Below are 72,089 nucleotides of genomic sequence, written 5' to 3'. Positions count from 1 at the left end.
TCGAATTCGTATCTCCTCTTTGGAGGATCTGAATCTCTCGGAACAGTATAGTTCAATCATTTCATTCCTTTTCCCAAGACTGCAGTTTTCTCTAGGTCTCCTCCACAGGTAAATATGTGGGTCTGAATCCTGATCCAGTACAAAAATATTTATTATTTCATTTCAAGCCCTATCACGTGCACACCGGCCTGCTAGTGAACATTAAAGTGCATTTTTAATGTCTGTTCATGTTGCCAACAATTTCTGGACAAACACACACACATCTTACTGTTGGTGAGTAAGCAATTGATACTTAAGCAATATTCGTGAACTATAAAGAAGAACGATAGGAGTGCGGTTCCATTGTCGCTCAGGCACAAAAATTTGTGTCCTTATTTTAGATTCAAACACCTAGCAGCTGACAAGAAAAACCGATACGTAACATTTGATTTTACTTAGTTAACAATCCGATTACGTCTTGGGTTCGTATCTCCGTCGCAGAACTTCACATCATGCGCTTCATCTTTAAATGCACACACACTTCGTTACTTCTAAATTGAGGTATATTAGACATCTTTCATGGTTAGTTAACAGGGATGAAAAGGTCTTGATAGGAGTCCCGGTTTATTACAAAAACTGTCGTCTTTTATTTTCAAGTTTAGATTTGGTTACTGATATAGGCGAAAATTTCGGTACTTCACGACTCTTCATGGATAGTCAGCAATATGATATGATTCGATTAGATTAGATTAGATTAATACTTGTTCCATAGATCATGAATACGACATTTCGTAATGATGTGGAGTGAGTCATTTTAATGAAAGATTTCTTTACATACCAGTATTCGATTTCTTTCCAACAATCTTGTACACCCCCCCCCCCCCCCACTCTCTCTCTCTCTCTCTCTCTCTCTCTCACACACACACACACACACAGAGACACACAACCACATTCTCTTTTTGTTTTTATTGGTTTGTTGTGCTCGACTATCGGCGAGGCACGTAAACGTCCGTGAATGACTTTCTTAGTTTTGAGTACAGTTACGAAAAAATAAAAAAACAACTGATTTATGATGCTTAGTAGCAGTCAGTTCTGAGTATTACTAGTAACTAAGCTCCAGTCCCTAAACCTAGTTACAGAAATGCGAATCAGACGCATTACGTATTCCAGGCCATAGCAGCCGCGTCACTGAGGCGCCAGCTATGGTCACTTCCCAGCCCGCTGTTGGATAACATCGGTTCGGCTTCTTCCTGTTGGTAATGTAACTGAGATTTTGCAACAACGCAAGGTATGTTTGGCAACTCTGTGATCGACGAGTTACGTCCTGGTGTATACGGAATTAAGCCTCAAAGTTCACTTGATTTTTCGTCTCATTTCAATTGAATAATCTGAGTTGTTATCGCTTGAGGTGTAACAGAAGATTGTAAATTTACGGTTTTCACCCCCTCAAAGTCATTGAACTTGGCAATCGCAACCAATCTCGTCCTGTAAGTAGCGTTTTTACGAGTTCCAGCCACTATTGGCCTCGTAAGAGGAAGGCGCAAACTATGTCTATCCGCTAGCTGTGTGTTGACGTGCTGACCTGTGGAAACGCGACTGTTATGGTTCGCGGTTCCAGTCTCGCAGACTGTAACATTTTTATCCCTTCTGTGTAAGACATGCAAGCAGTCAGATCAAACATCGATAAGCAAATCGTAAGAAAATACTTTCAGCTCATAGTGCAATGGTGAAAAACTTACAATGTTGCACAACAGGTAACACCTCTTTCCACTACTGACAAGCAAATTTTGGGTATCTAGGAATAAGTAACTTTATTTATGAAATGTCACGTTTGCATACCTGTTGAGTATGGCACAGCATGCCATTTAAACACAGACCCAATCGAAATCTAAGTTGGAAGAATTTTACTAATTCGTGCAGATAGAGGCACGCTGTGTACAGATACTCAGTTTTGTTACAACAGACTTTCGTCGTAAGGTTATCGTGGGTAGTTTTACTTCGTTTCTTACAATACAGTGCACAGTTTTAGTAAGGTTTCTTTTAGTGTTAGTAAAACAATACTAAACTTGAGAGAGAAATTAATCATCAATGATATAAGCCAATTCTCTGATGTTATCTATAACAGTCTGACAATGCACATAACGTTTATTGATTACATGCATGTAGAAAAGTTGTTCTGAGTTAAAACTGTCCAACAAGGTTTCAAGAAGAATAAAATGCCACCACCAGACGACAGCTAATGCAGAAAATACTTTTCTGACTATTTTGACACAATACAAAAGCTTCGAGACGCATCTGCTGCCTGGCGCCGTCTATTAAACCTGAGAAGGACAAAATGACGCAGAGGTTAGCCTTTTTTCCACATGCGACTATTTTGGGTTGAGAAGTGAAGAGAATTATGTTCAAAGTTCCATTAAATTGATAACTTCAGCAGACAGCAGAATTGAGTTAAAAAAATAGTAGCGAATGTAATAGAACACGCGACACTTACCGTTACGCTACTAACTGTGACGTAGCTATAGCACCTCTAGAAGTGAACAACAGTTCCTCCAGAACTTCGGCATTCCACAGTGGTGTGAGATAATGCATATGGCCGGATCTAGACTTCTGAGAGACAGACAGTTACAGCAATTCTTTTGCACTGCACAATGATTTCAACAAACAGACAGCACAATAGAGTAGCTCAAATGGAAAGGAACACATGCTATTTAAATTTCTGCATCCTACACTGTTGGCAGTTCTATGTAGGTGGCAGTTACGTTATTTTATTTCGGTGATTACAAAATAGAGTCGAATTTATGCACTGGGTTGCCAAGGCAGCTAGTTGTGGCGATTCGGTCAACCAAGTAAATGAATGTACTGAACATCCTGCAAACCACTACAGGGAGCCCGTGTGTCGGAATTCTCATCTTGTGTGCCGCAATGGTGCTATGATAGAGAAGTGAGTCATAGCAAAGATGGTTAGATTAGATTAGCTTAGATTAGATTTGTTTTTCGTTCCATAGATCCGTGTTGAGGAGATCCTCGTGGATGTGGAACATGTAAACTTTTTTTTAAAGCTGAAATAACAATACTAATAATATATACAACACATCATTTGTTTCTATTAAAAAATTCGTCAATGGAGTAGAAGAAGTTGGCCACTAGGAAGTCTTTCAGGCTCCCTTTAAACCGATCTTTATTTGTAACTGAATTTTTTTATGTTTGCTGGCAAATTATTGAATATGAGTGTTCCTGAGTAGTGGATCCCTTTTTGAACTAAAGAAAGTGCTTTTAAGTCCTTGTGCAGATCATTTTTGTTCCTGTTATTGTATGTATGAACTGAGCTGTTTGTTGGAAAAAGAGATATATTATTTAGGACAAATTTCATTAAGGAGTAAATATACTGAGAGGCAGTAGTTAGTATACCCAGTTCTTTGAAGAGGTTTCTACAAGACGTCTGTGAGTTTACTCCACAAATAATATGTATTACACGCTTTTGGACTCTGAAAATTTTGTTTGACTTGAAGAGTTACCCCAAAATATTATACCATATGACATTATGGAATGAAAGTAGGCGAAGTATGCAAGCTTTTTCACTTTTATGTCGCCTATGTCTGCTAACACTCGAATTGCAAATACAGATTTGTTAAGGTGTTTCTGCAGTTCTGTGATGTGCTCCTCTCAACTGAATTTATTATCAAGTTGTAATCAAAGGAATTTAAGACTGTCAACCTCTTCTATCTGCTCTTCTTCGTACTTTATGCATATGCTGGATGGAAACCTCTTACAGGTTCTGAATTGCATATAGTGAGTCTTTTCGAAGCTTAATGTCAGTGAGTTGGCTTTAAACCATCTATTAATATCCATGAAAATATCATTAGCATATCTTTCTAGAACTACACTTGACATACTATTTATTGCAATACTTGTGTCATCTGCAAACAAAACGAACTCTGCTTCTAGGAGTGTAACTGATGAGAGATAATTAATGTTCACAAGAAAAAGCAATGGCCCTAAGATGGATCCTTGTGGGATGCCACATGTAATTTCTTCCCATTCTGATGATGACTGATGACTTAATTCACTAGTCCCTTGCACTGACACTCTTTGTTTCCTATTAGCGAGGTATGATTTAAACCATTTTGCAGCACTGCCAGTGACACCATAGAATTCTAATTTATTTGAAAGGATGTTGTGGTTTACACAATCGAATGCCTTTGACAAATCACAGAAAATACCTGGTGCTTGTAACTTGTTATTTAATGAATTAAGTACATTTTCACTGTAGGTGTAAATAGCCTTTTCGATATCAGAACCCTTCAGAAATCCAAACTGTGTTCTTGCTAATATGTTAGTTGTGGTCAGATGGTTGAGAAGCTGCCTGTACATTACTTTTTCTAAAAATTTTGAGAATGCTGGCAAAAGTGAAATCGGTCTGTAGTTTGATGGCATCTCTTTATCCCCTTTCTTGAATAGAGGCTTAACATCTGCATATTTCAGCCAGTCAGGAAATGTCCCAGTTATAATTGACTGGTTACACAAGTAACTTAGAATTGCACTAAACTCACAAGAACATGCCTTAATTAACTTTGTTGATATTTCATCATAACCACTAGAATGCTTTATTTCTAAAGATTTCATTATGGAAGTTATTTCTTTTGGTGAAGTGAGTGACACATTCATGTACCTGAAGCTATTTGTAAAGGCTAATTTCAGATATTCAAGGGCATTATTTACTGATCCTAACAATCCCATTCTTTCAGTAACAGATGTAAAGTACTTGTTAAATAGATTTGCCACACTATGCCCATCGGTTACTAATGTGTCATCTACCCTTACTGCTGTTTGCTCCTGTTCCTTTCTGGTTCTACCAGTCTCCTCTTTCACTATATCCCGTATTGTTTTTATTTTGTTCCCTGACATTGCTATCTTCTTCTCGTAGTGTATTTGTTTAGATGTCTGAATTACTTTTTTTTATATTTTACAGTATTCCTTATATTTAGCTAAATCATTAGCATTGGAGCTATTCTTGGTCGACAGATACATTTTCCTTTTTGTCTTACAGGAAATCTTTATTCCTTGTGTGATCCATGGTTTTATTATAGACTTCTGTTTAATTTGAGTAACTTTTAGAGGAAAAAGTTTTCAAACATGGTACTGACATTGTTCATGAAAGTGTTATATTTTTCATTCATGTCATGGGCACTATAAACATCTTTCCAGTTCATATCTTTGAGCAGTTTTCTAAAACACTCAATTTTTGGTTGATTGAATACTCTCCTGTACTCAGATTTAGCAGTCTTGATAATCTGCTTGGGATTTACATCTAAAACAAGGAGCTGCATGTCATGATCAGATAGTCCACTTATTACAGGTTTTATGATATGATTTTGTTCCTTTGATTTGTTTATAAAAATGTTATCAATGGCTGTCCTGGAGGATTTAGTGACCCAAGGTGGAAAGTTTACAGTGTGAGTTACATTGCAAGACAACGTTACTAACTGCAGCAAATTTTTACTGGAAGATTGAATTATAAAATCTGTATTAAAGTCACCAGCAATCAAAATTTCTTTGTTTCTTACTGTTAAATAACCCAAAAGAGCTTCTAGATTATTTATGAATAGATTATAATTTCCTGCAGGTGCTCGGTAAATAGTTACTATTATATAGGATCTGTTATGGAACTCTACTTCTGTTGCACATGCTTCTAGATGCTGCTGTAAACAGAATTTATTAATGTCAATGTTCTTGAATTTATGGCAGTTTTTAATAAATGTGGCAACTCCTCCTCAATCCATATCTACTCTGCAGAAGTAGGAAGCGAGCTTAAATCCTGAAATGTCTAACATATCTATACCAGTGGTCACTTGATGTTCAGGGAGGCAGATTATGTCAATTTGGTTAGATGAATTCATTTGATCGGTACAAATGAGTAGTTCATCAACTTTATTTCTGAGTCCCAGAATGTTCTGGTGTAATAAAGATAACTGATACTGCATATTAATGGGATTATAACTGCTTTGGTGAAGATGAACTGGCAGTTTTTGATTACTTTCTGTTAAACATTGTTTAAATGGAGGCTGTATGCTAAAATCTGACTCCTGTTCATCTGTTTTCTCAAACTGAGTGTGTCTGCCAATCTCTCTTAAAACTAGTTTCCTATCCCCTTTCCCTATCCTAAAAAAGGCATCCCTCTGACACCTGTGACCACTGGTATTTTACCACTTGTGACAGTGTCCCCCATTAAGTTTTCTGCAATCAAGCCAGACAGTTTTCCCTTGCCTTTCCTATTGAGGTGAAGCCCATGCCTAGTGTAGTCCCACCTATCAATAGCATCCACAGGAATCAAACCAATATGGGACCCTACATCCGTCCTAAGCAGTCACTTTAACTCCAAGTTCACCCTCCCTACAGGAGAGTTCAAATGAGGCCGATCATGGCGTCTCAACACAGACACAAATCCCACACTCGTATGCTTCGTTGCTGATGCTATCTTCACCAGATCACTCTCTATGGAATGTTCAGAGTCTCTGTCAATGCTATTTCCCAGACCACCCACTATAACCACGGCACCCTCCTTTGTGAAATCCTTGCATAAATAACCTACATCCTCTGTTACCTGACCCAGATCTGCACTAGGCTTGAACAGGTTTGTGACCTGGTACTCTGGACCTAGATTTTCCTGCAGTAGTTGGCCAACACCTCTACCATGGGAACTACCTAACAACAGAAATTTCTTTCTCTTTACAAATTTCCCTACCTTTTTCAAGTCCTTGAAAGCGTGTTGTGCCCTTTCTACAGCTTCAGCTACATGAGGCTCGTCCGATTCTGACTGAGGCAACAGGTCAAATCTATTTTCAAGATTTATCACAAAGCTGTCTGATGCTCTCCTTTGCCTGTTCCCCCTATTACCTGTTGCCACTTCCCACCTCTGTTCACCCTTCTCCCTCTTTAACCTCTCCAGATCCTCCCTTGCCTTGTCTAGGTCAGCTTGTAGAGCTGCAATTTTCCCTTCCTGTTCCAGTATTTTCCTATCTCTACTGCAGATTCTACAATACCACTGGTGAGCCTCATTTATGTCCCCATTTCCCACGCCACTACATTCGCCCCAATGAAAGAAACTACAACACCCATCACACCATACCCCGGAACTAACGATCCTACGGCATGTCACACACTTCTCACACATGGCAAAAACAGAAATCGTATAAACTGATTTAAGTACTGGCTAATACCTAAACAAAGGACCCTAGAAACTATTCATGCAGATATAAATAAGTCGAAAGAGTAATGAATAAAAAACACTGGTGATTACATATAAGTTTAAGTCACTGTTTACCTACGATACACACGCGTGAAATTAAGCCTAAAGTCTGTGCTATAGGCGCGAGAAGGAAAATAAACTTCTTACCCCGTTTAATCTTATTTAACACTTCACTAACACTTCCACTAATGTAACAACACTTATAATATATTTATACCAACTGGAAACGTTTACCTATAAGTTTAATTCACTGCTTACATACGATTCACGCGCGTGAAATTAGGCCTGGGATTCGTGCTACAGGTGCGAGAAGAAAAATACGCTTCTTACACCGTTTAATCTTATTTTATACTTCACTAACACTTCCAATAATTTAACAACACTTATATTATATTTATAAAACCTGTAGACGTTTAAAAATAGCTTAATAACAACGCTTTTTATAAATATTTATTTCTGCAAATAGTCGAAGAGTCCGCGTCGGCGCAGTGTTGCCAACTGCAAGGGTATTTCTGTGCACGCAAAAGAACGGAAACAACACCCAACCGGTTCGGAAGACTGTCTCCACTTTAACGTCTTCACACCAGCGGTACATTTCTCATTGATTTCTACTTTTATGCGACCATGATATATGTTATGGTTAGTTTTATTTTGTTTTAGTTATCAGCTCCACTTAATAGGACCACCAAGTGACAGACTCCTTTTTCGAATTAATAACTATATTTTTTCAGCTGAAAGCAAATTTCCAAGTAAAAAAAAAAGGGTTTGGTGGTCTGTTGGAATGATGATAGTTTCATATGATGATGGTCTCGGTTGGATTCCAACATCTGCCGATTTATTTTTGATAGGGAGAGGCAGATTCTATTCTCTTCTGGCTACGCCAAGTGATGAAGGTATAATGGCATTGTGGTCTGAAAATCACATTAAACTTAATATTCCTTCTCTAACAAGTAGACGTTAGGTGGAATCACAATAAAGTAAGGAGTGGCGACATGTAGAAACTCTGTCACCAGTAACTTTTCTTATACTAGTTATTTATTGCCAGTGACGAAAGAAACCCTGAGTAGGGTCACAGGATACTTATTCCATCTTTTATTTCAGCTTCTTTATGTCGATAAAATTTATTCTGATCTGGAAATACAACTCAGAACCGTCATTAACGCGGAATTTGATCCCTTCGTGACAATATAGCTCGACTACAACTTGTTGTTTGTTCAAAACTGCAGATTCCTCAACATCTCCACATATTGCGCATGAATGGGTTGGAATCCTGGCCCAACACCAAACTTTTCACTATGTATTATCAAGCTCTAGCATGAGAACACCTATCTGCTGGTGGATAATAATTTTTATTTCTAATGGAATTTCATTCGTTGTCAACACTAACGATATCTGACTTTTTTGACTGCCAGTGAGACGCAGAACTATTTGCGAGATCACTGTAAGTTCAAGGAAGTTATTCCGAGCTGCTGGTGGAGAAAAATTCGGTAGCTGACGTTTCTTTGTGTGCAGTCAACAACGATATGTTTGGGGTTCGATTCTCAGTCAACACTGAACACTTCGTAATATTATTTCTAGTTCAAACATGCTCATATGTCGGTGCTGGTGCAACAAACCCATAATTAACGTTCCCTTTCTCTAGAATATAACAGCGATACGTGCCGGGTTGGGGTCCTGGGAAGGAAAAATTAATGTTTCGTTTCGTCATTTAATTTAATACATCTAGCTACTGCCGAGAAAATCCGATATGTCAAAGTTGATTGTGCTTCGATAACAATCCGATTAGGTTCTGGGTTAGAATCCCTGTCCAACACAAAGGTTTACCTCACTGCATTTCAAGTAAGTTACATGTGAAGAAGCAGTATTTAACATCTCTCGTAGTTCGTTAACAGGGATGATAGATACTGGGTAGCAATTCGCGTCCGTTAAAAATGTTTACGTTATGTAATTTAAAGTTGATTTTGTTAACTGATACTGTCTAAAATCGAGGTATATCACTCTCTTTATGCCTAGTCAGGAATGACTGTTAATTTCCGTCAGTCACGAAATCTTAGTTTGCATGACCTGGGTTTGAATCCATATGCAGAACGAGTCGGTCCGTCGTGTCATTTGAAGTTCATACATATTTTGAACTAGCTGCTCCTGAATAACGTAAATTTTTAATGACATTTTGTGTTTAATAACAAGTATGGTACGTTACTTTGAAGATGAAATCCTGAATACGACGAACTTACTACGCGCATTACCTATCTGACGTAATAATGTGAGTGCTTACATTTCAAGTATGTCAGTTATTGCAATAAATGCGAGTTTACAAGCCTTAAGGACAGTCTTATCTGTGATGAGGTGTTCCCTGATATTTGTAGTATCGTGGTATTAGTTTACATCTTGAGTTATTGCGATACAGAGCAGTGTTTTCTAGCGGTGACTTGTTGGAACCATTTTCAATAGTCAAACGACTGTATCAGGGAGCGATAAGAGGACATGCTAGACAGCTGCGTTATGTGGATTGCATGGGAATGAGGCGAAATGCAATCCAGGTCGTTCGGATACTTTTGAGCATGACTGTACTTCGTTAACAATCCGATTAGGTGCTAGGTTCACATCCCTGTTAGAAGCTTTATATGATGGCATTTCAATTTTAAACGTGAGCATACCTTGTTCCTTGTGAATGACACCATGTTAAAGGTCGTTGGGGTAGTTCCCAGGACGGTAACTGTTATGACAGGATTCCCAGTTCAGTACAAACATTGTCGTCATTTATTTTCAGGATCTAAATTGATAACTGATACTGGTGCAAACGTCTATACTTCACGTCTCTTTATGCCTAGTGATCGGGTCTCAATAAGGCACAAAAAAAAACTTAGCTTAGTTAGCAATGCCTATAGGTGCTGGGTTTGAATCCGGGTCCAGGACGACGACGTTGGTCATATCATTTGAAGTTCAAGTTTGTGTACACGTAGCTGTTGATATGTTATGAGAACGATGATATTACTGGTGATTCGCTGTTAATGTTGAGATTTCCTTAGAGTGCTTGTTGCCGTTAATCGCGTTTTTCTACTGGTTCGTGCAATATTCAGTTTCTAGAGCCACTCACCGTTGAGCGACCTTCACCACGTGGATGGAAAACCTTTTAGAGAGCGAAAAACTTTTTTCTAATTGCTGTACAGCTTTGTAACTCCATATATTGTCTCAAGTATTTAATTTTGTCTAAGGATTACTGTACGATATATGTAAAATAATCCGTTTTCTCAGAACTTTTGGAATGTCACTTGTTGTAATTAAGGTTAGATTATGAGTGTTATGGGGTGTCTCATCGCTAAGAACGTGTTTTCTAATATGTTTTGTATGACGATTAGTTGACACTTAGACTGACTGCCATAAAGACCATTGGTCTCTTAGTAGTCTCTTGCAGTACCCATTGTGTGTGGTCAAACGACTGTACCCCACGAGGTTTTGGTGTTAGAGGACCTGCAACACAGCTGTGTTATGTTGGTTGTATTCGGCAGTGTCCCACTTTTTTTGCTGTCAAGTGTACCTAGCACGCGGCAGCTGTGAACCTTTACCGCTGAGCTATGCTGGCTTGCTCAGAATATATCTAATTTTGCAGGTATACAAAACACGCAATCGATTTTCTCAAAAACCAGGGCCCATCGCTAAAAAACCAGATAGCCAGGTACTCAGGGTAAGTGCCTCTACAACATATTTGAAGTGCATCAAAATCGGTGACTTACAGTATGGAGGGTCCCCTTGTTAGTGGGAGCCTTTGCCATTGTATTCAAGCATGTGTCAATGTCGCACCTCTCCATGATCACGCAACAGGAGGGTGAGAAACTGGAAGCACTGAAGAAGCAAAAGAACCATTTGCTTCTTCAGATCACTTTCAAAATTCGTGGAATGGTTGTGAACGGACCCTACTGTATCCAGTCTGTACACTAGAGCAAAATTGTAGTTGCACTGCACTCCAAATGGATGATATCACGATCAAGGTGACTAAGCCATGACGTCCTTAGCATAGGGCGAAGTATCAGGGAGATGTCAGCAGTATCGAAAACTATCGAGAACATCTTACTGTTGCTGCAAACTATCGTTTTCGAATGCGAAATTTGAGGGAATGAACGTCCCAAGGAAAGAGATTGTTCCATTGATGTCCTTTATGTCACCCCATGAGGTCTTTTCGTGTCTATTCTGAGTGGCGGTGTGAATGAAATGTTTTCCTCACCCTCTCACAAGAAAACCGCGTGATTTCAGCACTGGGCGTTGCGCTTCTGATCTCTACCTCAGAGGTATCAAAAGAAGGATGAAATGTGGGTCAGATGAGCTACTACGACGTTCCCATCGTATGATATCTCCTAGGTGACATTGAGCTTGAAGTGCGGGGAGAAGATGATCAACAAAAGCAAAACAAGTATAATAGAATGTTGTTCAATTAAATCAGACGATGCACACTGAATCAGATTAGGAAATGAGAAAAAACACAGATCAGTTACATTAATGTAACCTCAGCGTATGCTCGACACTGATGTGCAATAAGCCCGTAGTCCGGGGGTAGTGTATTTGATTACATTCTAACAGCCAGATTCCAAACTCACCACTGCTTAAATTTGAACTAACGATCAGCAGTGGCGGCCGAAGACTTCCGGCACAAGATGTCACCTCTATTCTGCTAACGGCCTTGTCAAAGAGGGCGGATGAGCGGACAGAGGTTCAGGGCAGTCTCTTGTCCTTGGGATCAGGAACTGCCCCTAAAGGAATCAGCAATGATAAGTGGTATGAGGATGCGGAAGGCAATGGATACCACTGCAGTTAAGACACATGACTTGTATCCACTTGAGATGTGGCCTGTTATGGAAGAAGTGTCATGATAAACTCTCCATTGGCAAAAGACTATGGAATAGTCCACCATTCGGATCTCCGGGAGGGGACTGCCACAGGGGAGGTGACAATGAGAAAAGGATTGAATAACCAACGGAAGAATGACGTTCTATGTGTTGGTATGTGGAATTTCATAAGGTTGAATGTGGGAGAGAAGCTACAAAATCTGAAAAGGGAAATGCAAATGCTCAATCTAGATATAGTAGGGGTCAATGAGGTGACGTGGAAAGAAAACAAGGATTTCTGGTCAGATGAGTATAGGATAATATCAACAGCAGCAGAAAATGGTATCGGGATAGGACTCTTTAAGAAAAGGACAGAGAGTTTGTTACTGTCCAGTGATAGGGTTGTTCGTATCAGAATCCACAGTAAACCAATATAGACAACAATAGTTTAGGTATACATGCCAACGTCGCAAGCTGAAGATGAAGAGATAAAGAAAGTACATGAGAATATAAAACGAGTAATCTAGTATGTATAGAGAGATGAAAATCTAATAGTTATGGGAAACTGGAATGTAGTTGTAGGGTACGGAGGAGAAGAAAAGGTTACAGGAGAATACGGGCTTGGGGCAAGAAATGAGAGAGGAGAAAGACTAATTGAGTCCTGTAATAAATTTCAGCTAGTGATAACGAGTACTCTGTTCAAGAACCACTAGAGCAGCAGGTACACCTGGAAAAGGCTGGGTGATACGGGAAGATTTCAGTTAGATTACATCGTGGTCAGGCAGAGATTCCGACATCGGATACAGGATTGTATGGTGTACCGAGGAGTAGGTATAGACTCAGATCACAATATAGTATTGACGAAGAGTAGGCTGAAGTTTAAGACATTAGTAAGGAAGAATCAATACGCAAAGAAGGGGACACGGAAGCACTAAGGAATGACGAGATACGGTTGAAGTTCTCTAACGCTATAGATACAGCAATAAGGTAATACAGTTGAAGAGGAGTAGACCTCTAAAGAGGGCAATCACAGAAGATGAAAGAAAAATATAGGTACGAAGAAGGTATATACAAGGAAACCATAGCTAACAGAAGAAATACTTCAGTTAATCGATGATCGATGAACGAAAGAAGCACAAAAATGTTCAGGGAAATTCAGGAATACAGAATTACAAGTCGCTGAGGAATTAAATAAATATGAAGTGCAGGGAAGCTAAGAGGAAATGGCTGCATGAAAAATGTGAAGAATTCGAAAAAGAAATAGTTGGCGGAAGGAAAGATTCAGCATACAGGAAAGTAAAAAAAAAAAAAAATCTACTCAGTGAAATTAAAAGCAAGGGTGGTAGCATTAAGAGTGGATCGGGAGTTCCTCAGTTAAATGAAGAGGAGAGAGCGCATTGGTGTAAAGAGTACTATGAGGGCCTCTGTGAGGAGGAAGATTTGTCTATTTTCTATTTTCTATCGAAAAAGAAGTAGGAGTCGATTTAGAGGCGATAGAGGATCCAGCATTAGAATAAGAATTTAAGAGAGCTTTGGAGAAGTTAAGAAGAAGTAAGGCAGGAGGTTCAAATGGCTCTGAGCACTATGGGACTTGACTTCTGAGGTCATCAGTCCCCTAGAGCTTAGAGCTACTTAAACCTAACTAACCTAAGGACATCACACACATCCATGCTCGAGGCAGGATTCGAACCTGCTACCGTAGCGGTGGCGCGGTTCCAGACTGTAGCGCCTAGAACCACACGGCCACTCAGGCCGGCAAGGCAGGAGGGATAGATAACATTCCATCAGAATTTCTAAAGTCATTGGGGAAAGTGGCAACGAAACGACTACTCACGTTGGTGTGTAGAATGTATGAGTTTGACTTTCGCAAAAATATCATCCACACAATTCCGTAGACTGCAAGAGCCAACAGGTGTCAGAATTATCGCACAATCAGCTTAATAGGTCATACATCCAAGCTGCTGAAAAGAATAATATGCATAAGAATGGAAAAGAAAATTGAGGATGTGTAAGATAATGATCATTTTGGCTTTAGGAAAGATAAAGACACCAGAGAGACAGTTCTGACGTTGAGGTTAATAATGGAAGCAAAGCTAAAGAAGAATCAAGCCACGTTCATAGGATTTGTCGACCTGAGAAAAGCCTTAGACAAAGTAAAATGGTGAAAGATATTCAAAATTCTGTGAAAAATAGGGGTAAGCTGTAGGGAGAGACGGGTAATATACAATATGTACAAGAGCCAAGAGGGAGTAATAAGAGCGGACGACCAAGAACGAAGAGCTCGGATTAAAAAGGGTGTAATTCAGGGATGTAGTCTTTCGTTCCAACTACTCAATCTGTATATCGAAGAAGCAATGAGAGATATAAAAGAAAGGTTCAGGAGCAGAATTAAAATTCAGGGTGAAAGGATGTCACTTATACGATTAACTGGTGACATTGCTATCCTGAGTGAAAGTGAAGGAGAATTACATGATCTGCTGAGTGGAATGAACAGTCTAATGAGTACGGAATACGGACTGAGAGTAACTTGAAGAAAGACGAAAGTAATGAGAAGTAGCAGAAATGAGAACATCGAGAAAGTTAATGTCAGGACTGATGGTGACGAAGTAGATGACGTTAAGACATTCTGCTACCTAGGGAGCAAAATACCCAATGACAGATGGAGCAAGGAGGACATCAAAAGCAGACTAGCCCTGGCAAAAAGGGCATTTCTGGCTAAGAGAAGTATACTAGTATCAAACTTAGGACTTAATTTGAAGAAGAAATTTTTGAGAATGTACGTTTGGAGAGCACCATTGTTTGGTAGTGAAACATGGGCCGTGGGAAAGCCGGAAGAGAATGGAATCGAAGAATTTGAGATGTGGTGCTACAGAGGAATGTTGAAAGTGGACTTACAAGGTAAGGAATGAGGAGGTTCTGCGGAGAATCGGAGAGGAAAGGAATATGTAGAAAACGCTCGAGGAAAAGGGACAGGATCATAGGACACCGGTTAAGACAACAAGGAATGACTTCCATGGTACTAGAGGGAGCTGTAGAGGAAGACAGAGACTGGAATACATCCAGCAAATGGTTGAGGACGTAGGCTGCAAATGTTACTATGAGATGAAGAGCTTGACACGCGAGAAGAATTCGTGACGGGCCGCGTCAGTAAGAAGACTGATGGCTAAAAGAAAAGGACTGGTCTTCAATGCTCAGTTGATGTGGATTCCCCATCCTCGCCAGCCTAAGCGAAAGCGCTGTCTGTACCTCAATACACTTCGCTGCCTGAGTAACACCAGCTGGGGTACAGATCACACTACTCTTTTGCAGCTTTACAAAGCCCTGATGCACTGGTAGTGAGCGATACATAAAATGTGAAGGGGGACACGGAAAACAGTGCAGTCGGCTCAATTTATCTGACGTCTGGAGGGCATTATGACTGGGTTTCGGGCCAAGGGTGAAAGCATTCCGTAAGGGCTGAGTTCGTAAACACTTCGCGTGCTCGCATTGTTAAAGTATACCATGCTTGGAAAAATGACGCTGTCCAAGACCGGCGCCGAGGCAACTGTGATGTAAGACGTGCAACTATTGAGCAACTGATCGCCCATATGAACCAAGGGACTATCAACAGAGTCTCTTCAACGAGCGTTCAGCGAACGTTGCAGCGTGTGAGCCTCTACACCAGGCCCCTGGTTCATGCACCCATGCTGATGGCTGTTTATCGGCAACGGGAGCTGGAATTTGCACGCCAATGCCGCAACTAGATGTCCACTGAGTGACGACAGATAAATCACGATTTATGCTCCATCAGAAAAATGACCATTGGTGTGAACGGCCCTGCAAATATTTTAGGCGGATGTCTTTGTGGCATTCTCTGGGTAATATCGTTGTTCTAGAAGGCACACAATCAACACAAGTATGCATCTATCGTTGGGGACCCTGTCCACTTCTACACATGGTTTGTTTTTTCCTCGGCACGATGGCATCTACTAGCAGGACAATGCAACATGCTACACACCTCGCAGTGTGTTCCCCTGGCTATCAAACTCCCCGGATAAAAACTCAGTGGAGGATCTGTGGGACTACTGCGACTGACTGTTCGCACCACAGATCCTCACCCGAGGAACACATAGTGCAGCTGGCCACGGCACTGGAGTCGGCATGCCTCCACATCCACGTCGGTGCCTTCCAGAACCTCATTGATTCTCTTCCTGCACATCTGGCAGCGGTCGGTGCTGCGAGTGGTTTTTGACATTAATGTGACCGGAACATCTAACAGTAGCTGATGAGTCTTGCTATTTGGGCTGTAAAATGGCTAATGTTGACAGAAGTAGAGAGGATATATAATGTAGAATGGCTATTTCGGCAGTAAAATAGCTGGTGGTGTTTCTGAAGAACAGAAATCTGTTAACATCGAATTTAAATTTAAATGTTAGGAAGTCTTATCTGAAGCCATTTGGAGTGTAGCTTTGAATGGAAGTGAAGCGCGGTCAATAAACAGTTCAGACAAGATGACAATAGAAGCTCTAGAAATGTGTTGCTACGGAAGACTCCTGAAGATTTGACGGGTAAATCGCGTAACTAACGAGGAAGTATTGAACAGAATGAAGGAGACCAGAAATTTGTGACATAACTTGACTAAAAGAAGGGAAGGACAATTCTGAGACGCCAAGAAATGGTCAGTTTAGTACTGGAGGGAAGTGTGTAGAGTAAAAATTGTAGAGGGAGACCTAGAGACGAACAACGTAAGCGGGTTCAGAAGGATGTAGGTTGCAGTAGTTATTCGGAGATGAAGAGACTTGCACGGGATAGAGTAGTGAAGAGAGCTGCATCAAACCAGTCTTCGGAATGAAGACCAAAACAACGAAAACAACAAGTGCTACTCCCGTGATACACATATTGAAATGTTAGCAAACCGTCACTGCCTGATTAGTTGTAAGAGAGGCCCTGAGTGCCCTACTCTAGCCAGGTTGAAAGCATATAAAAATAAATGATCTATATTAATTTAGTACATTCCTTTCTTAAGTAAAGAAATGAGCGCTGCTCGCCGAGCACGTAAAAGCGCCGCTTCCGGAATTTGGGAAGACGAGCCAGCCCGGATCGAATCCCGATTCGTGGATTAGCAACGAGGGGTGGTAAGGTGCCGAGCATGGGTGTGGTTTTTTGGTGGTTTCCCACATGCAACCAAGTGAATACCGGACTTGTATCCATTTCCCGCCTCACATACATGCTTCGCACATTTAGAAAACGCCACATTTCATTTACTCTAGACCCAGGCATATAGGGCGTACAAATGCCATCCCTAATGGTGTTGTGGTTATGCATCCGGCCATCAACTGTCACCAACATTACCGGGACCCAAGTAACAAATGCCGACCAGGTAGAAAAACTGGAAAAGGCGAGGAAGAATAAGAAGATTTATTAAGTAGATAAAAAGTTCGTAGTATTCACGCTTACTACTAAATCACCGTAATTTTTGGAACTACGTCCTTTATCTCTCGTATTTTGAATATTGTAATTATACACTGTCCAGTTACATCAGTACGACCACCTGTCAAAAACCTGAATAGCCGCATTGCAGCATGGAGCACTGCGAGACGTGAGGAAGAGAGATGTGAGGTTCTGGAAGGTAAAGACAGGTTTGTGGAGCCACGCCAATTCCAGTCCCGCACCCCAGTGCAATAGCAAGCTTTGCTAGGTTTCTCGGTTGAAGATCCATTAAGTGAACAGTCTGATTGAGGTGGTCCTACATATTCTCGACTGGGTTCAAATCCGGGGAGTTTGTTGACCAGGGGAGTATAGTAAACTCATCCTGGCGCTCTTCAAAACACGCATGTACACTAAGAGCTTTGCGACACGATGCCATCGTGCCGAGGAAAAAATAAATTGCATGTAGGGGTGATCATGGTCCCCAAGGATGTATTTCTGTCTTGATCCACTATGCTTTCCAGAATGACGAGACCATCCACGGAACGCTACGAAAATATTCCCTACGCCATAAGGCTCCCCCCCCCCCCCCCCCCTCCCCCGTTCAGCCTGGACCCATCGACGATTGTTACATGGTGTTTCCTTTCAGACTTTTCTCGCCATACAACCCAACGTTCATCTGCCCGACTGAGCATAAGACGTGATTTACCTGAAAGGTAATCTGTCGCCACTTAATGGATATCCTTTTGCGGTACTGGCGTGCAAATTTCAGCCTTCGTCGCCGATGAACAGCAGTCAGCACGGGTGCATGAACCGGCCGCCTGTTGCGGAGGCCCATACGCAGCAGCGTTCGCTGAACGGTCGTTAAGAAGACACCGTTGGTTGCCCCTTGGTTCATCTGGGAGAGCAGCTGCTCAAAGTTGCACTTCTATTCGCCCCTACGCATCTCTGCAGCCGTTGTTCACCCTTTTCGTCTGTCGCCTGTGGTGCACCACAGTCGCTTCGCTCGCCAGTTTTGAATAGTGCCATTTTGCCATGCACGTATATTTTAACCGCTGCCGCACGCGAACTGTTTACAAACTTAGCCCCTTCAGAAATGATTCCAGGCTTGGCCCGAAAGCCTATGATCACGATGTTTTCGAAGTCAGATAAATCGGTCCGTTTTCGCATTACAACAACGACTGCGCTGTTTTCCGCTTTCCCTCTACTTGCTTCACACATCCTCCACTGATAGTGCTGCCACCTGCTGCCTGTGAATAGTTATTGCACGTTGACCTTGAATATAGGCGAAGGTTACATTATTGGCTGGACGGTATAATACACTATTCTACATCTACATCTGCGTCTACATCCATACTCCGCATGTCACCTGACGGTGTGTGGCCGAGGGTACCTTGAGTACCTCTATCGGTTCTCCCTTCTATTCCAGTCTCGTATTGTTTGTGGAAAGGAGGATTATCGGTATGCTTCTGTGTGGGCTCTAATCTCTCTGATTTTATCCTCATGGTCGCTTCGCGAGATATACGTAGGAGGGAGCAATATACTGCTTGACTCCTCGATGAAGGTATGTTCTCGAAACTTCAACAAAAACCCGAACCGAGCTACTGAGCGTCTCTCCTGCTGAGTCTTCCACTGGAGTTTATCTATCATCTCCGTAACGCTTTCGCGATTACTAAATGATTCTGTAACGAAGCGTACTGCTCTCCGTTGGATCTTGTCTCTTGTGAGCAGAAAGAAAGAGATTTGTGAATGCGCAGCATCAAATTAAAAGTAAAGGAAAACAAACGCTTCCGATATGATTTCTTTCCTGAATTTGTCAGAGAAATGACGACGAGACATTGGTTGTAGCTAGAAAGCGGCTCGTTACGATATGAGCGATTCGGCACTTGCAAAAAAGCCATGGTGCACCTGTAAAATCTTTTGCGCTACTTTAAATCTTCATACTCCACTTCTGCGAATCCAAAATACTATCACATCCCATAAATATATATTGCATTTTCACTTGGATAATTGGCTAGTCATATTCAAAATAGGGTATGGTGGAGAAAAGTAAAAACTAAGAGCTCACGTCACAAAATATTAGTCATGTCGCGGAAACGCGTACAGTGGTTCTTTTGGAGCACTGTAATTGGTAGAATAGGCACTAGACAGCTGTCATGCGAACCGCTCTCCCCCCCCCCCCCCCCAATCGTCTTCGCCTCCCCCTCTCTCATAAGTCATGACAATGAAGTCATGTGTGTGAGTCGGTTTGTGGTAATGAATCAGGGACATGAAATGGGACAACTTACAGACGTGACAGAATGTCAGAAAGGAGCTAACGTGTTTGGTTGTGCCCGTGGACACCGCTTGTATGGCGTTGCTCACTTTGTCGGTGTATCAACAGACCGTTCAAATGTGTCTACAAGGAATGGTCCACCACACGCAGCCGTGTTCGGCGTCAGAATAGTGGTTATAAAAATATCCTCAATGACTACCAGAGATAAATGCCACGCCCAGTCAATGACAGTCGGTTTCAAATCAAACAGGAAATTTCGCTTTCAGCAAATACAGGTGGCCCATTTCAACCAGTTTGCGAGCGAACATTGTGTAGGGAAGTGCATGAAAGGACATTTGGTGTCGGATATCTCGCAAATGCTCATTGCTCACAAAGTCACATAAGGTGTAATAATAGAGAAACTGAATAATAGCTGACTCTAATCGGGTCGTGTAGTATAGCCCTACAAGGCGATTTTGCCTCTTTTTCAAACGATGCAAGACGTCAGGGGCATCGACTGCGATCAGAGCTGGTTCTGCGATGTTTTAGGGGTGTCTTTCGTAGTACTTGGGCCCACTCATTCATGTTGTCGTGAGCAGGTACCAAGATGTTTATAGACACTTTCTTCTTGCTAGATAACAGCGCTACACGTATACGTTCTTGATTTCACTATTCCATCTCGACTGCTCCACTAAATCACCAATTTTGAATCCAGTTGAAAATGTCTGGAGCTGTCTGGAACATAGATATGCGTAACAGAAATATTGTAGCAATTTTGTGACTCTACGAGGTTTAATTGTCAATGAGTGGCTTCCGAGAAATATGGCATACCCAAAGAAACTCGTGTACACTCTTGCCTACCGAACTGAGGCCTTCATCAAGCTCACAGCCGAAGTTACACGGTATTTTCGTGATGTCTTCTGGAGGTGACTATTTTTTATTTGTCTGATATGTTTACTTGTGTTTGATACACAGAAAGCGTGTTGATGCCAGGGATAGGGCTAAAAAATTAATGCACCGAAAGCCTGCAGCTATGTGCATGACTAAAAATAGGATGGAAGTTGGGGTGTAGTCGTAAATCGTTTCCGCATGTAACACTCCCGTACTACCAGCATGCCATCCATCCTCTGATGGCAAGTAAAAAATATGTTCTGCGAATTTGATGTGCTTGTCCCTTATACTACCTTCTTAACTTCTTTACTTTGCTCAAGTGAAGTACGCCAATATGCCTTTGAGGTATTTTTTCTGGTGGGGGTTGTTGCTGTAATTCCTCGTGTGTCTCATCATCATCATGCCCAGCGACACTGTTGAGAAGTGTATCGAATATTTCGGCTGCAACGAATGTCGAAGTAAATTTATTTAATCAAGAAATTACGTAAAGAAAACAGGTCCAGACGAAAATAAAATGACAAGTTTCTTGTGCTGGGTATTTTCGCAGAGGCTGTATATAAATTACAGCAGATCAAAAGAAAAACGCATTTTGCATGCTGCAAATTAAGTTTTTTTTATTTATCTGGTGCACCAAGACGCGTTTCGCCTTAATTGCAAGGCATCTTTAGTGAGAAATATTACACGATATTCTCGTTTGAACGTTCAGGTTATCGTTTGCAGATATAGGTTATAGATTTAAACAGTTCATTGATGTTTTTATGACAAAATGTAAAAGTACTTACAGATCAGTGTCTTACTCATTATTTGTAAGCCAGACGGCTTTCTCTCATGTGGTAAACTGGTTGAAAGTTTGCAGTTTTTCTTTTGGTCACTGTTGTCAACGTATAGCAATTTAAGTGCCATTCTCTGTGTGTAAAGTGTCATTCGTTTGTGTAAGCCTCGCCACTTTCTCAGGTTTTCCTTTCAGTTTATTTTTCTGTGACTATCTGTGTGATGATGTAAGTTCCGTGTGCGTATATGTGTGTGTGTGTGTGTGTGTGTGTGTGTGTGTACTTTTACATTTTTTCATATATTATTATAGTATTGAGAGAGAAATGGGGTTTGTGATCATTTATTGGAATTATTGTCTATTATTTGATGCATCGGTCTAAAGAGTGAGTACTTAGTTATATTCACATGGTCATATAGTAGCATCCTCCTTTCATCCTTTGGTTTGTATATGTGGTAATTTTCTTGAAAGGGCAGAAGGTGTCTTTCAGTCTTTATTCCAACTACTTTTATATCTTGTGATTATTTTGTCTTTAGTGTTCCGCAAAGTTGAATGGCTTTTCCCATATTTCCATGCTCTGATATGTTCTTTGTACCGGATGTAGAATGTTCTACCGGTTTGTCTCACTTATCTTCCATCACATTCGGCTATCAACAAGTTTATCACGTTAGAGAAAGCTGTTTGGCTTAAAAATAACGATTAGACGCTGATCTGTAAGTAATTTTCCATTTTATCATAAAACTTCAATGAACTGTTTTAAACCTGTAACCTATACGTGCAAATGATAACCTGTATGTTTAAATGAAAATATTGTTTAATATTTCAGAACACCCACTGAAGATGTCTTGCGACTAATGCGATACGCATCTGGGTGCACTAGATGAATTAAAAAAAACTTAATGTACAGCAGGCAATAGGCGTTTTTCTTTTGAAAAAATTTACTTTGTAAAATAAAATAATGCAAGGAAATGTTTATCTGTTTTTGTTTCAGATATTGCGAAATGAATCGGAGTGGGAGATTTCAACTAAATAGTTCAGCTAAAGGGGATTTTGCAAACTGCATTGGTGTATTTGACGTGAAACACATTACAGCGGAAGCAACGATTTACGATGGAACTGAGTAAATTAATTACAAGAGTTTATTTCATGTTGTGGTATATAAAGTGATGGATGCGAACTTCAATTTCACATGCATATGACAAGGTCGAATGTCAGACGGAAGCGTATTTAGTGAAACTAAATTAAACAAAATGGAAGGTTAGGATTTACGTCCCATCGACATCGAGTTCATTAGAGAAAGAGCATAAACTAGGAATGCGGAAAGACAGGGAGAGAAGTCGGTAGTGTCCTTTCCTCAGGGTCCATCCTATTATTCGCCATAAGCGATTTAAGGAAACCATCGCCTGGCGAAAATGATTTCATTACCTGAATCACTGATCCTTCCCTCGGTACGAAGGTGACAACACGTCTATAAGACAAGGCTATGAAGCTGGCAAACCTGCACACGCTTCCTGTGTGAGGAAATCTGACACTGTTCAGTTTCTTTGTAGACGATGCCTGCCGAGGAATAGTACCATAACGCTTTGTCCTGGAACAAAAGATGAGAGTTAAATGAATATTTCAATCCTACGTGGTCTCCAAGATTGTCTTCCTAATAATATCTTAAGATACTGTAAACTTATAAAACCAATAATCCTGCAACCAGAGACTACTGAAAAAATGCATTATGTTTTTCAACTACCCAATTATCCAACAAATAGCAGGTATACAGCTATTCCATTAACACTTTTCGTATCAGTTCTCAGCCACTGAAACCAAGTTGCCCAGGAATACAGAAAGCAGCTCTTTTAGCTAAAGGTGTCGCCTCTCCCCTCTCTTCCTTCCTCCCCCCCTCCCTCCTCTACCCTCCAAAGCCGGCCGTTGCGGCCGAGCGGTTCTAGGCGCTTCAGTACGGAACCGGACTGCTACTACGGACGCAGGTTCGAATCCTGCCTAGGGCATGAATGTGTGTAATGTCCTTAGGTTAGTTAGGTTTAAGTAGTTCTGATGACGTCAGATGTTAAGTCTCATAGTGCTTAGAACCATTTGAACCATCTACCCTCCAAACTCTATTATCCCATTACGCACAGAATAATTACGATAGATACACAGTCTGTGAAGAATGAGTTTGTCGATTTCTTATGGAAACGCAATATTCCCAAAAGCAAGGAATAAGTTTCATCGCCCCCAATCCCTATTCTTCATTGTTTTAATTTGCCCTATAATTAATCTCTACTAATGAACTAAGCTCTATGTATTTTTCTCTCCACTTTCTTATTTTTTATGAAACTCTACAGTTTCCTCAAGTACCATGGAAGTTACTGCTTGATGCTTCCTTACTTTCACTGAGGACAGTAATTTCATTAACAAAACTTATCATTGATGTCTTTTCACCCCGAATTTTAAAACCAGTTTTGATCTTTTTGATTTATTTCCGTCATTGCTTCTTCGATGTGTAGATTGAACAATAGGGGTGGAAAACAACATCCTTATCTTGTGCCCTTTTCACATCTACATCGCCAACATACTACGCAAGCCACAATACAGTGGCCTTTGGGAGGGGTTACCTTGTACCACTATTAGCCATTCCCTTTCCTGTCCCACTCGTAAATAAAGCGAGGGAACAACGAGTGCATAATGCCTCCGTGCGAGTCATGATTACTCTGCTTCGCAGTGCTTAAGCGCCACGTTAGTCTCAAATGCTGTTTCTCTTAATTTCCCCAATAATGTTTCGCGAAAAGAACGTCGTTTTCCCTTAAGGGATTCCCATTTGAGTTCACGGAGCATATCCGGAATGTCCATGCGTTTATCATACATACCGGTAACAAATCTAGTAGCACGCCTCTGAGTTTCTTCGATGCCTTCCTTTAATCCGACTTCGTGGGGATCCAAAACACTACAGCAGCACTCAAGAATGGGTCACGCAAGTGTCCTACACGCCGTCTCGTTTACAGATGAGACACACTTTCTTAGAATTCTTATCGCTTTCCGACGTTATACCTGGATATTTAACTGACGTCACCGTATCAAGCAACCGCCACTAATACTGTATTCCAACAATGCAGGGTTGTTTTTCCTACTCAGCTACATTATCTTATATTTTTCTACATGTACTGCAACCTGCCATTCAACATACCGAATAAAAATTCTAAGTCATTCTGTGTCCTCCACAGTCACATTTTCCAGTATACTACAACGCCACCAGCAAACAGTCGCAGACTGATGCTCATCCTATACCCCTACGTTAGGTCGGTTATGTATGTGGAGAACAACAGTGATCGTATTACACTTCCGTAGAGCATTCCTATTACACTTCGATAGGACACTCCTGGCTCTACCCTTTTCTTTCCTAATAGGAGCACTTAGTTCTTGACCGCTCATTTTTACATACATTGTATGTTACCCACCTTCTCCTACAACTTACACTTACCTTCCTAAGAATTTCGAACATATTGCGCCATTTAATATCTTCGAACGCTTTTTCTAGGCCGTCAAAATCTATGAACATGTCTTGATTTTTTCAAATTCTTGTTTCCACTGTCAACTGCAACGTCAGAACTGCCTCTGGTGCCTTTAACTTTCCTAAAGCCAAACTGACCGTCATCCAACAGATCCTCAATTTATTCTTCAGTCATCTGTAAGACCAATGAGAATCTGGCATAGTGTGAACGCGCCTCAGTGTAGGAAATTTACGTATGTCATCTGTCTGTTAATAGTACAGAGTGCGTTTCGTATCTATTCACGTTCCGTTTTTGCATCTGCCTAGGCGACTGTGGAATATCCTTTATAACTATTCACAGGATGAGAGTGTACCGGAACACTTGTCGTGAATTCGATTAGGTTCGAGTCTCACTCATGACCATGCATCTGAAGATGGTTCAAAAGGCTCTGAGCACTATGGGACTCAACTGCTGTGGTCATTAGTCCCCTAGAACTTAGAGCTACTTAAACCTAACTAACCTAAGGACATCACACACATCCATGCCCGAGGCAGGATTCGAACCTGCGACCGTAGCAGTCGCACGGTTCCGGACTGCGCGCCTAGAACCGCGAGACCACCGCGGCCGGCCGCATCTGAAGAGAGTGCCTGCATATTGAGTCGTGGAGGCAGGTGTCACTGTGTGCTATTTACATCTGATTACAGTCTTAAAAGCTGCAGTCATTCAGTTTGATTATTAACACATAATGTTACCGAAGAAAGCTTATATACTTCGTGAAACAGAAGCGAAACGTACAGAGAAAAGTGATTCATGACAACGAAGTTACAAGAAAAGGAAGATTAATACCTCTAAATAATTGCAATTAGCTATATTCTTGTCATAGTACAGGGTGATTACAATTAAAGTTTAACTTTGAAACCTTTGTAAAAATAACACCACTGGTTAGAATGACGCCAAATTGCAACGGAATACTATTATCGGAGATGGTGGGAAACGTATGACAGAAGAAAAATAAATAGTTACAAAATGTAGCAATGTGACAAATGACAAATAAATCATACAACAATGCCTAAGGTGTACATTTGACATTGAACAAACTGTACTACTCAGTGTGCATGGGTGTACAGGTGTGATACTATTAGTTACGTAAGCCCATCCACCAAGGCAAGGTCATATCACATAGGATGCGAAAAATCGGTTTTTAATTGTCCTGAGGCCAAAACCCGCACAAAAAGTATCAATCACATCGGCTTTTAATTGTGATTGAGACCAAAAACCTCCATAAAAAGCAAGAATCAAAATTAAATCGGATTATTAATTTCTGTGTGACTGGTGCAAAACATGTTCAATATGCTGTCCACCGTCTTCTGCAACAAGTTGAAATGGAGAAACACCTTGTTCCACAACTGATCGAAGTGTTTCCGGGGTCATGTTCAGATCGTGTTGTGCCTTCAATGCAGCTAAGTTTGCTCACACAGCATCTTTCAGATAGCCCCACAGCCAGAATTCACACGGATTAAGATCAGGTGATCGGGACGGGCAGGCTATAAGGAAATGGCGGCTGATAACTCTAACATTTCCAAAATGGCGCTTCACAGCTGCTTAATTGGATTCTCAATGCGTGGAGGTGCGCCATCTTGCATAAAGATGATCCCATCCACACATCCACGCTCTTGGAGAGCTGAAATGGCGTTGTTGAGCAAAAGACACTCATAGCGCTTACCAGTGACGGTACAGGTAACAGGACCGGAAGCACCTGTCTCTTCGAAAAAATATGGCCCTATGTTAAATGATGCCATAAACCCGCACCACACAGTGATTTTTTTCAGGATGAAGTGGTACTGGTTGATTTGCGTGTGGATTTTCCGTTGCTCATCTTCGACAATTCTGTATATGGACATGTCCAGTCAGATGGAAGTCGGCGTCGTCTGTCCACAAAATCTTCCATGTCCACTTCTATACGAGCAAGAAATTCTAAAGCAAATGTCTCTCTTGGTGGCAGGTCAACAGGAAGCAACTCGTGCACATGGGTAATTTTGAATGGATAGCAAAGAAGGATGTTTAGAAGGATTTTACGCACGGTGCTCACGGCTATGTCCAATGTTCGGACAATTCTCCGTGCACTGCACGTTTTCACACCACCACTCGTCTCCTGCATTGCTGTGGCCACTGCTTCCGCTGACGTCTAATTAATTCGTTTCCTCCCTCTACCAGGTTGCACACCAAAAGAACCCGTCTTTTCGAATTTCTGAATCATCTCCAGGCCCACGGCAGTCATCGGACCGGGCCTTTTTTCAACCCTTCTGTCCGGATATTCTGCAAAGCGACGTGTGCACTGTCATCATTCTTGTAATACACTTTTACAAGCAGAGCGCGATCCTGTATTGAGACAGTCATGGCAAACGTCGCAGACGCGAAAGGAGGAATAGCCGTGTACTCGGTGTCTTTATACCTACTTCAATGGGTAGTGCGCATGACAGGTTTTTTCGTTTACGTATGCTGACTCATACAGGGCCATCTATTGATCAGTTTTCGCACTAATTTTTTCTTCAGCCATTCGTTTTGCTCCTTCTCCGATAATATTCGGTTACAATTTGAGGTGATTCTGACCTGTGGTGTTATTTCTACAGTGTTTTGAAAGTTAAATTATGATCCACGTAATATTTCCATCATCCCGCCATTAGTAAAAACGCTGGCAGCTCTACACGACAGCGGGGACCGTGTACACGGTTGAAGGTGAAAGTTATTTGGTCACGTGATTAGGTACATGGTAGTGCAGATCATTACTCGTAACGCGGGAACGCAAAGCAACTACACAAAAGTGAATTCGCTGGTAGGCGCGACGGCTTGGTGTTGACTTCATTAAATATTTCGAGGGTAAAAAGGGTAAAAAGAAGAAAGGAGTGAGGATGCTGAAATGAAAGGTGGCGGAACGTGCGAGCAAAATGTCAAAGTTATACGACATGATCATTCAGTGCAGGAGGCGATCTATGATTTTTCAATGTACTCTTGTTTAGAAAGCCATTATTTTTCCAAAATCGCTATGTTAACACAATTACTGGCTTACTAGTTACGGAAATATTTATTACCATCCTCAGATCCACAAAACGGGCAACTCTGTCACAAGAGAACTATACAATATGCATAAAGGAGAGACATTACAGTGACATGTCAGGTGCGCTGTCATAAACTAAGTGCGACTTGGAGTACAAACGGCACGAACAGACACGTGCTATATATTGCCGCTTCATGGTGTCTGTTCTTCCGAATGTGTCCGAAAGGACAGACACTATTTTGATCTTGCAGTCATTATGATCAAGACACCAAGGAGGTGATGATATTTAGCTGCTGGTAGGCATTGATTTACGTCAATGGGGGAAGCTGAGAATTTGTGCCGGACTGGGATTCGAACCTGGGCCTATTGCTCCCTAAACAGATGCTCTGACTACCGAGCCACCCGGACACAGTGGTCATCGCAACTGCACCGACTGCCTTAGCAGCCCTCTCATAGTTGCAGCTTCTCAACTTCTCCACACACTATTGACGTTATGCCTCTGCTCATTATCCGCGGATTTACACCGATTCGAGTAAGAGTTCAAGCACCGTATGCACCTGCACTGAAATGATCATAGTCCATGTGAATGTAGACCAGATGCGGCTTGAATTCAAAGAAATAGTATCGACAGCAATTGACTAATCTATACTTGCATTTCAAGCTGCATTCCTATACCTTTACTTTTTTCAAGCTACTTTATGACTACTAGTGCCTGCCATCTTGTTACTGTATGCAGGCCTTAGCGCTCCACACAGACCTCTTAGAGCAGTACCCATAGCCACCACCGTGCAGCAAAATGGTGCTCTGCAGCTGAGACCACGGGCACTGTTGCCCATGCAGCACCACCTGCAGGTGGGTCTGTGTGCAGTTCTTTCGTCTACTTACAGCAATTACACTTATCTAAAAAAATACCGCAATTTGGATGTTGGAAATTGTAAATGTGTGGTGTAATTTAAGAAGAGAATAAAAAAAATGGGACAGAATAAATGTAGCTATACTTTCACCAACACCACCTGGGGAAGGAAAATTGGTATTAAACTTCAAAGTCAAGCGTCCACATGTGGTGCTACCTATTTAGTAATTATCCATGTAAGGTGTCAGGCAAATTCAACACCTTACATGAAAACCCTGACATAATAAGCAAATCCAGTAGTATGTCACATAGCTCGGAATAAATCGTGACATTAAATTAACCAAAGTAATACGAGTAACGAGTGAGCAAATGGAATACCACAGACTAACACAAGAATGCCTAAATGCATGTCGTACCTTCCCACCGTGAGGCAGACGCAGTTCCGAGGGGAGAAACGAGGACAGAAGCCGAGAGCAGAACCGTGTTAAGCTAGATAAGGGAGAGGCTGGGCACCCACGCCGCGAGCCTACCTGTACGACTATACAAACCGCACGTTTTAGCGTGAGGCTTTTTCGCGTCTCAGGTACGTCAAGGATCACCCCCAGCCCATGTTAAAAGCTAGAGCCCTCCAGAAAAGCAGTATAGATCTTACGATAACACAAAAAGGGCCACTACCACCCGCAAGTTTTAGCGTGAGACTTTTTCGCGTGTCTGTTACATTAGGATCACTCCCCAGCCTATGTTAAAAGATAGAGCCCTCCAGAAGAGCAGTATAGATCTTATGATAACGCTAAAAGGACCACACTAGCTGCAGGTTTTAGCGTGAGACTTTTTAGCGTCTCTGTTACGTTGCAAACTTTAAAAACAGTGCCCCACCACGAAAAGTATAACGTTTCTCATTGGATAGACAGAATTTTTGTAGGCGGAGCTTAAGGTTAACATTGAGACCCTGATTGGTCAGATGAAAACATAGCCAGATAGTTTTTTTAAACTAACTTCGGTAAATTGTAGTAAGGAGAAGTGAGAGGAGAGTTGGTTCCGAGACGGCGAGCTGGATGGCTGCTGCGCCGGCCGCTGCCGCCCTGACGCTGCCTAAACACCGACAAGGTAATGAACGCACGCGATGCCGCATTTTTGAGCGCATAAGGCTTCACTCAGAACTGCAGAAGTCTCATCTGTTTCACCCCCTTTTTGCGTAATACTAGTGTTGATCGTTAATTAAAACTCATGGTGTTCACATTTGCCACTTGAAGTAAAAACCTGAAACGCGATGATTTTTCTTTTATATAGTTATTGAGAAGCCACATCAGCCACTGTAATTTACGACAAGTTAAATAAGTAATTAACGATAATTGAGGGTCACTGTAGACCATTTTGATAGTTTTCTCTTTTGTGAAACTTAAATTAAACCTAGATTATAGATGTGATATGGCATAGGTCATCCTTCGATCGGTTGTAGAACTTGGAAACCCATTCAGGGAATATTCGTTCACATTTTTGTTGAACGCAGTTGGTTTTTACCATCCTGTATTAAAACATTTCCTTTTATCAATAGTGCAATTTATAAACGATGTTTTGTGAGTAGAACAATACTTCCAATGGTAAATTTAACTGGTTTTTCGACGTTATTTTACCAGCTAACTAAAAATAGGAAAGCCTTGAACCCTTTCCACTAAATTTAGTTAGTATTAAGATTCTTTTACAGGGAGTGCAGTGGAGCTGACGCTGAGATCATTTAGTATTTGGTTACATCATCGCTAGTCTCACTGAACTCTTCTGAATTCTACATGTCATGTGTGGTCTGGCGTCTCCTTACCAGCAACAGGTCCCAGGTTCAAACTAGTTAATTCCCTAAAAAACACGCTCAGAGCGTCGTTGCGCGAAAGTGGTAGGGAGACACGATATAGTAAAATCAGACACCACCATGAATGTTTAGATCCACATGAAGATCCCTCTTCGCGAAAACTCAATTACTTCAGTCCATGTGGATCTAATCTAAGTGTTGTTCGTAGGAGTGCTGTATGGGCTGAGGTTTCTTATGTTACATAACAACTACCACTACTAGGTTAATTACTAAACAAATTCTGCATGGCTTTGGAATAATATCCTGGCTCAATGTAATCTATTTAGATATATACTGTTCCTACAGGACTATAGGGAAAATAACAAGCCACCACTAACCTATTGTAATCTTGTAAAAGCATTTCTGTAGAATAAAACTAGAACTTTTTAAAATAGAGAACCCTTTAACCTGTTGTTGTCTTCAGTCCTGAGACTGGTTTGATGCAGCTCTCCATGCTACTCTATCCTGTGCAAGCTGCTTCATCTCCCACTACCTACTACAACCTACATCCTTCTGAATCTGCTTAGTGTACTCATCTCTCGGTCTCCCTCTACGATTTTTACCCTCCACACTGCCCTCCAATGCTAAATTTGTGATCCCTTGATGCCTCAAAACATGTCCTACCAACCGATCCCTTCTTCTAGTCAAGTTGTGCCACAAACTTCTCTTCTCCCCAATTCTATTCAATACCTCCTCATTAGTTACGTGATCTATCCACCTTATCTTCAGTATTCTTCTGTAGCACCACATTTCGAAAGCTTCTATTCTCTTCTTGTCCAAACTAGTTATCGTCCATGTTTCACTTCCATACATGGCTACACTCCAAACAAATATTTTCAGAAATGACTTCCTGACACTTAAATCTATATTCGATGTTAACAAATTTCTCTTCTTCAGAAACGCTTTCCTTGCCATTGCCAGTCTACATTTTATATCCTCTCTACTTCGACCATCACCAGTTATTTTACTTCCTAAATAGCAAAACTCCTTTACTACTTTAAGTGTCTCATTTCCTAATCTAATTCCCTCAGCATCACCCGATTTAATTTGACTACATTCCATTATCCTCGTTTTGCTTTTGATGATGTTCATCTTATATCCTCCTTTCAAGACACTGTCCATTCCGTTCAATTGCTCTTCCAAATCCTTTGCCGTCTCTGACAGAATTACAATGTCATCGGCGAACCTCAAAGTTTTTACTTCTTCTCCATGAATTTTAATACCTCCTCCAAATTTTTCTTTTGTTTCCTTTACTGCTTGCTCAATATACAGATTGAATAACATCGGGGAGAGGCTACAACCCTGTCTCACTCCTTTCCCAACCACTGCTTCCCTTTCCTGCCCCTCGACTCTTATGACTGCCATCTGGTTTCTGTACAAATTGTAAATAGCCTTTCGCTCCCTGTATTTTACCCCTGCTACCTTTAGAATTTGAAAAAGAGTATTCCAGTCAACATTGTCAAACGCTTTCTCTAAGTCTACAAATGCTAGAAACGTAGGTTTGCCTTTTCTTAATCTTTCTTCTAAGATAAGTCGTAAGGTCAGTATTGCCTCACGTGTTCCAACATTTCGACGGAATCCAAACTGATCCTCCCCGAGGTCCACATCTACCAGTTTTTCCATTCGTCTGTAAAGAATTCGCGTTAATATTTTGCAGCTGTGACTTATTAAACTGATAGTTCGGTAATTTTCACATCTGTCAGCACCTGCTTTCTTTGGGATTGGAATTATTATATTCTTCTTGAAGTCTGAGGGTATTTCGCCTGTCTCATACATCTTGCTCACCAGCTGGTAGAGTTTTGTCATGACTGGCTCTCCCAAGGTCGTCAGTAGTTCTAATGGAATGTTGTCTACTCCGGGGGCCTTGTTTCGGCTCAGGTCTTTCAGTGCTCTGTCAAACTCTTCACGCAGTATCGTATCTCCCATTTCGTCTTCATCTACATCCTCTTCCATTTCCATAATATTGTCCTCAAGTACATCACCCTTGTATAAACCTTCTATATACTCCTTCCACCTTTCTGCCTTCCCTTCTTTGCTTAGAACTGGGCTGCCATCTGAGCTCTTGATATTCATACACGTGGTTCTCTTCTCTCCAAAGGTCTCTTTAATTTTCCTGTAGGCAGTATCTATCTTACCCCTAGTGAGATAAGCTTCTACATCCTTACATTTGTCCTCTAGCCACCCCTGTTTAGCCATTTTGCACTTCCTGTCGATCTCATTTTTGAGACGTTTGTATTCCTTTTTGCCTGCTTCATTTACTGCATTTTTATATTTTCTCCTTTCATCAATTAAATTCAATATTTCTTCTGTTACCCAACGATTTCTAGCAGCCCTCGTCTTTTTACCTACTTTATCCTCTGCTGCCTTCACTACTTCATCCCTCAGAGCTACCCATTCTTCTTCTACTGTATTTCTTTCCCCTATTTCTGTCAATTGTTCCCTTATGCTCTCCCTGAAACTCTGTACAACCTGTGGTTCTTTCAGTTTGTCCAGGTCCCATCTCCTTAATTTCCCACATTTTTGCAGTTTCTCCAGTTTTAATCTACAGGTCATAACCAATAGATTGTGGTCAGAGTCCACATCTGCCCCTGGAAATGTCTTACAACTTAAAAGCTGGTTCCTAAATCTCTGTCTTACCATTATATAATCTATCTGATACCTTTTAGTATCTCCAGGGTTCTTCCACGTATACATCCTTCTTTCATGATTCTTAAACCAAGTGTTACCTATGATTAAGTTGTGCTCTGTACAAAATTCTACTAGGCGGCTTCCTCTTCCATTTCTTAGCCCCAATCCATATTCACCTACTATGTTTCCTTCTCTCCCTTTTCCTACACTCGAATTCCAGACACCCATTACTATTAAATTTTCATCTCCCTTCACTATCTGAATAATTTCTTTTATTTCATCGTACATTTCTTCAATTTCTTCGTCATCTGCAGAGCTAGTTGGCATATAAACTTGTACTACTGTTGTAGGTGTGGGCTTCGTATCTATCTTGGCCACAATAATGCGTTCACTATGTTGTTTGTAGTAGCTTACCCGCATTCCTATTTTCCTATTCATTATTAAACATACTCCTGCATTACCACTATTTGATTTTGTGTTTATAACCCTGTAGTCACCTGACCAGAAGTCTTGTTCCTCCTGCCACCGAACTTCACTAATTCCCACTATATCTAACTTTAACCTATCCATTTCCCTTTTTAAATTTTCTAACCTACCAGCCCGACTAAGGGATCTGACATTCCACGCTCCGATCCGTAGAACGCCAGTGTTCTTTCTCCTGATAACGACATCCTCCTGAGTAGTCCCCGCCCGGAGATCCGAATGGGGGACTATTTTACCTCCGGAATATTTTACCCAAGAGGATGCCATCATCATTTAATCATACAGTAAAGCTGCATGTCCTCGGGAAAAATTACGGCTGTAGTTTCCCCTTGCTTTCAGCCATTCGCAGTACCAGCACAGCAAGGCCGTTTTGGTTAATGTTACAAGGCCAGATCAGTCAATCATCCAGACTGTTGCCCCTGCAACTACTGAAAAGGCTGCTGCCCCTCTTCAGGAACCACACCTTTGTCTGGCCTCTCAACAGATACCCCTCCGTTGTGGTTGCACCTACGGTACGGCCATCTGTATCGCTGAGGCACGCAAGCCTCCCCACCAACAGCAGGGTCCATGGTTCATGGTGGGCCCTTTAACCTATGTTTGTCATTATTATTTTTTTTAATGTTATTATTGCTTTTATCATAATCTGTATGTATAGCACCTGTTGTAAAAATACTGCAAGCATTTACTGTATCAGGTCTTAGTCATGTTTATCATTATTATTTGATTTTTCTTTTACTGTTATTATTATTACTTTTATCATAATCTGTATGTATAGCACCTGTTGTAAAAATACTGCCGCATTTACTTTATTAGGTCTTAGTCACTACTCTTTATTCATACTGTCACTAGAGGAATCTAATTTTTCTCATTTAAACTATTGTCATGATGTAGCTCTGATGTGTGAAATGCTGCATGTGTGGAACACTGGTCCGATGTAAGAGAGGGCCTGATGGCCCTAATCTGATCAGGTTAAATAAATAAATAAATAAAATTAGTTTTGTATAATTGCGTAATATGCATGATCTATTCCTGTTGTGTATTTGAACTAGTTGATTTTGCTTGCTTATATAAAATTTATATTACATTCATGTTATTACATTTACAATGATGTGTTCATTTATGCAATTACTTTAAAATTTTGGGTACGGGTTTAATGTGGATTCAAGAAAAAAATCTATCCACAGACGATTTTAATTTCTCTTAATTTTAGTTAGATTCGTTCATAATAATATGTCAATTGCATTTTTTGTTTAATATTCAGGTGAATAGTTGTGCATGTCTTATGTGTTTCTTGTTATGCATATTTCGTGTGTTTTTGTTACATCAGTGTTGTCACTGTCACTCGTATCATCATCAGTACTGGAGCTACTTCAGTTATCTCGTTCTTCCTTCGTCTTCTGGGCCTTCTGTATTGATGTTCTGCTTTTGAGATTGCATTCAACTGTGTCCATGTGTCTGCCTGCTTCAGCGCATTTTATAGTATTGTTTCTGTTGTATGTTGTAGGTTATTATGTAAGTTCCTGTAACTAATGCATTTCAAAAGGAAATGTCCTGGGCAACCAATTAACGCGTATGTGCAACGATTGCTTACTAAAAGCGACATGTGCTGCAAGTGCGTAAAATAAGGGCCATGTCCAGTCACAAAATGAACCATGCTTTGGCTGCCGCTAACAGTGGCACAACCGTAGGCGCTTGATGATACTGGGAAAAACTGAATAGATTCGATGGCCCCTATCACTCTCGTCCCACTGTTTTTGCCAAGTGCCTACACGCCATTTTTTGTTGGCACCTGTCTATGTGCCACCCAGTGATCTATAACACTCTCAAAGGTCTAACCATCTTCGGCCAGTATGCTGCAGCCCAGTATCTGATGGTTATACCTGTCAGGTGTATTCCAAGCACAATGTGCAGCGAATCGACCGTTGTGACGATGAACGCTCCAGACAGTCTAAGTGGCACACTCCTCTGCCCCCACTAACACTGATCCTGTTCACGACGAGAGCGTGTCTATGTGCCCATGCACCTCCACTAACCTACCTCCCTGTCCCCCTGGATAGGACAGACATAAGTTTTTTATTATGTATGCATTGTTTATTTAAGCAATTTGAGTTGTCATACACAGTAGCTCCATCCAGTGTGTTCACCAAGAGGTCTGGAGTCCAAGTGGCCTAGTTCACAACATCATCACCAGAGGGCGCTGTTGGTCCGTAGCCCTCCCCTCGCTAGACCTAAATTAAGATGGCGGTCTCGGGAAAAAAATGTGGGAAATTTGCTCAGTCTGTGTCTAGCTGCTGGACTACATGTTTAATGTATGAGATATCTGTGACAGAGAAAGAGGATTTAACGGGTATATCATAAGTAATAATGCAGCTGAGAACTATGTTCATAGCCACCTGCATGATATTTGGAGAGTAATGATATTTGGTGAATGTATGAAGAAGATGAATATGCATCATCAAATAATGAAGATCCTTCAGGATGGGGTTAATTTACACTTCGCAACTTATCCTGACAAATGAGTCTCCAGTAACTGTAGACCATTCAATAAATGTCCAGTCAGTCTTCTGAAGCGGAAGACGCGAGATGTTCACTCTGGTGGGTGTGCTTCTTACCCAGAGGCCACGCAACAGCCGCACGGCACTGCCACACAATAGCTGAAGGGGCAGCCACTTACTTTCTGTCATTTTGGAAATACACACAGTCTTCCTCGTTCCCATCCCCGTCACAAGGATGTCCTTTGTCATTGAACATGAACTGTTCCGTGAGTTATTACGTCTGGTGTTTAAGCAATGTGCGGAATACTCTCACATACATAATTTGATGATGACACAGGAACTAAGGATACCACTGCAATAAGAAAGTGAGAGAGATTTGTAGATGACACATGAATTTTTAAACATTTTTCGATGTAATTACACGTTTTATTCCATGGAATAACCCCACCACAACACGGACTCTAAAAATGGATTTTCGGCACACTTGTGAAACCGTCCCTGGGACACTTCATGCTTTTGTGGGAAACAGGAAATTCAAATACATATCAGAGGGTATATCGTTTATTTATAAAAAAAAATCAATTTGCAGGTGTTGGATCTCTCCTGCTCATCACTCTCTGCTGTTTGGCAAACATGCAGGTTTTGTAAAATACATCGAAAAGATGTGATTAAATCTATCGGTTTTTTATTCTGATCACGCAAAAGATACCATCACGAAACACCCATCTCATGTAATTCACTGGTAAAAATCTTTCGATCGCAAAGCACTCCACCATCAGCCATCTGTGGCTCACACAGAGCGCCATCTCACACCATTGCACACACATGCCGCTTGGGGTCCCACAAAGCGACTCTTCCATCAGTAACCGAGCCATACGCTGGTGTCCAATAGGTGTCTGCTCGGGACCCGGAACTGACCTACCAGATGTCGCGCTAATGACCAAATAATAGTGTGAGGTGGCGGCAACCCTTTGATATTTGATATGAAAGATATTCCAGTCGGAATACCTGTTCTTTCTCTATCTCTCTCTCTCTCTCTCTCTCTCTCTCTCTCTCTCTCTCTCTCTCTTGTCCTGTAACCTGCCACTGCCATAACTGCACACACGACCAGTCGTGAGCGGATCGAACCACAGACAAAGCAGCGTTGACCTGGTAAAGACTTGGAAATATTTCCTCACTCTATCATATTGATTGAGTAATTAAGTAAATCGATAACCTTTGTGTGGGACAATTTTTGCTTGCGTTCTATTGTTGGATATTAGGATTGGAATATTTGATGGTATTGGATCCTGCATGACGCTGTTTCCAAACCCTACTGGATTCCCCCCCCCCCCTCCCCACTTTGCTTCCTATTTGTGGATACAAGCACAGGTAGGTCATTTGGTGGGAAGTCCCTTATGTTAAAAGAAGCTGAAAATTTCAGAATTCAGCTCAGCTGCAAGCTATGTCCTTAATCAGTTTGTGGGTGGGTCTGGACAGTTGCATGCTCACAATACAACTCTCGGAAACAATAAACTGATCAGTTTAGAATTTGACGTTGCGATTGGGTCTTTAAAACACTATAGAATTCCTAAATTGCTTCACTCCACCACATTTGGAAGGAGGAGGAGGAGGAGGAGGAGAAATCTATTGTGTGATAGGATAGGGACAACAACAAATACCTCAGCAACATAGAGTCCTCTGCATGTATTGAGAAGCACCAAAATGACACACTTGAACCACAATACAGACCACGGCAGTAGATGCCACAACACTCGCGCATTCCGCGCACTCACCTCCCAGGTGTCCATGTGCAGCGCATCCGCCTCCTCGTTCAACACTAGCGCCGAAGTTCAGAGGTCAGTGAAAACTACCTTCATTATCGGAGCTGCAGTCGTGGACGCGCATGTATGCCAGAGTGCATAATCCCAGGCCACGGAGGGCGTTCAGGGATGATTCGACTGGCAGTAATTTACATGTTATCAATGCATCCACTTCGCCAGCCCTCGTTGCTGTGGGCATGATCAAACAAGTTGGAGCATTCTTTGTACCTGTCACAGGCTGAACTAATAAATTACTTCCAGTTGATGACTCCTCGTGACTGCCACTGCAGCCAGCCATGGTGCATTGCGAAACCAGCAGCTGCACACTGGATGTACAAAGTAGTTCTAACCAATGCCACTCCAACACAGACCCTCCAGTTTAAAAACTCCACTTTACCCAATCTGAGGCAGTGATGTTGTATGTCATACACCTCTAATTTCTCACGCAAAATGTAGGTTTCTCTCTTTTATACAAGTCTTTTTCAAAGACAAAAAAGCGAGGCATACACGCTTTTGAAGTAACTGAAGTATCGTTACTTGTTGTGAAAATCCTGGAACAGTATAGCATAGGCTGTATTACGTCTAAGATTTTCTCATCTGGTAGGAAAAAATCTTGTCTTGTCTGTTACGTCATGCTTGACAGGACTAGAATATTAAATTCATTTTTGGCTCACGACTGAGTGCTAAGATCTACCACTGTCACAGGATGCCTCCTCACTTTCGGAGTCTCTCTCAAGATAACCAAATGCCTCGCCACAAACGGAGTCTCTTAAGGCAACAGCACAGAGAAGTTGTATTATAAGTTTATGCTACGCATCCCTTTATAAATTTGGTAAAACATCCAATTTTGTTAGGATGGCTGTCTCTCTCTGTTTTAGGTGGAAAATTAAAATATCGTTTAAAAATATCGCTGCAACGAAATGAACGCCAAGTCAAGAATCATATCAATGGTGCCCTAGCCATCGCCTCCACGCGCCATACAGCATGTCGCTGACATCAAATTGATAGCCTAATTAATTAAATTGATCATGAGAATCATTTAGCATGGCGCGTAATTCAGTAGTCGGACTACACACACCAGATTGTTCAGATGACAATCCCTCGAGGGAAGACGATGTTCTTTTCGAGGAACGCTATTGAAAACCAACATTTGGAACTGATAACAGAAGTAGTCTACCACTGGCAACATACGTTTCACGTAAGGACCACGCTAATAAGAACACGATCACAATGACTATATTACCATCACCCTGTATAAAAAGCAGCATTGGTTCTACACTCACGAAGATGAGACGCTGACAGCGTTACGCTTTTTGGTAGAAATGCAGTCTGCGGTTTGGGATCAAATCTCTCCAGGCAACCACATACTTGTGTTGGATCCTATGGAGATGTCTTTTAATGATTACAGGCACTGGTGAATCATATTCGTGGCACTCTCATATCTAGAAATGAGTCACTTTCTCCTAACCTATCTTCTACAGCAAAACTCCTATGCGAATTTACACAGTCTCACTGCATCATGAAACTTTTCCTCAGTTCTGCCCCGCTCTCCCTGTAGCTTCGCCCAAGTGATTGTCTCAGTTTAAGTCAGAACTGAGCAGAAGTCGGAGAGCGCCATATTTACCATCTTCTACATCACATGGAGAAACAGGTTGAGCTGGGTTAATGCGACAGAACCGTCTTTGTTTACCACTCGGTGGATATGAAGATAATTTGGCGTAGCTCCACCAATGGTGTAGAATGTGTAAGGCCAGCTCCAAAGCGAAGCTTTCTCCTGCAACACGAGGTAGTGTAAAAGACAATACAGGAACTGGAAGAAGGACTGGAATGACGAGCATTTTCCTACTGCATTGCTGTGCATCTCCAAACTACATATGGGTACTGTAGTCCGAAGGAAATCTGCATCTCCCAGGGTTCCCCAAACATTCTATCATCGTTATTTTGTACCATCCAACAGAGAAAGGATACAAACTACAAAAGCCTCTGTAACTTTATCCGACAGAGAACTCCGTAAAATTTTCTACTTCTCTCTATCCCGATATATTAGAAATAAATACTGTCTGTGTGCTGGCATCGAGCATATGTGGCGATCCTATTAAATATACAGATACTGATCCATTGGAGTACGTGGTCAGTGATCGATGTCGCTTGCACAGACCAGTGTAAAGTTTCATCGCCTGCACTGTAGGAGAATCATACGCCACAGACTGTCAGTCGCAAGAGAGGATTCCTTCTTTGTCGGCTGATGCATCGTTTTTTCTCTTGTAACAAGTCTAAGCACTGTATTACTACACATTTGTACGCTGTCAAACATTTTAGTTTTTCCCTAACGACTTCGAGGTCTGTGTCATATTCTAAACTGACATTAACATGTTTCAAACCATTGGCTCTCCCAGAGAACTGGAAATTGCACTGTGTAAATTGTATTGTCGCTGCTACCACTACACACTGAAACGTCCCCTTTGAACAATTATACAAGACTGGTCTATGTGAAACGTCCTCTTTGAACAATTATACACGAATGTGCTTAAACTGACACACAATAGTTTTTAGCGCAACGCAATCTGACTTCCAAAAATCCCTACGAAAGAATGGCCCTGACTAACATTAACCTATACGTTTCACAAATCACTTACCTCACAAAAATCTTCGTTACTCAAACTACTGCAATACAGCGAGCGCCACTACTGCCAGCTAAATAAAAGATTCAAACTACTGAAGGCACTAACGACTGGTAGGCATAGTTAGCAAATGAAAGATTTTAATAGAGAACAAGCAATGTATTTACCTCACTAGTCATAATATATATAGCAGTTCATGACACCAATTCTTACAAATTTCAAAACTCTGCCATCTCTCTCCCCACGTCCACCACTGCTGGCGGCTCACCTCCAACTGCGCAACGCTACGCGCTGTTAGCATCCAGCTGCCGCTGCCCAACACTACAATGGCAGACAACAATACAAACCAGCCACAGACTGCACACGACACAGCCAGTGATTTTTATACAGGGCGCTTCGTGGCGGCGGCGTTACCAATAAAAAAAAAACCTGAACAGCCTACTTACATAGTCCCCATGCTCCCACAAAAAAATTTACAAATTGTTTTGGGCAGTGGCCAATACAGATTTGAAAATTTTTTTCATAATTACAATGACAAAGAAATGAAATGCACACACTTATCGATACAATGTTGGTCAAAAGCTAAAATTTTCTCACAGTCCATAAAGACAGTCCTGATCATTCATCAAAGTAAAATTGCAGTGTTTTTCTCAAAGTCTGAGTAATAAAAGAAAATGCACACAGAAGTAGTGGATTTCCATGCAGTCTTGAAGAAGTAGTGTTGTCCTTCCAACGGAAAGACAGTGCTGACTCTTGACATGCAGACAGGTAATGGGCCACAACAGAGCAAACCCACAGCAGAGTCAGTCGAAGTTTTCAAGAATATTGGTAGGTAGGTCGTCACAGAGTAGACCCATTGCAGTCCTGGTAGAGATTACAGTATTGGTGGGCCACCAGAGGTGCAGACCCACTGCAGTCCATGTAGAGATAATGGTATTGGTGGGTCGTTAAAGGTGTAGACCCACTGTAGTCCTTGTAGAGATGGCCAGCAGCCATCTGTTTGTGCAGGTGCACAATCACCATTGAAGAGTCTTGCGGATAATATAGCAAGTTCATAACCACCACTTGTGCACTCACAAAAATTGTTTTTGAAATGTTCTTACAACCAGCAATGCTGTTATCCAGTCCCTTACTGAATTATTAACACACGTGCAAACACTATCAGTCCCTACTTCTCACATATTGTCCATATACTATGACCAACAGAAACGTGTGCAGTGAAATGTAATTTACAAGTTACTTAATTTGATAAACTGGTGTCAATTACAATTTTATAACATAAGAATACAATAACAAAGGTACAAAATACATCATTAAAGAACATAACAATACAGATAACATTAGCAGTAGTACAGGCTTTACAAAAGAATCGAAATAGCAAATACATCAGTGTTACAAAATTACGACATAAGTACATACATAAAAGATGAGAATAACTTTTGAAACACCAACTTCACACATGAGCATTAGAACAGAACAGAATAAATAATTTCTAAACATATTTACAAAGAAAACGACATATTATTAATGCAAATTATATTTGAGGATAACAGTATTCCTCATCATAGTGAATGTAGCTGAATATTAGAAAATTCTACAACATAAGTCTTATCAGATGAACATATAAAGACAGGAAGAACATAAATACACAAGGGTACACAAACACATAGTGGGATAACACAAGGAAAGGACAGGGTTTGTTTCACTGCAGTATTTTGCAAACAAAACTTTCTTTACTTCTTGGAGATCTCCCTTCGTTCTTCATTATTTCCAAAAAGTCCTATCTATACCTGTTTTCTGTACTTTTCTCATATAACCTCTCAGTGCATTTCTTCAAATCCATCGCAACTCATTCTCTTATATAGGCTACCCCCTCTTAAGCTAACTTAAATCTACTGAGCTCAGATGCTTAACTAAGGGACGAGGCAATGCAGCAGCACGAAACAATTTACACAAACAGCAATGATAAAAAAATGGAAATTGGCAAAAAAGGCAGCAATATTACAACTAATATAAGGCAATGCGTAGCAAACAAGAAAAATAAATCAGTAATAAAATTGGCTTAACCTAGTAATACAAAGTGACATTCAGTAGCACTATGAATGGCAAACAGCAGCAGCAAATGCTATAACTTATACCTAAACATGACAAAGCTCAAGCAGAAAAAATGTTACACTAAAGACAACAATGCAGATATGGACAATGTCTATTCACATCTTAATGTCTATGCAATTAAAGTGGTGCACCACAAAAACTAATGATACAACAAATTACCAAGTACTTGAAAAGAAAATTATATGTACAGTTACTGTTATTAGTCGCTTGTTATTGCTCTTTCCATTCCAAGAGCTCCTTTTTTGAAGAATGTGGATCATGAAATAATTATTTAATAGATCTTTTGACAGAAAGTGTTCACATTAGCAAATGCATTTAATTTTATTTTATAAAACCAATGCTGCAACACAGCTGGAAACCAGATATCAAATGAAATAAGCAACTATGAAAGGCAAAGCATGAAAATATAATTCAATAGTCATGTGACATTTCATAAGTTAGTACAAATTCTCTCAACTCTCGTAGAAAGACGCTTGTCATTATCAGGTGTGCAGAAGTAAATAAGCATCTTTTCCAAGTAATGTTCTACAAAGGAATGTCAATAGCGAGGATAACGGCCTCTTTTTTTTTTCACCTGTGCCTCTGACAGGCACACACTAATGGCTTTCTTTTGTCAGGTGGTTGTCGCGCAGCTGGGTGCCCACGACGCATTACTTGCAGGTGGTCACTTAACTGTCTTACCGAAATATTTACGACACCAGTTTTCGCTACAGTGGCAGTCTCATGTAAAAATATTTTCAAAGGTTGAGAATTTGCGTTACAAATCTGTAGAAACAAAATCCTTTAAATATAATAGTGTCCAAAACATTTTCGCCAGCAAAGTGATACATTCACGCATATACACACATTTCATAACTCTTAAAGTACGATTCTCGGTTTCCAACATCCTTTTTCACAAACCAGAGTCCCTAACCACTACTCTTTATTCCTTACCTTATTATACATATACATATTCGTAGACACTTCTGCAATATTTCATCATAATAAATACGTAGCATAATCAAATTCCTCACATAGCATCAGCTTATTGATCATAAACATACCGCAACAGCATAATACACATCGTCGTCGTAATAATAACATCATAACACCTCAGTCAAATCTCAAAAACGTCATAGCTTTCTGCAATAATTTCAAAACCTAAAATAATTCTCTGCTCATGTCAAAAGTGTCATCTACCTCAAACGTACTTTAAACATCATGATCCGATACCAAATACACCATTCAAAGCTCTCATAGTATCACAATGGTTCTGAAAAAGTATGAACAGTTCACAAAGTACAGACAAAATACAATTTCATAAGTGTGAAGTTATTCAACCTTGTAATTACGTAAACATCTGTTACTGAAGTAGTAAAATAAATATTTGTCTCTCTCAGTTAAATGATCAGATAGCTGTGTAATTTATGTGTTAGAGAAATATGGTACCGATGTGTAAAGTTGTATAAGCAAATACCATATTAGCTAGGGCTCCTTGTGCTTGCCAAACACATGGTACACAAAGTAAGCGTGTACCCCCCTGAGGATTAATGTAATTATATCCTCAGGTGTTACAGATTACAGCAATAGAATGAAATGTATCACGGAAAACCTTTGTATCATTGTATTTCAAATATCTTTAAAAATAAATGTTTTAAGTACAAAATTAATCACTCAAATACGTGTACTGTAGCGCTAAACTGTGTGTCTTGTTGTAAGATAATCTCTGTGGAAGTGTCGTAGTTATCATCCTCCGAAAGCTAAGTTCTGCAGAAGTCAATGTACTTACCTCCTCATAAACGAAAGTGAAATGCTTTCCGTATAGATATCGTAGTTATTACGTACCTTACCGTGATCAAGAAAGTACTGTAATGTAACGTATTGTTGTGCTACGATAAAGGCTGTCTCATTGTAGCTATACCACAAAAGTTACTACTAAAACATGTTTTACTTTCCAAAATAATACAGAAAAACTGTGCAGATATAAAATAGATACAGTGCAAAAGCAACATTGTAAATTGTCACTCATTAGTAGCGTCGTGATAAAATCGTGTAGCTGTCACATAAACTAACCACTGAGTCATCTGGTATCTCACAGAAACTACTTTAAATCCAGAATGTATTTTCAAGTAAACCAAAATGTTGCATTAAATTCTCATTAGCAGTACTGGTAACTGTTCTAAATATGTCAGCCTTATAGTCGTTACGTAATCGTGCAACTAACAAGCAAGAATGTACACACGCAATAACACTGTGATGTCTGTTCACTATAACAATGCACTCGTAAATACTGTCTAAATATGTTCCGTAGGTTCTAGACTGGATAGTAAACTTCAAACATTGTTGCATGTTAACAGTTTCTCAGTGTGACAAAGCATACTAGAAATGTGAAGTGAAATGTTTTATGGCAAAGACAAAGTTAAGAAGCAGATTATCTTTCAATAAACGGTTTCACATGTGAAATGTGGTGTAAACCTTTACACTTCCTAGTACGCAGACTGTCAACTGAAAAGCAATTATCATGTGATTACGTCGGTAAGGAACACTGGAATTTTGCTCAAGTTAGCTTATGTTATTTTTCTCTGAGCCAGCCGGCGCTCGCGGCTGCCTGCGGTGCGAGTCATTGTCTGTTTCTTTGTTGGCGCGCGTCGTTATTGGGATTAGGAGACCCAACTTCTACAAATTCACCTTGCCGAGAGGGCCCAGCTCTGTTTGAATCCCGCCAGTTCTGATGAAATTCCGGTCCGTCGTTACGATCATATCGTCTGTCATCATGTAGTTTCTTTCTTGTCGGTTAAGTGGTGGAGAATTTCTCCCTGAATTATCACTGAACGGTGGACTGTTGCGTCTGAAGTTATTCTGTCTCCCGTGATAATAATAATAGTTCTGGTTGCCATATTGTCTGTTTCTATGATTGTCTCTGTTATATTCATTACTACGGAAATGCGATCTTTCTCTGTAACTATTATTCTGCCAACGGTTGTCATATGGGTGGTGTCTGTTTTGGTCACGATTTGTGTTGTGAGAATAGCCTTGTCGTGTCCAGTTACTATTTCTTTCATCGCGGATTTGCGACGGATGTGACCTGTAATTCTTGTGTTCCTGTTTTCGCGTTCCGCGATTGTCAGTGTCAATTTCTAATTCTTGTGAGAGTCCCTGAAAAGCATCAATGTCGTCTTTGCAACGGCCTGCCAAAATAATATGCCGTAAATGTTCAGGCAATTTGATTAAGCAAATGCGGATGAGTTCTGACGGGCTGTATGGGTTTGAAAGATACTGATTTTATGTAACATGTCTTCAAAATATTTGACAAGACTGAAAAATTCAGATTGTTCAAAGTGTTTCATCATCATTATGCTATGTTTTACTCGGTCTTGTGTAGCTTGAGACCAATATGCTGAGAGGAAAGCATGATAAAATTCTCCTTCACTGTGACAATCGTGAATGACCGATCGCATTCTTACAGCTGGTTCATTCTCCAAGTAGCCACACATAAATTCTAATCTGTGTTCTAATGACCAGTTGGGAGGAAAACAATGAGAGAATTGATGAAGCCACGCTTGTGGATGAATGTCGTTGCCAGAATTCTTAAATGTTTTGAATTTACCTGTAGTAATGAACAGCTTATAGTCAAAATCATCATGTCGGCGAGTCGCATGTCGGTCATTGTTACGTCGTTTCGGCGGTTCCATCTCAAAATTCGGTGTACCTTGCCAATTTCTTTCATTATTTCCGAAGTGCCCTGTGTTATTATTTTGTGGCTGTTCCGTATTTCTATGTCCCTCTTCCCGTATTGGAGCGCGAGTGTCCTCTGAAATACGTAATTGTTGTATTACCTGTGTCAGCTGATCTTGTACTTCGTGGATTTCTCTTTGGTGTTGCGTATTAATTTGATTTTGATTTTGTTTGAATTTCCTAATTTGTTCGAACTCTTCTGTGTCATTAAAGACTACCGGTTTTGTGTCATTCAGATTATCATATACCTTCGTAGATAAATTATTTAGCTGATCCTAAAGTTCAACTACTTTCTCTGATAATGAACTAATGTCCTCCATGTGTCTTTCTGAACCAATTTTCAGAGTATATAATGTGTCCTTTAAGTTTTCCTGAGTTTTTGCAAGTTGCGTAACCGAATCGGTAGATGCAACTGAGTCAATTTTAGCTTGCAAGGTCTCATGATTTTCATGAACAATTGTCTGCAGTTCTTTTATGGCTGCTTCATGATTCTGTAATGCATTTTCATGCCGCGAAAAAATAAGTTGGAAATGCTCACAAATTTGTGTTTTTACGTCATTACAGACTTTTTGACATTTCGATTCGATTTTATGTGATTCAGTAGTCAAATCTTCACGTGTTTGTTCAAGCATATGTTCCACTGTGTCTAACTTTTGAAGCTTTTGCTGTGTTTGTCTCTGATTTTGTTCCATTTGTTGGATTAATTGCAATAATAGTGTATTAGTGTCTGGAATCTGTTTTTCTATGCTTTTTGGCAGTGCATTTTCACCGGCAACATTTACATTTTGACAGGCAGAAAAAGTGTCTTGACTCATTTGAGAAAACGGTGAGGACCCATAACCTAAGTCTACAGTATTTGCAATATTGTGTTCTGTCATTTCGGATTCCTGAGGCGAGCTGTTGCCGACTGATCGATCGATAATTGTTCCCTGTTCACTACTTGTTTCATTGTCTACACCATTATTTGCCGCCCGCTCCATTTCCCTATGCACAATTACCAAATTACTACTTCGAATGTCTGTTAATTCACTACACAGTGGTGCTGATAAGCGACGCTCGTCGTCACTATTATTTCTCAGTTTACTTTGGAGCCTAGTGTTACGTTTTTCACACGCCATTACTGTCACAATATTTCACACGATAACACATAAAAGCACAATTTGAAGAGCAAAAATAAGAGAACAAATTAACATAGCACTGAAAATAATATCTAGTTAATTGCAATCGAAGCTGCGAAATACTTGGTGCAAATCTACATGCATGCCACAACTGTTTTACTGTACAACAATGAAAGACTGCAACTACAAAGGAAATTCTCTCTATGATAACGCGCTAGCAATAAACAAAGGCTACACTAACTACACAAACTACAAGAAAAAATCAGAAGATTCCAGTGAGGTATCCTGGCAGGGTCGACATATGAAACGTCCCCTTAGAACAATTATACAAGACTGGTCTATGTGAAACGTCCTCTTTGAACAATTATACACGAATGTGCTTAAACTGACACACAATAGTTTTTAGCGCAACGCAATCTGACTTCCAAAAATCCCTACGAAAGAATGGCCCTGACTAACATTAACCTATACGTTTCACAAATCACTTACCTCACAAAAATCTTCGTTACTCAAGCTACTGCAATACAGCGAGCGCCACTACTGCCAGCTAAATAAAAGATTCAAACTACTGAAGGCACTAACTACTGATAGGCATAGTTAGCAAATGAAAGGTTTTAATAGAGAACAAACAATATATTTACCTCACTAGTCATAATATATATAACAGTTCATGACACCAATTCTTACAAATTTCAAAACTCCGCCATCTCTTTCCCCACGTCCACCACTGCTGGCGGCTCACCTCCAACTGCGCAACGCTACGCGCTGTTAGCATCCAGCTGCCGCTGCCCAACACTACAATGGCAGACAACAATGCAAACCAGCCACAGACTGCACACGGCACAGCCAGTGATTTTTATACAGAGCGCTTCGTGGCGGCGGCGTTACCAATAAAAAAAAACCTAAACAGCCTACTTACAACACACACTAAATGATTAAAATAATAGACAGTCACAACATAAGGAAACTGGAAGATTTTCGTGGTGTTGGGGACCGTTTCCAAGCAGATGTTCAAAGGTTTTTCATGACCTCTACATTTAAACTCATCTTTCACAGTGATGGGGTAGTAGATGGCTCGGTGTTCCGTTTAGATTGGCCCCTCACACTGCACTCATGTACGCAATAACTATTTCGATGCTGTCCATCCACGGGAAGTATTGCTCCTCCACAAAAACTCTTCCTTCATCGCAAAGAAGTGACATCAGTCAATTATTACGTGCTAATGAACAGCTTACCGGTGCACAGATGAAACGGAAAAGACAACATTGATGCACTGTAATAAGCACCACGGTTGATAGTGCGATCAATTTTAGCAGTTTTATCAGTTTTTTCTGTAATTTCAATGCCAACCAATGACACAGCAGCATGCTTTCCAGTTTCTGTATCGTTGCTAAACCGCCCCTCTACCACTCTGCGAGTGCCATATACTAGATACGGAAGGTAGAGAGGTAACTGTGTAGTACGTCCGTTCATTGTTGATCCCCAAACATATACACGAAACTATCCCACACAGCGATATACATATTTCTAGTACTTCGACCATAGGGGGTAATTTACGACTAAGATTGCCCATATTTCCCTATGCCGAAGGAGTCACAGAGCATACTCGCTTTCTTAGATATAGTTAGAAACTGGTAGACCTCCTCGTATTCTCTTTTACCAAGACTTCCTGCAACACTGTCGCCGGTTTCATTTGCAGCTGACGAGAAGTTGATCGCTGCACTCCACGTTCCGTGAAGGAACAGAGCGAACCAAGTCTGTAATTGCTGTTCAGCAAACACTCTTCCACACCAATCTTACTTATGGCAACCATCCAAGCGCACAAGATCTCTCCAGATACGCGCATATCGAGGAGGTTAGCACCCCTCATCGGTGTATAGTAGATAAGAGAGTGTTGTGGTGATATAAAAGACCGCCATGAAGAAGAAACACGTGGCTTATACATGGTGGAGCTCCAGACGGACGTAGTTTGAAGCATTTTACGTAAATCAACTGCGCTATTGGTAAGAGAGAAATGATCGTGGAACATAAACACATGCATTTCTAAGGCTACACGGTTCTGCACTTAAAACACGCCATAACGCTAGAGCGTCGCGGTTTCCGACCTATTAGTCGCGTGGAATGCATCATTAATATTCGGATATAAGAAATATATCCCCAGCGCATGACATGAATTCTCCATGCAAGTTTCTCTACGATAAACTGTGATGACAAACTGTTAAGTGATAAACTACTACCTTGCACACCAAAGGAAACATCAATTCCATGTAAGACAAACATTACATAGATTTCCAGAAGCGTATGACACCTGCTGTTTATGAAGTGCATTTATGATCACGGTTCGGAAGTTATTATATGTTCACAACAGTCCAATAAAATGTTCGTCGACAACCGAAAATGCGTACATATAAGCAGTGACACCTTACGAGGAAATAAACACTACGATCATTAGCCAGAGAGAGATGTCACAGTCTCCTCCCCTAGTAACCTCTCCCTTGCACACAGAATTCATGGTCCGATGTTAGACTGTATTGCTCATGTGCGAGATAATACTGATATTTCACCTCGACGTCACGTCTCTAGTATGGCTCCTCTCTCCACCATTAAGGCGTGTATACGTGGCATCAGTCTACTCTCCTCCCCCAGAACACGCAATTTTATTGATTTTGTCCAGTACTGTATTCATGGTATTTGTCTCTAATTTTATGTATTCTCAGTCAATTTCCGCAATTTTACTAGGTTTCTGCGAATTTACATATTTCAATGGTATTTCCATTAATTTTTACGTATCTCACGTTAATTTTTCTTAATTGTACCAAGTTTTCCTGGAACTATTGCCGTCTTCCATACTTTTCCACAGTTTCAATTTATATATATATATATACGGTCATGTTGTTGACATACCCATAGGCCTCTGGAAACATTTGTGATGTTTGTGTTACAAAGAATGGATGTTTTCTTTGGTGTGCAAGGTAGTAGTTTTATCACTTTACAGATTGTCACTGATACATTTCCTTACGCGAAATGTATATTGTCAGTGGTAGACTACTTCTGTGATCAGTTTCAAATGTCGGTTTTCAATAGTGTTCCTCGAAAAGAACATCGTCTTCCCTCCAGGGATTCCCATTTGAACTATCTGGTGTGTGTAATACGGCTACCGAAATGATGTAAAATACGTGTGCTGGGTGAGTGCAACAGAAACGGACGTGTAAGTACGTTGCGTGAGAGAAGATTCAAAATGATGGGTGTTTGCGCTGGATGTATTGATAACATCAGAATTTCTACCACTCCAAGCATCCACGGACGCACTACATGGCTAGGAGTAGTGAATTCTGCCATACACGCGCGTCCATGACTGCAGATGCGATTCCGGCGGAAGTTTTCACCAACTTCCCAACGTCGGCGCTGGCCGTGTGGGTGAGCGCGCTGCGTGTGGACATCTGGGAGGTGAGTGCACGGGATGTGCGAGTACTTTCACCGCTCTCAGACATCTATTTGTGGCATCTACAGCCACGGACTGCATTGTGGTTTAATTGTGTCGTTTTCAGTGCTTCTCAACATATCGCAGAGAGCTCTGCCTTGTGGTTACTATTCCATCACGCGGTATACTCTTCCTCGTCATTCCGAATGTACTGGAAAGGACCAATTTAGGAATTCTATAGTGCTTTAAAAAACCCAACCGCAACATCAGAATCGCGACTGATCAGTTTGTTGTTTCCGATAGCTGTATTGCGAGAAGTGATTTCTGGCGTTCTCCAATATAGCGGTATAGGCCCTCCGCCGTTCCTTATCTACATAAACAATTTAGAAGATACTCTGTGCATCCGTCTTCGGTTGTTTGCAGATGATACTGTTGTTTGTCGTCTAATAAAGTCATAAGAAGATCAAAACAAATTGCAAAATGATCTGTAAAAGGTATCTGCGTGGTGCGAAAGTTGCCAATAGATCCTAAATAATGAAAAACGTCAGATCATCCACATGACTGCTAAAAGGAGTCCGTTAAACTTCGCTACACGACAAATCAATCAAATCTAAAAGCTGTAAATTGAACTAAATATCTAGCAATCACAATTAAAAACAAGTTAAACTGGAAAGAACACATAAAAATGTTGTGGGGAAGGCGAGCGTTTTATTGGCAGGACACTTAGAAGATGCAACAGATCTAGTAAAGAGACTGCTGCACAGTATGGGATCCTTACCATATAGTATTAACGGAGTATACGGAGAAAGTATTAACGAGAAATAGGGGAGAGAATGTCACGGATATGGTACAGGATTGGGAGTGGACGTCATTAAAACAAAGGCTTTCTCGTTGCGGTGGGATCTTCTCACCAATTTAAATCACTAACTTTTTCCCACGAATGGGAAAATATTTTGTTGACTTCTACCTACGCAGGGAGAAACGATCATCATAAAAAATAAGGGAAATTAAAGCACGCACAGAAACATACAGGTGTTCATTTTTTCCGCGCGCTGTTCGAGAGTGGAATAACAAATAATTATTGTGAAGGTGTTTCGATGAACCCTTTGCCAGGCACTTAAAGGTGGTTTGCAGAGTATTCAGGTAGATGCAGGTGTAGATATAGATGTATTTAACTTGTAACTGGTTTCTGATAATACTTTTACTTAATCAGATTTCACTTCTTGATTATTGGTGTGTAGCAAAGTAATAATGTAACAGTTAGACTATTAAATGCAGTATTGGCAGGAGTCCCTCAATTGCAACACTTTTCAACTTCGATAATATATTTGTACTAAGGTACATGACCATGTTGTACACTGGAACATTATTTTGCAGTTGGGAAAAACTTAATTTTTGTGAGTAATTTTTCTAATTTCAGAAAATAACTACACCACACAAGAAGTATACGCCATAATTAAAAATAGAGTAAGAAAACATATTAAACTTATATTACAGCTTTGGTTAGAGGAGACAGTCTGAAAATTGTTTCAAGGCAGAACACTGTCCCCTACTCATCTTGGGTCGTTGTCAAGGGTTGCAAGTCCATTTCGTGTCTGACGCGATCTTAACACCTGATATAATAAACAAAAGCTCTGCGTAATGTTTGTTTATTATTGTTTAGTAGAAAATTAGTAACATAAGTAAAATGCACTGAAACACCTCGCTGCATCAGTGTTGCCATCCGGACATTAGGCGAGTACAACACACTACATCTTGAAAAATATGCAGATCTGTGTATTTCTAGGTTCTGCTTTCTACACCAGTCTACAGGCTGCTCCTCTTATTCTAATATCTTGTGACGTCATTTCCATGGCGCCAGATAAGCTCTACGTCAGAACTACGAGGTGTCTTATGAATCAAGTTAAGTTCGATATAATTTTATGTACGCTGATGGCCAATTATATGGACAATTAAGGGGAGTTAAATGCACTCGGGGTCTCAAATTGTCAGTTCTATTCGCATGCAAATCGTGTTTGCAATATATTGATTGAATCGCAATGAAAGGGCTCTAGGAGGCCTACATACACACAAAAACAAAAATCACTAGATAAATACCAAAATAAAATGAACCATAGTGTTATTATGATGTATATCAAACGAATTCGTTTTGTCAGAGGATTGCGAAACTAGAATTAATTTTTACCTATGTAAAGTATTACGAGAGTTATCGATGTATCTTTATCGTTCTTTTAATTACTTAACAGTCATTAAAACCTGGTTTGCTTACCAGAATCGAGATATTTTGATCTCATGATTCCACTTAAATATTTCAATTGCTTCAAAAGGTCTCTCTGAAAAATGTCAAACCTAAGATGAACAGTGCCCTCTTATCAGGGTCTGCAGGGTTAGTTAATGGAAGGTATTTCCTACTTATCTCTTATGTCACTGCAAATAAGAGGTGGTTCTGACTAAATGTTGGTAAAGTTTGGGATAATATTACTAAAAGTGGAACCAAATATGTAAATTGAACCACATGAAGAAAGCTCATACAGCAAACATACGTAAAAAGGTCGATGTGATAAGGCAAGGATTATTTAAAGCGACTTTATGGGGAGGCCGAAACTTTCTTTTATGGTACATCAAAAATTTTGGTTTGTACCTTAGAGAGGAATTTCCATGTGAAGCAATCGAACCGGAATAGATTGAATGGTCGCAGTCGATCTCAAACTTACGAAAAGAGCGACGAGTTCAATAAAATTACATCACAGCGCGTGGTGAGCGTGAGAATACCAGCGACAATAAAATCTGTTGTACTGGGTGGTTATGAGTAAAGCGCAGTTACTGAAAGAGGTCCAGTGTGAACTGTATCATATGGTAGCCGAATGCTAATGCGTTAATGTGGAACCTGTTTACATTGGAAAACAGTTCCAGTTTTGGCCACCAGGTGCAAATCTGGCGCTGTGATGCAAGAAAGACGTATAGACATGTTTACCTGTGAAGTGGATTAGGAGCAGGAAGTGGTCAGAAAAGGTCAAACAATCAAGAAAGGCATAATGTTGATTTTTATGAACCGGTGCTTATAATGTTTTTTTTTAATATGAGCACCGGTGACGTCGACGAGATGCTGCATCCGTAAAACAACGTGATTACACTTGCTCGTAACAGTTCTGGTGGAACCTGAGCCACGTGTTCCTTTATACTGGTCTTCATATCAGGTGGAGACCGAATATGTAGCTGGTAAACGCTTGCTTTTTGTTATCCCCATATCCAAAAGTCAAATGGATTCAGATCAGATCATACTGCAGTCCAGGTATCTCGGAAACGTATGGAGATAATACGTTCGTGGAAGGTTGCATGAGGCAGATCTTTAACTGGGCGAGCGACATGAGATATTGATTCATCTCGCATGGAAACAATGACTTACAGTTAGTTGCGCTCTTCCAAAGCGGTAATCACAAGTTGCACAAGGAGATATCGATAACGTGCAGACTTAACGACAAGTCCTCTGTGTGTATTCTCATCGAAGAAGAGGGCATCGAGAATAATGGTACTTGTGAATCCACACCATACAGTCAGACATGGCGATTGCAACGGCTCTTCATGCACAACACACGGTTTAATTGTACCTCAAATTCGACAAAAAATGGTTATGGGACTTAATATCTGAGGTCATCAGTCCCCTAGACTTAGAACTACTTAAAACTAACTAACCTAAGGACATCACACACATCGATGTCCGATGCAGGATTCGAACCTGCGACCGTAGAAGCAGCGCGGTTCCGGACTGAAGCGCCTAGAACCACTCGGCCAAAACGGCCGGCCCAAATTCGACAGTTCTGTGTAATCACTATGCCCTGTGGTATAAACGGTGCTTGCTCAGTCCAATGAATATTGCCCCGGCATATGTGATTAGATTCGGTCAGTGCCAAAAACTGTCAGTGAGCCATGGATCACGAGGTTTCTGTTGCTGCACCGTCTGGATTTTGTACAAGTACCAATGTAAAATAGACTACAGGATCTTCCATACTGTTGATTATGGGATGGATAATTCTCGTGACACGGCATGAGCACAAGTACCGGAACACGTACTGCATGGTCAGATACAGCAACAGCAACCTCGTCAATACCTTACACCGGGACAGGAAGCCTTCCTTTTCAAAGTATCACACCAATCTCACCTGTGTTTTTGTCATGCGGCCATACAAACAGTGTACAGCGCCAGATTTGTACCTAGTGATAACAGATGGAACAAATGTTTCTCCAGCACAGTTCGGTTCCGCATTAACGCATTAGCATATCGATCAAGTTTTGCTGCCATACGATAATTATAACCCATACTGGGCCTCTGTGAGGGGCTGCACTTAAATATAACCGACTGGTATTATTTTATACAGCCACAACGCAAAAAAGGTAATTTGATATTTAAGGAATATACTGTGTTTATTCATAATATGTTGCTGGTGAAATCCAGGCATCCTTCGGCCTTTGGCAGTGCCAGGCCTTGGGTGGGTTATGCTGACATGGCAGCAGCCCAGTCGCTCGGCAATGGTAATGACATTAGACGCACATCGAAGCACACTAATGGGGCGTGAGTAACTGCCACAGGGTCTGTTATTACCACTGACTCATTTTCATCCCGACTGTGTGTCCTAATTGGCAATGCATTGTACTGAACTGAAACGGAGGCCAGCTAGGAAACTAGGGAAGAAGAAACTGAAATTAAAGTATCAGGGACCTTTATTCATAAATGGCCACCTAACGGGCAGAAAAATGTAGAGGGAAAGAGTATTTTTGGGTAAGATTTTCAAACTATAAGCCTACGTCTGTATCAGTTACTTAATACGCAATGACAGCAGCATATAGTTCAAAAAGTTATTAATTACTATGACCATGTCATTAATTCCCAGGACTGAACAGATCAGGACAGTTAATTAGACGAGATGACTACAAGTCATTTGTTGTGGGTTACTAGTCTTTGTCAGTTTGTGTTTGACGTATTTTCAGGCTTTCCAGGCGTTATGTTAACACGGTGAATGATCGGATTTTCTGCCAAGAACGACGCGAACAACAGGCAAAAGATCCAATTATTCAACGTGTCAATTTGTGTATTTTATACCAGTGTTCTACTTCCTAGAGTGCTGTGATCGTAGCAGTTCTAACTGGCTGTGAAACACACTCACATTGGCTCTGTCCTTCAGCTCTTCAGTCCTAGGAAGGATTTGATGCAGCTCTCCAAACTAGGCTATTCAGTGCAAGTCCTAGCAACGCTGCAAAGCTGCTACAACCTGCACCCACCTGACTCTGCTTACTGCAGCCAAGTCTTGATCTCCCGCTAAGACTGCCGCTACCCTCCATTATCAAACTGATTATTTGTAGTTGCCTCAAAATCTGTCATTTCAACCTACCTCTTCTCAGAATGTCAAAAGCGTATTTCCCTTTTTTTGCCTGAACTACACTCCTGGAAATGGAAAAAAGAACACATTGACACCGGTGTGTCAGACCCACCATACTTGCTCCGGACACTGCGAGAGGGCTGTACAAGCAATGATCACACGCACGGCACAGCGGACACACCAGGAACCGCGGTGTTGGCCGTCGAATGGCGCTAGCTGCGCAGCATTTGTGCACCGCAGCCGTCAGTGTCAGCCAGTTTGCCGTGGCATACGGAGCTCCATCGCAGTCTTTAACACTGGTAGCATGCCGCGACAGCGTGGACGTGAACCGTATGTGCCGTTGACGGACTTTGAGCGAGGGCGTATAGTGGGCATGCGGGAGGCCGGGTGGACGTACCGCCGAATTGTTCAACACGTGGGGCGTGAGGTCTCCACAGTACATCGATGTTGTCGCCAGTGATCGGCGGAAGGTGAACGTGCCCGTCAACCTGCGACCGGACCGCAGCGACGCACGGATGCACGCCAAGACCGTAGGATCGTACGCAGTGCCGTAGGGGACCGCACCGCCACTTCCCAGCAAATTAGGGGCACTGTTGCTCCTGGGGTATCGGCGAGGACCATTCGCAACCGTCTCCATGAAGCTGGGCTACGGTCCCGCACACCGTTAGGCCGTCTTCCGCTCACGCCCCAACATCGTGCAGCCCCCCTCCAGTGGTGTCGCGACAGGTGTGAATGGAGGGACGAATGGAGACGTGTCGTCTTCAGCGATGAGAGTCGCTTCTGCCTTAGTGCCAATGATGGTCGTATGCGTGTTTGGCGCCGTACAGGTGAGCGCCACAATCAGGACTGCATACGACCGAGGCACACAGGGCCAACACCCGGCATCATGGTGTGGGGAGCGATCTCATACACTGGCCGTACACCTCTGGTGACCGTCGAGGGGACACTGAATAGTGCACGGTACATCCAAACCGTCATCGAACCCATCGTTCTGCCATTCCTAGACCGGCAAGGGAACTTGCTGTTCCAACAGGATAATGCACGTCCGCATGTACCCCGTGCCACCCAACGCGCTGTAGAAGGTGTAAGTCAGCTACCCTGGCCAGCAAGATCTCCGGATCTTCCCCCCATTGAGCATGTTTGGGACTGGATGAAGCGTCGTCTCACGCGGTCTGCACGTCCAGCATGAACGCTGGTCCAACTGAGGCGCCAGGTGGAAATGGCATGGCAAGCCGTTCCACAGGACTACATCCAGCATCTCTACGATCGTCTGCATGGGAGAATAGCAGCCTGCATTGCTGCGAAAGGTGGATATACACTGTACTAGTGCCGACATTGTGCATGCTCTGTTGCCTGTGTCTATGTGCCTGTGGTTCTGTCAGTGTGATCATGTGATGTATCTGACCCCAGGAATGTGTCAATAAAGTTTCCCCTTCCTGGGACAATGAATTCACGGTGTTCTTATTTCAATTTCCAGGAGTGTATTTTTGTTTTCCTGTGCTTGGTTCTCCACGAGCTCCAGGAATTTTGTCATATGCATCAAAAATGTGAAATAAGTTTTCTTCGATTAGTTGTTGATTGGCGCTGAGATACGCAGTAAAAAATGTTATTTTTCCATGTGTTGTTTCAATCCCCACAGCTGTTGCTTCTAAGTTCGTTAAGTGTGGTAGGGTTTGTCTATGGTGTAAGTGAGTTTCTTAAGAACACAACAGTTTCCCCTCCCCGTCTGTTTGCCCTATAAGCTGTCATGTTCTTTAATCTAAATATTTGCGTTGGCCTCAGACGGGTTTCCATTACAAGCAGTGTGTTGATCTTGTGTCTTGTTATAAAATCTTCAAGCTCCGTTCTTTGATTGGTAATTTCATTTGCATTGTATATACAAAATGTAAGGTCTTGGCGCTTGACATGCCTATCGGCCATTTCGAGATGCGAAAAATTTTAATATTCCCTCTATTATAGCCATAATTTTTGATGTTATGTCTGGCGCATTAATAAATTTTTTAAATTCTGTGATGAGTTCAAGTATGTTCAGATGTTGGGTGTTTTGCAACGAAGTTATAGAAGGCAGTGAGAGTGTTTAGAATTTTTGCAGAGTCAAATGTTGCAGTCGTTTGTTGGCTCTGTAGATATCTTCGCGTTCATACATTTTGGTGCTAGTGGCGATGTTCTGTTGTTGTGGAAGCTCTGTATTTCTTCTTGGAAGTCTGGGAAATTCACGCGGGCTTTGTGTGTTCACAGGTCTTAAAGCTGTCGGTGTTCTGTTTCTGATTGTTTGCGCTTGTGCATAGTAAATTCTGAAGGCATTTTGGGAAGCACTGCAACCTCTGAATGAGGCAGGGCGCTGTTCTTTGCAATTTTCAAATGTTGGATTTTGTCCTCTTGGCATCTAACAACGCAGCTTGCTGGTTGGGAACAATAATTAGCTGCGTGAAAAAATTGTTGGCATCGTTTACACTAGGGAGGATCCTCTTTGTTCCGGTATGTTTCTACCGTTATCCTCGCATCCATAATGTATTTTACATCGTAGATGGTTTCGTTGCCTGGTTGTGGTACTAACTTGTTCGTGTTTACGTCTCGTGATTTAAACTGGTACACTGAAGCATTTTGAAGTGTCTCGAATTCTTGTTCGAGGTCTTTCTCGGGAATTACAGCCGGTAGATATTTGAAGACAACCTTTGCGGCTCTGTCAGCAGGTAGGGTGGCTTTATTATGCCATTGCTTCAAAATGATATTTTACATGCTCAGCTTTAGAATTTACTTTAATTGGACCATTTATGCGTTCTTATTTTTAATTTCCGTACTAATGGTTAGGTAGTGGTCGGTGTACGTAATCGTTATTGGATGGGCTCTTGTTATTAACCTTATTTGGTGCTTGTTTGCTCACATCTCCTCTTGCTGAGTACTTTGGGTGTTTGTGATTTTCATTTTAACACGTTCAGCCTAAACGTTTGGCCGTGATTTTCATTTTATCACGTTCAGGATACAGGTTAAACGTTTGACCGTTTTGGGATGAATTCAATTCGACCTAACAATATGCAAATATGTTACTTTTGATGTATTTTATGCTGCAGAAGCGCTAAATGTGACTGCGAGTTCAAAGTGATGCTCGACATCTCCCACACCACTCCTCACTTACAGACAGAATCAACTCTCATCACCGACGACAACGGGGTGCCATTCTATTCTCACGTCAGATCTTCCACGACACCACAGTAGACACTTTTGGCGTTGTTGTGGTCTCAGCGGTACCCTGCCCACAGGCACACGTGATCTTAGTCCTGCTGCAAAGCAGACGGTTCCCAATGATGCTCGGTTACAAATCACGTCCAACGTGTCTCCGGATTTCGTCCCTGGATAATGTTCGACCGGCTACCGCTGCTAGTACAATGCGTCGAGCGTGATGTACACCAGTACCACACGGACGTCCAAAGACATTGCTGTATCGTACAATGAATGTTGCAAACACTGATTACGTCTAATCTCACTAGAGTTACTGCCTACAGAGTGAAAACAGAGGGTCGACCGACAGGCTCCCTGAGCGTCATATGATCGCTAATGACTTTGACAAATATTATAACCCTTCATTACGCACATATTATACCACAGTGCTACTGAACACAACAGCAAGTGTGAGCCAAGTACTACCTCCAAACAATGCCTGTACATCACAGGTAAAGTTCAGATGCAGTCCACGAAACACATTCGGGCCTCCAATTAACTGCTGCTTATTAAATTGACCAGCAAGGTCAATATCAATAGCCTTCAAGCTGCGATACACAGGTACACTGCGCCGCCAGCGACGACGCCATGCGCGTCGCAGAGGCATTGCTGTGGCACGATAACACAAGTGAACGTAGCAAGCCAACGCCCAGCGGGAAACCCAGAGCTATGCGTCCGCACTCCTCGACGTTCGCAGAGCGAATGACGCTCCGTGCTGCGGCGCAGTGTAAGCCAGCACGCCTTATCAAGCAACTTCCGGCCGCCTCGCAGCGAGCGAGCGGCCTTATCAGGAGACCGGAAGTGAATTTTTCTGCAACACGGGCCTAGTAATACTAGGGCTCGTGTTGCGCCCGGCATTTTTTTAAAATTTAAAATATAACTAATTTTAAAATTTTGCAAGAAAGCTTATTGTTTTTTATAAACTAGTCTGCCAGATTTCATATATGTTTTGTTATATGTTTTAAATTTTTCAGTTAAGCTTAACTAAAAAATTTAAGTTTCAGTAGTGGATGTCACTTTCCGCAATGTATGTCTTATTCAGTATTTCAAGGTTCAGGGCCTTAGCTACACATCAATGTTTCTTTAACAAGTAACAATAATGAAGGAAATTTTGCTTTTTAAAATTTCTTGAGGTGGTCATAAAGTCGGTAGTACGAAGTATTGAAAGTGAGCTGATATTGCTGAGATTCAACATCAATTAACAAAATTAGTTTTTAAAATTTTTTTACGTGGGCACAAAGTACCCTCTCCCTACCCTTGGTAATGCGCGTTATGGGTAATGCTTTGGTATTATTAGTGCTAAATCGTACTATTCGGAAACCATACATCGCCAGAAATAATGCGTTAGTGAAATCAACACAACGAAGGTACACACGTCATGAAGTGGTGTGAGTGAGAAAAATATGAATTACAATTAAATTTCGACGAATGAAATCACTCGAGTGCGATATGAGTTGAACTCTGTTCGAGAAATTACACAATCTAAGCTTAATAAGGACGATAGTGAATTGAACAATAAGCAGTTCAGTTGTGCAGAAATTGATGTCTAAAAAGGTGAGTCACAGAAATTGAACAAACAAATATAGCTACAACGATGGTAGCTGCGAAGAAATCTTGGGTAACAGAAGGAATACTTTAACTGACTGACGAAAGAAGGAAGAACAAGAATGTTCACTTAAAGACAGGAATATAGAAATATAACTCATTTAGGAATGAAATAAGTAGGAAGGGCACGAAAGTCCAGGCTTCAAGAAAAATGTGAAGAAGTCGAAAGAAAAATGGCAGTCGGAAGGACGCATCTAGTACAAAGAAAAGTCGAAATAATCTTAAATGAAATTAAAAGCAAATCCATGAATGGAAATTCCCGCGTTAACGGGGAGGGAGAGAGCGGACAGCTGGAAAGAATGAACTGAAGTCCTCTAAGAGAACTCATAACGTGAGAGAAAGGGAAGACGACATGGAAGACATGAGTTCCAGTATTTGTTACAGAGTATAATAAAGCTTTGGAAGACTTGCGATCGAATCAGGGGGGAAGGTGTAGACAACATTCCTTCGGATAAAAAAAAGTTGTGGAATGTGATCACCAAAGTTTATTTTTTATTGAATCAATGAGTCTGGAGATATATCACTAGACTTTCGGAAAAATATCATCCAAACGATACCGAAAACAGGAAGGACAGTTAGCAGAAAGGACTATTGTACAATCAGCATAAAGGCTCATGTATTGAAGTTGCCGACAACATTAACAAACAGAAAAATGGTAAAGAAAATTGAGGATATGCTAGGTGACGATCAGATTGAGTTTAGTAAAGGTGAAGGAGTCAGAGGGGCACTTGATAACAGAAGCAATACTTAAGAAAAATCAGGTCACATTCGCAGGATTTGTCGACCTAGACGCGGCGTTCGACAATGTAAAATGGTGCAAAGTGTACGAAGTTCTCAGGAAAGTAGGTGTAAACTAAATACACAAGAACCAAAAGTTAAAAATGTTGTGGTTGGCAGTGGCGACATGCGGGTCTGACGTATACTAACAGACCGCGGCCGATTTAAAGGCTACCACCTAGCAAGTGTGGTGTCTGGCGGTGACACCACATTCCTCCCCCGCAATTCGGCGTACGGTTGTTGCATAAGGCTTCCGCCCGCCCTGGGGAGGACCCCATGTTGACGTATGCGACGAGGTGGGGAGCCTAACAGGCGAGGCTGTGCCACCCGCACCCTGCCATTCGGACCGCGGGAAGCTAGGAAACGCCTAAAAACCTGCTGCAGGATGCACGCCAACATGCGGTGTATGCGCCCGTAGAGAGACAGGAGGGCCCGAAGGGTCGACCTCCATCGGGCCGGGGCACCCGACGGGTGAAGACGACATATGGTCCGGAGCGGGCGAGAGTTCCATGTCGGAGGACAACAGGTCATGGGAATCGATCGGCGGCGCGTGATCCAGGGAGGCGCCCGGCGGTTGCAGCGGCGCGTCCACTGCGGGCGTCGCCAGCGGGAGAACAGGCGGCGGCGGCGGTGGCGGCGGCGCGTCGCCATGGGGCAAAATGGAAGGCAGCGTCGGTAACACCTGGGGCTGAGGCAAACCAGTAGATGGGTCCCCGGGGCGCTGACCGGAAGGCACCGTCGCTGAAAGCAGACGGCGAGCGGCAGATCCCGTGCGACGACAGAGGCGCAGCTGATTGAGATGCCGACGCACCTCACCAGAGGCCCCCAAAACCAGATACATAGCGCTGCCCAGGCAGCGAAGAATGTTCCCTTCGAGCCAACGCCGTGAACCTCGATAGTGGCGATAGTAGACAACGTCGCCTGGAGCAAAAGCAGGTGTCTGCCGCTGCACAGGAACCTGACGCGGCGGATGTTGCAAAGACATCAAGGTTCGATGATGACGACCGTGGAGCAACTCAGCCGGCGAGCGACCATCTCGGGGCTGAGAGCGATACGAGGACAAAAAGAGCAATAACGCGTCCTCCCGAGAATGCGACTCTTTCAACTTCAACACCTGTTGAAGCAAAGCAAGCGCTGTATCATGTATAAGATACAGAGGCGAGCGAGTGCACGGGACTTACCCTAGTTCACTGCTAGTAGCGTCACGTCATCGTAACGCGCCTGCATATAGTATTGCACCACATTTAACATAAAAGTAAAAATTAAGATTTGTGTGTAAAACTTTGTTAAAGTATAGTTCTATGTAATAATGTTTCAGGTAACAAATCTTAATGTTATAAAATTAGTAGTTTACGTAAAATTCACGTTTTGAAAGAAAAATAGGAGGCGCTAAATAATGACGCTAGGAAGCCAAAATTTGGTGAGAAGGTGCAGTAAGAAGTCATTAATGAGTGGTGCTGGTTTCCAAAACCATAAAACTAAAATTGACTCCAGAATCCGCGTTTTTCGGAAAAATCAGAGGCGCGAAATAATAGAGCTACAATATTGAAAATTGGTAGGATGCTTCAGTTCACCCTAATAATAATAATGGAAATACCACAATCAGTTACCTCTTCTAGTTTTTTAGTAATTTAGTAAAAACTACTTTTGTGAGTAAAATGTACATAAGCATTATAGATTAAGTACTTTAAATTTTAATGATAAAACAAATTCTTTAAGACCAATGATCAGATAGGACAATTAACAAAGCTACACCAAGTTTTAGTCTTGTAGCATAATTAACAGCTGATACAAGTCTTGATAAAGCTATGGTTCAGAGGTAACAATCTACCGTTAGTTCCACTGTAAAAATTCTAGAGAGTAAAGTTTTAATTTTAGCGGGCTGAGATTTTCTACGTGCTTCTGTACTGCTCAGATGTATGTATACAAAAATTGAGAAGTTTGTAAAGCTATTATTAAATGTGATATTTAAGATTATGTGCCTGAGATAGCGATCATTTGGAGGCTGCAGGCATCTGCATAGGAACGGAAAGAACAGATGCTCTCTTGGCGGTACGCGCCGGAGCTATATAAAAAGAGCGGCAGAGGCAGTAGGAAGCTCACTCCGCATTAGACCAACGCCTAGTCCACGCGAGCTTAACGTCCGATCGCGCCTCGCCTCGGGTGACGTCATAGCGGGCTGTGACATGCGCGTACTTAGCAATGTAAACGGACATTGAAAATCGCGAGGACTGTACACCGTCCTGGATCGTTTAGGCTTCGGTAACAAACTGTTATTGTGCCGTCCGTGTGAAGTATAATTCCGCGTGGCAAGTGGTGACTAACTCCACTTTTAAGGCGAGCATTAATCTTTTTTTTTTTAACATTATTGCGAACTATTAATAGAGCACCGTTAGAGTAATGAACTATTCGGGAGGAACTTGCTGTAGAAGTCGCCTCTGAACTATTAAACGATTGGCTGAATTAACAATATTTAATGTCTTTAGCATTTTCAGAAGTTTCGAGTAATTTGTGTGAGCCTTTAAGATAATAAAATCTTGTTTGGAACTTTAAATTTTATTGAAGCAGCCCTAATCTCGTGAAGAACTATGGATATTTTTCGTTTAGCTGGGCTGTACAGGAATGTGGCCGTGCAGACTGGGAACTAAGATCAGTAAGTTTCCCTTCGCTTTCTGACTGGCCACCAAATTAGTTGCCAGGCTCGCGTGATTTAAGGTGGCAATGTTCAACTTTCATTCAACATTAAACAACGACTTCTTCGCCGTCCCACATATGTTGCATCGGCAATAGTCTGTTACGTGAAATGAACATTCAAACAACTCATTCGACAACTTCTTCGCCGCCCCACATATGGTGCTTATCGGCCGGGAAAACTGAATTAAAAGCAAATAAAAGTGCTCGATGTGTGAAAGCGATTGGTATAAATTAACGAACTCGGTAGGCAATAACAGGACACTGAATTGAACTAGTGTGGGAACAGTGTTACCAGTAAAGGCGGGTGTAGTGTAAAACAATAAGTGTCTACCGCTGTACGTTGGTTAGTGACGATGGTGAGGAAGGCGACGATGCTGGATCGCGGCTGCCGACGGCGCTGAGACTAAAGGAAGACGGTGCGTCATCGCGGAGCTGCGCTGATCTGCGAGACAGCTGCCGGCTGCGCCGAGCGGTCAACGGTGCCTTGCTGCCCCCCCCCCCCCCCCCCCCCTGGAGCTATTGCAGTAGGCGATTCCTGTGGCGGTACTCGACGCTACGGCTGCTGCTGCTGCCTTCAATACGTCGCGACGCGTCGCATCACGATTGCTGGTACACCGCGACGACATCATTCGTCGAAATCAAGCATTTAAGTTAAGTCAAAGACTTTTAAAATATTTATTAACTGCTGCTAACAAACTAAAAGATATGGAAAGTAGTGTACATTTCAGAAGGGAACCGGTCTCTGACCAAGAATCCTCAGGATCAGGAATTGAGTTTAATGAGGATGGTTCCATTAATCCCTCAAATATTGAACTAGAACGTAATTTGTCACCAGTAAATTATGACTTTAATTTAAATGAGAGTGCAGGGATGCAATCAATAAGTGAAATAGAAGTCAAAAGGGAGCCAGTAGAGTTGCTAACTTTGTCAGGTAGTGAAACTGAGCTCAATATATCTCCAGCTCAGTCAAGTCAAGAGATACAAAGTATCAAGGTAGAAGCTCCGGATTGGATGCAAATACTGTTTGCCAAACTCGAATCAAACCAAAATAAAATTGAGGCTAAAATTGAAAATAGTAATAAAAAGTTGGAGAATAAAATTGAGGTTAGTAATAAAGAACTAAAAGAAGAACTGCAATCAAAATGGAATAGTTTGAATTATAAGATAGATGCTATTCATCATGACATTCAAGTAAAAGTAGGGCAACAGTTAACTAAAATGCATAGTACTTTCAAATGTGAAATAGATCAAATTCAAAAAAATTATCAAGAGGCAGATGAACTTTTGGAAGTGAGGTTGTCCGAAAGATTGAGCAACGAGTCCAAACTTTGCTCTGACAAAGTTAAAGAGGTACAAATTAAAGTAGATACTTGTCAGAAAAACATTGAGAAAGTAAAAGAAACCTGTACCGAAATTCGTGGTGCAGTGGAACAAAGATGTTCTGCCAGGATAGAAGCAGTAGAGTCACAAGTAGAGGAATTAAATACTAACATTGCTAACCTAGAAAATAGAGTAACCTCTGTTAATTCTAGTCATTCTACTGTACAGCATGTGACTTCAGTTGACGCCGCTTTTATAGGGTGTCGACAGTTTTTGCGCTTTGATCCTGATAAGTACATTCACCCTCTTGAATTTTGTAATGACTTTGAGGATGTTCTCCCCAACACTTGGTCAGAAAGAGAAAAAATTTCATTTATAAGAAGTCATTTGTCAGGTGATGCTTTGCGATGGTCAGCGGATGTAATGATCAAATGTAAAACTTTATCTGAATTTAAGTCTGCATTTCTCAACGAATACTGGTCACATAACAAACAAAATGATGTGTTAAGGGAATTCTGGAGTGGTAAGAAGTTTTTCCCAGGGCGTGAATCAGTAAAGGATTTCGCTAGGAAGTGGGTTTCAAGACTGTCACATTTGACAGAAAAGATGAAGCCAGATATGATCATTATGGGTTTAGAAGGTAAGCTGCCGTGGTACTGGCAGAAGAGGATCATTTCCGCCCCTAGAGATAATATAGACAAATTTATTGAATATCTGGAAAGAGTGGAAAGAGTAGCTGCTGCTGAGGAGCAGGTGCAGCAGAATAACAAATCTTCTAACAATCACGTACAAAATAATGGAAACGTGAACGTTAGAAATATGGAAGTTAGGCACACCAAAACAAACTATCGAAACCAAAGCCGTGGCAGAGGAAGAGGGGGTAGATACTCACCACGCTTTCGTAACAACTACTATGACGAAAGTGGAGAAGTAAATACTATGCCATTAAGACAAGAAGGGAGTCATGATGCTACTATATCTAGTGGTGTCACAAATGAACACAACAGGCCGCGTGTGGGAAACTAAATCCCGTCTATGAGGAAACTGGCGCTCACCAGGCGGTAACAGTAACACAGCCAGTAACGGAAACACAGACAATCAGCCAACATACACAGACAGACAACATGGATGCCGAAATAAATACAGATAATACCAGTGATGTGTTAAGCCACTCTCACAAAATAGTGGATAGTATTTTGGATACACTAGAAAAATGGGTCAAGGAAGAACAGGAACTCAAGGTAGATAATGGGGAAGAAATAGATAATGGGTTTGAGTCTGATGGGAATAATGATGAAGTAAAAGCTTAAATCTTCGATGAAAATAGCAATCTAAAAGCTGAAGTAGAAGTAGCAGAAGTAGAATCAGTACTGCAAAACTTTAGAGAGGAGGAAATGATGAATGAAGGGGGTAGAAATAGTAACGAGGTGAAAGAATCTAGTAGCTGTGTAAACGTGCCACAAATGGTTGAAGGTGACGACATTCTTATGAACAGCAATATTGCGCAGGGACGCAGTTGCTCAGAGGTAGAGGATAGTTTGGCTGATGTGCAGCAAACAAAAGTAGAAAAAGTCGTCAGATGCTTCGATTTAAAGTTAGTGGACAGATTAGAGAAAGCAGCTAAGATTATAGAGCATGATGAGCCCCAGGATGTAAATGTAAATGTAATTGCAACTGATCAGAATTACTTTAGCTGGAAGAACATAGAACGAGATTTATTAGACGAGGTGTGTGAGCAACCTGTTCAATGTAAAATAACTCACCCTGTTATCAAAGTAAACATATCAGGAGTCACTGTGCGTTGTCTGCTTGACAGTGGCAGTGAAGCAAGTGCTTTATCACAAACATTTTTTGACACCATACCCAATAAAGAGAAGTTAACAGTTATGAAAGTAAGTGGCTTAAAGATTATAGGTGCTACTGGAAAAGTCTCTAGACCAGTTCAACACGAAGCTTTGATACCCATTGGTATAAATGACGTAGTAATAGATCATCCTTGTTTGATTGTGCTAGGCTTAAGTGTTGATATGTTGATTGGTACTGATTTCTTATCAAAGTACCAGGGAAAGATCAATTTTGATCAGAACAACTTAATTTTAACTTTACCTGACTCTAAAGTGATAAGAGAGTCTTTTATAGGAAGTCATATAGGCGGTAGTAATGAAACTTGGGAACTGCCTATTAGAGTAATAAAGAATAAGGAATTTAAAATTAACAGTAATTAATTACTGTAGGGAGTCTGCCACTCTTTGGCGGATACACGGTTTGGCGTACCGTGCAGTCCCAGCTGGGTGAAACTTTATTTCCTTTTCAAGTTTCATTCCCTTCTTCTGGTCTATCATAACAGGTAAGAATCACATATGTCTTCATGTTGTATATATGCTATTAGGTTTTAAGTATTCTTAGTAAGGATCTACCTAGTGAATGGCAAAACAAAAGTCTGAGTACCAATAAGAGGCAAACATGGCTAAAATAAATAAATTAAAATATTTCATGTAATTGTAAAGGGTTAGAAACTACAACTAAGAGAGACACTTTGCAGTATACGAAGTACAGTATGAATATGAATAATCCATGAGATTATGCAGAAGGTAGTATGTTGCTAGAAATAAGGTTGTCTGAAGGAAAACAGCGTAAGAAGGTAATGCTCATAGAGGCAAGCAATGGCGTTTTAGAATTAAATAAATGGAGATGTGTGGAAGTGGTGTGAGGATCGCACCAAATATATAGAAACAGGACGTCAATAGGCTGACAAAAGGAAAAGGGAGAAATGAAGTATTTTGAATCTGGAAGAAAAGGGAGAAAATGAATAGGTGAAGAAGTGAAGTAAGTAAATTGAAGTAAATGATGTAGGATTAAAGAATAATTCCCTCACGTCTCGTGAAATGGTGAAAAACGCTAAATCTTGCTTGAGGCAAATAAATAGTTAAACAGACAACAGAAACACACAAATATGGGAAAATGCAGAAATTTGGAATCGGTATACTGAAAATAACTAATTTCTTTAGTAATTCATACAATAAAGCAAAGTGCTGGTCAGCAAATGACTTCTTTGATGAACTAATCCATACGATAATTAAGCCAGAGTACATTAAAACTAAAAGGTTACTCAATTTTCTAAGTTGAAGCAAGATCTTAATATATTAATTTGCTAAAAGAATTTTCACTATTTAGGAACCTAAAAGATTATTTATGAAAGAAGAAAGTAGGAGCTATTGTATCAGATACGACTTAGTGCTAAATGTCTTTCTGACAACTTCACAATTAGTAAAATAGTGCCAGAATATAAACTATAAAATGTACTTTGTCCTACCTTAGATATAAGTTGAAAACAGAAACTTAGGCTGTATTGTCTGTTTCTCAGGGACATGCAGGCTGCATGAATGACTGACAACAAGCGGTAGGGAGATTGGAAGTAGAGACGCAAACCACAGTGAATACAATTTCCTCCCACAATTTTGTCAATCAGTGAAATTAAATGAGTGTTACAATAGGACACCCACCACAGTGCCGAGTATTATAGTAAAAGAAAAATGTGAGTGCGTTGCAGTGATAAAAGTCGTGTGTATTTTCTTTTTCAGGAAGAGACTGATTTAAAAAAAAAATATAACTATTTTGTAACCATTGAAAAATTTATATTTCCATGTAAATGTATGTAAATAATTTGTGAATGTCTTCTGTACTAGGTTTTCTATGTGTATATGAGTATGGTTATTTTGTGTATGTAGTAATAAGGAATTTCCTAAGAAGAAGCAACTTAAGTTGAAAGAGGTATACTAAAGTAATCCATCGCTTGTTTGTTCTTTTAGAAATTTAATTTTGTTCAAAAATAGATTTTCACGAAAATTAAAAAGGGGGTGATGAAGCAAAGCAAGCGCTGTATCATGTATAAGATACAGAGGCGAGCGAGTGCACGGGACTTACCCTAGTTCACTGCTAGTAGCGTCACGTCATCGTAACGCGCCTGCATATAGTATTGCACCACATTTAACATAAAAGTAAAAATTAAGATTTGTGTGTAAAACTTTGTTAAAGTATAGTTCTATGTAATAATGTTTCAGGTAACAAATCTTAATGTTATAAAATTAGTAGTTTACGTAAAATTCACGTTTTGAAAGAAAAATAGGAGGCGCTAAATAATGACGCTAGGAAGCCAAAATTTGGTGAGAAGGTGCAGTAAGAAGTCATTAATGAGTGGTGCTGGTTTCCAAAACCATAAAACTAAAATTGACTCCAGAATCCGCGTTTTTCGGAAAAATCAGAGGCGCGAAATAATAGAGCTACAATATTGAAAATTGGTAGGATGCTTCAGTTCACCCTAATAATAATAATGGAAATACCACAATCAGTTACCTCTTCTAGTTTTTTAGTAATTTAGTAAAAACTACTTTTGTGAGTAAAATGTACATAAGCATTATAGATTAAGTACTTTAAATTTTAATGATAAAACAAATTCTTTAAGACCAATGATCAGATAGGACAATTAACAAAGCTACACCAAGTTTTAGTCTTGTAGCATAATTAACAGCTGATACAAGTCTTGATAAAGCTATGGTTCAGAGGTAACAATCTACCGTTAGTTCCATTGTAAAAATTCTAGAGAGTAAAGTTTTAATTTTAGCGGGCTGAGATTTTCTACGTGCTTCTGTACTGCTCAGATGTGTGTATACAAAAATTGAGAAGTTTGTAAAGCTATTATTAAATGTGATATTTAAGATTATGTGCCTGAGATAGCGATCATTTGGAGGCTGCAGGCATCTGCATAGGAACGGAAAGAACAGATGCTCTCTTGGCGGTACGCGCCGGAGCTATATAAAAAGAGCGGCAGAGGCAGTAGTAAGCTCACTCCGCATTAGACCAACGCCTAGTCCACGCGAGCTTAACGTCCGATCGCGCCTCGCCTCGGGTGACGTCATAGCGGGCTGTGACATGCGCGTACTTAGCAATGTAAACGGACATTGAAAATCGCGAGGACTGTACACCGTCCTGGATCGTTTAGACTTCGGTAACAAACTGTTATTGTGCCGTCCGTGTGAAGTATAATTCCGCGTGGCAAGTGGTGACTAACTCCACTTTTAAGGCGAGCATTAATCTTTTTTTTTAACATTATTGCGAACTATTAATAGAGCACCGTTAGTTAGAGTAATGAACTATTCGGGAGGAACTTGCTGTAGAAGTCGCCTCTGAACTATTAAACGATTGGCTGAATTAACAATATTTAATGTCTTTAGCATTTTCAGAAGTTTCGAGTAATTTGTGTGAGCCTTTAAGATAATAAAATCTTGTTTGGAACTTTAAATTTTATTGAAGCAGCCCTAATCCCGTGAAGAACTATGGATATTTTTCGTTTAGCTGGGCTGTACAGGAATGTGGCCGTGCAGACTGGGAACTAAGGTCAGTAAGTTTCCCTTCGCTTTCTGACTGGCCACCAAATTAGTTGCCAGGCTCGCGTGATTTAAGGTGGCAATGTTCAACTTTCATTCAACATTAAACAACGACTTCTTCGCCGTCCCACATATGTTGCATCGGCAATAGTCTGTTACGTGAAATGAACATTCAAACAACTCATTCGACAACTTCTTCGCCGCCCCACACTGTGACTTGAAAGTCCTGACCAATCGTTCAGCGGCACCGTTTGACTGTGTCGAGAACGGCGCGGACGTCTAATGTTGAATACCATTGGCCTTGCAGAATGACTGAAATTCTGCGGACATGAATTGTGGGCCATTGTCGGAAACAATCGTCTGTGGAAGACCTTCAATGCAAAAGATAGCGGATAACACTTGGATGGTGGCAGATGGCGTCGTGGAAGACATCCGGACAACAAAATGAAAATTACTGCATGAATCTACCACAACCAACCATCGAGCATTCCAGAATGGACCAGCAAAATCGATGTGTAAGCGTTGCCAAGGGAAAGTGGCTTTTGGCCATGCAAAGAATTTCCGCGGTGGATCTGATTGTTGTTCGGAACACACTATGCAAGAAGAGCACATATTCGTAATCGCGGCATCGATTCCGAACCAAGTACAGTGCTGACGAGCAAGTTGTTTCGTTCTCACTATACCCCAATGTCCTTGGTGGAGAAGCTGTAAGACAGAGGACTG

Source organism: Schistocerca gregaria, chromosome 4 (assembly GCF_023897955.1).
Source record: "Schistocerca gregaria isolate iqSchGreg1 chromosome 4, iqSchGreg1.2, whole genome shotgun sequence".
NCBI classification, from domain to species: domain Eukaryota; kingdom Metazoa; phylum Arthropoda; class Insecta; order Orthoptera; family Acrididae; genus Schistocerca; species Schistocerca gregaria.
The sequence above is the reverse complement of the archived record's forward strand: the minus strand, read 5'-3'. Positions refer to the sequence as shown.